Source organism: Lactuca serriola, chromosome 1 (assembly GCF_051521515.1).
Source record: "Lactuca serriola cultivar US96UC23 chromosome 1, Lser_US96UC23_V15, whole genome shotgun sequence".
Lineage (NCBI taxonomy): Eukaryota > Viridiplantae > Streptophyta > Magnoliopsida > Asterales > Asteraceae > Lactuca > Lactuca serriola.
In genome coordinates, this window is record NC_136408.1 from 27435086 (window position 1) to 27507174 (window position 72089).

General features: G+C 40.3%; 4 protein-coding genes across 5 annotated transcripts; 2 read left to right on the forward strand and 2 right to left on the reverse strand.

The window, feature by feature from the left end:
* Positions 1-4819: 4819 nt before the first annotated feature.
* LOC145079024 (putative E3 ubiquitin-protein ligase RHG1A) lies at positions 4820-8522 on the forward strand. 2 transcript variants are annotated; one of them, XM_079023087.1, is made up of 6 exons: positions 4820-5187; positions 5792-7242; positions 7342-7392; positions 7487-7585; positions 7670-7807; positions 8169-8522. In XM_079023087.1, the coding sequence occupies exons 2-6, from the start codon at positions 5845-5847 to the stop codon at positions 8301-8303; spliced, it is 1821 nt and encodes a 606-aa protein (XP_078879213.1). In that variant the 5' UTR covers positions 4820-5187; positions 5792-5844; the 3' UTR covers positions 8304-8522. The 2 variants fall into 2 exon arrangements, with proteins under 2 accessions (XP_078879213.1, XP_078879214.1); XM_079023088.1 differs by having other exon boundaries at positions 5798-7242.
* Positions 8523-13984: 5462 nt separating this feature from the next.
* On the forward strand, positions 13985-14446 carry LOC145052770 (uncharacterized). The gene has a single exon (XM_079000656.1). It carries the CDS (start codon positions 13985-13987, stop codon positions 14444-14446), a length of 462 nt encoding a protein of 153 aa, XP_078856782.1.
* Positions 14447-33077: 18631 nt separating this feature from the next.
* On the reverse strand, positions 33078-33791 carry LOC145052793 (uncharacterized). Its single transcript, XM_079000680.1, has one exon. It carries the CDS (start codon positions 33789-33791, stop codon positions 33078-33080), a length of 714 nt encoding a protein of 237 aa, XP_078856806.1.
* A 2179-nt stretch (positions 33792-35970) lies between these two features.
* LOC145079050 (putative acetyltransferase At3g50280) lies at positions 35971-37530 on the reverse strand. Its single transcript, XM_079023089.1, has one exon. It carries the CDS (start codon positions 37454-37456, stop codon positions 36092-36094), a length of 1365 nt encoding a protein of 454 aa, XP_078879215.1. The 5' UTR covers positions 37457-37530; the 3' UTR covers positions 35971-36091.
* Positions 37531-72089: the final 34559 nt, after the last annotated feature.

The following is a 72089-nucleotide window of genomic DNA, read 5'->3' on the forward strand; positions in this document are numbered from 1 at the left end:
TGGATTGCGGTCAAGAATATCCTTAAGTACCTTCGGAGGACCAAGGAATGTTTTTAGTCCTCGGAGGGAGTGATGACTTAAAGGTGCGAGGGTATAGTGACGCCAGCTTCTAGACAGAAAGGAACAATTACCGTTCGCAGTTGGGCTGGGTCTTTACCCTTGATGGAGGAGCAGTAACTTGGAAAAGTTCCAAGCAGGAAACCGTAGCTGATTCAACGTGCGAATCAGAGTACATTGCAGCGAGCGAAACGTCGAAGGAGACAGTATGGTTGAAGAACTTCATTGGTGACCTTGGAGTTGTACCTGCCATAAAGGAGCCTATGGAAATTTTCTGTGATAATGAAGGGGCGGTTGCCTTGACCAAGGAACCGAGAGATCATGGTAGATCTCGTCATATCGACAGAAAATATCACTTTATTAGACATCGAGTAGAAGAAGGACAACTCGTGGTTAAATGGATATCATCAGAAGATAACCCAGCAGATCCGCTTACGAAGGGATTGAGTAGGGTTAAGCATTTGCAGCATGCTAGGAGTATTGGGCTTAAGGATGATATTAGTTTAGATTATATAGTTTTAGAAACTTGTAATAGATAAATGTGATTGGCATTTGATGATTAAATAAAGGAGTGTTATTTATGAGTAAAGTTACTGTCATATGTTAATTGTTTAACTATTGTTTCACTTTGCATGTTTTGACTTCCTAAATAATTGAGTTATTAAGAATAATCGAATTATTCAAATGGTCCACAATCGTTCATATGTTGGAAGTAGATATGAAAGAAGATTGTCATGAATTGGTGTGTAGATTGTCTAAATGGTATTAGACATAACAAAGGTTTGCTACAACGTTCATGAGTGCTTACGAACTAGTTTTGAGCATTGGAACAAACCCGCACTTGCTGGAATCACTTTAAGGTGTGTGTGTGTGTATATATATATATATATATTGTAAGTGATCGCAAGATGATAATATCATATGGTCTTAAAACCTAGATATATGGTTTGTTATTTGTTAATTGGTTGTATATTGATGATGCGAAACCGCATCAGTAAATTGATGTTATAAAACGCATTGTTGTGTATAATTGGTTTTTGAATAAGTAAATGCATATAAGTCGAAGTTTATCTGTTACTTTTATCCTAAGAGGGTAAAAGCGATATCTCGGCCACTCGATGATTTGATTTGACTTATGTGCCGGGCCTGGTCAGAACTAAATTGATGTGTTCGATTAAGTTCTATGTCGAATAAATCTGAAATCGAGAAACTAAACGCTGGACAATGATTATGTTTGCGTGATGTCTGAACAGAGGACTATACGATCCCTTATCTAAAGGACATGACTGATAGGATCAGAGTTTGACAGCGTCTTTGAGAGCTACGATTGCGAACCGGACTGTGCTTGTATATATAGTTACTAGACTTATCCAAGTGGGAGACTGTTGGAATAGTGTCTAAGGCTGTAACTATATTTGGCAAGTATTTGACCCGGTTGTGCATGGTCCTTTTGGGTTGCCTTCACCATAGCAACTTGACAGGATGATTTATAATGAGAAAAGAAATATTATTAATATATTATGAGAATAATATAAGGAATAATAATATTGTTATTTGATTAATATAAGTCATAAATTAATTAGGAATTAATTTGGTGACTTATAGAGATTAATTAAATAAAGGGGCATAAACTGTCAATTGTATGATAGTTGTATTTTGGGCTGTGATTCCTTATGAATAAGAGGGTGGACGATTTTAGGGTTTGGAAGAGCCTAGAAATCGTCCAAGGCTTATCAATAAGGATATTGGATTGCTTAGAGCCTAAGTTATCCAATTAGGGTTTTAAGGGTGAAACCCTAGGAAGCTCACTAGTATAAATAGACCCATAGGGTTGAGGAAATCGGCACCCTTGGTATTGGAGTAACCCTGGCCGATTTCTCACCTTCCTCTCTCTCTCTCTATATATTATCATCCTCTTGCTAGTTGGTGTTTGTAAGCCATTAAAGGAGTGACAATTGTGACTCTAAGCTCCAAGGACAAGAAGATTCAAACAAGCAAGTCAAGGTAATCCATCAGATCTGATTTCATGTGTTATAATTTGAATGTTTTTCATTAGATCTATCAATCAAAGTCTTGGATACATTGCATGTTCAATTAGAGAAACCTAGATCCAAGCATTAGGGTTTGTATGTGCACATAGGAATGTTCTTATGGCTCAAACCCATCGGAAGATAGATTTGTTGATTGTTCATGGCGATTGGAATTGACTAATGATGGATAAAACATAAAAATAAGCAATCAAAAGATCAATAATACTGTTGCTCTATAATGATGTTTACTATCATCAACAACTGAAGACTACCCCATGCTTGCAGCGTAATTAGTGAAGAAGAACCCAAACATTTTTTTTAATTTTCCCGAAATTTCTTTTCCTTTCGGCCGCTCCCTTTTTCTTGCGTGCAACCAACTGATAGAATGTAGAGAATACCATTTTTTTAATTACTATTTTGGGCCATTAAATGAGTATATACCCCTAAAAATGCTATAAAAAAGTAGGTCCTATAATTTTTTGGGTCCTGTTCATGGGCACTTGGCGCACAATCATGGGTCGGCCCTGTTTAAAGCATTATCCATAAAACAATGACTACAAATATTTAAAAGTTTTTCGTTCATTACTCTACACTAGCTTCTTCTTATTATCTCATCTAAAATAATATCTTTGCTTTAAACCTTTAAATAAAAAGGAAATGTGAATATATCCTACAAGATATATATAAGCTTAGATACCCAAACCCACCATACTACGTCGTTTTTTTTTTTATCATATATGCATTACAATGTTTTTAAATTTCAATCCCTAACTTGATTTATTTCCAAAATTTTGACATCACTATTATCTTTCTTTTAAACCACACCCTTCTAAGGAGCACCTACTAATCTCTCTCTCTCTCTCTCTCTCTCTCTCTATATATATATATATATATATATATATATATATATATATATATATGTATATATGATCCCAAAAGAAACGACTTAGGCCCTGTTTGATACTTGTCTGATCGAGTTGGGTCAGACCTTTTTGGCTGACTCGGTCAGCTAAATTTGTTTGATAAACATTTTTTGTGCATATGACTCAGAAAGAAAAAGCTGATTGGGAAAGACGTTGAAAATCAGCTGACTGAGAAAAAAGAGAGGTTTCCACCGGTACCCTTGCCTAACGTATCTTCCAGCGACTCCCTTTTTTCTCCTATTTCAGGGACTCCTTTCTTCTCTAGCAACCACCAAGCAAAGTCGACCCCATTCTTTCTCTTCCACCCACCGATCGAAGCTCCTTCCCCATCTCATCAGGTATGTTTCTGTTTTCATGTTCCGATTTTATCTATGAAAGTTCCGATTTTTGCCATCTTGGACCCACTCTTTCTCTACAAGTTTTAATTTTTGCTGTTGAGAGAGATACAAATTTCGATTTTTGTTGTTGTTATGTTCCTTTGTTGATTTTGCTGTTGAAAGTTCCGATTTTTCAAGTGATTTATTGTTTTGCTATTTAATGTTCCTTTGTTGATTTTGTTGTTGAATTTATTCATACATGAACATATAGATACATATCTGATCACACATACCTAAACACATGAATTTATTCATGCTTGATTTTGCTGATAAGTTCATATTTTTGCTGATAAAAGGTAGGAGTAGTATTGTTGAGGTGATTGTTTGAGAGAGTTTGAGGTTTAACGTGGAGAAGAATTGAGATAAAACTGGGATTCCAATGGCATCAAATAGGGATTGAAGGCAGAAATGGATTGTCTGTTGGAGGGAAATGAAATCAGGTGAAAGATATGATAAGAGGGGGATTGATAGTGAGAAAGGAAGAGTTAAAAAAGGATGTAATTTTGAAGTGATTGTAGTTTTGAAGGAATGTGTGGATTGATTTTTTGATGATCTTGATCGAGGTTTTCTCCCCATTGAAATTGAAGACTTCTTCGGAATTGGTGATTCCAGAGTATATTGAGGTGGGAGTTTGTATTTGAAGTGTGAATTAATGGTATAAAATGTCGCTGAAAAGTGTTCTAGCTACGATTACTTGTTTTTGCATTCATTATATTCAAGAAGTTGTTTTTTTGTATAGGTTTGCTAGTGTTTGGTGTAATTGAGGATTTAGATTTTTAAAGGATTTGTGTGTAATTTACATTTTGTAAGAAAATTTATATGTTTTTATAATTATTTAGCAACTTCATCAAACACTGTACAAATAAATAGGATGAAATGATTATTTTTCATCAGTCAACATATTCAATCAGATATACAATCAAACAATATGGTTGCTTATCCAGTCGAGATTTATTACCAAGACAAACATTTCCCAATCGATACTTTGTCAGTCAACAACTATCAAACGAAACCTTATAATATGAATACCTACCTATATTTATCTAGATCGTAATATATATTCACTTTTTCTTTATACACAAATTAGATAACAAACAAAATAAAATAATATCGCGTGGGATTTGAAATTTAAAAATGGGTTGCAGAGTCGCAGAGATCTTTTTACCCGAAAAAGCATACATGGAAAAGACGTTAAATAGTAAGATGAGTGAGTAGTGAGTCGTAGGGGCTTAACGTGAAAGCGAATGCAAAGGCTTTTGAGTCTGACTGAAGAGTAAAGAGTGAAGAGGAGGTGCTTGGCGTGAAGAAGAAAACAAGAAACACAGCTTCACAGTTGATCGGCTCGGCGTGCATTGGGACAGGAGGAGAGACAAACACCATTTGGTAACCACACCCACACACATTACCTTACCCCTCTTTTTCTTTTCTTTTTTCTTTGGGAAACTAGCGACTTTTCACTCTCTCTCTCTGGGTCAGATTGTAATTTAAAGATTACCCTCTCCTCTTTAATCCAACCATCTCTCTCTCTCTCATGACATTTTACACCCACAAAACACAATTTCATCTTTGATTCTCTCCCCCATGTCTCTCTAAACCCCCTCTTCCTCTTTGAAAAGGGGTATCTGCTTCAAGAATCAGAAACCTGATTGATTGATTGATTGATTGTTTGGAGAGAGGGGGTGCGGTAAAGACGAAGTCGTTTCGATCACCATCTTCGCCTTCTTGGACAACCGTTTCGAACTCTTCTTATACCCGTTCATCCTAGATCCATCGCCTACAATCTCTTCGCTTTTTCGTTTGGTATGTTCTTCGACACACCTTTCATCCATCATTCTCGATGATGCCCGCTTTCTGCTTTCTGTATTTTGTAATTTCTCATCTGGGGTTTACTTATCTTCAAGAAAATTTTCTTCATTTCTGTTGTATTTTAATCGAGACGCTACGTTTCCCCCAAAACTTCTTTGTTTTTTGTGCATTTTTTCGTGTGTTGGTAGATTCACACCCTTTTTGTCTATATACCATTTGATACTTCTTTTGACTGTTTCAATAGTTTGCTATTTATCTTATTCATGAACAAATTCCTCCAATTTCATCGAGTTTATGATTATGTTCTTGAAATAATGCTTTATGTTTCTATGTGTTGGGTGTATGCATATATTTATCTATATGCATTGATTGTAGATTTGGGTAAATCCATTGCTTGTAAATGGCTGGCTCGATTTCTGCAAATTAAGTGAATTTGACTCTAGGTTTAGTGGGTGGGTGGTGTTTGGTTGCAAAAGTTTTCTTCTTGTTCACTTTGTTCTTGTTTTCATTTTTCCGATTCAATTTTAATACTTGTTGGGTTCAAAATTGGGGAAACTTCTTTTTTATGCATAACAATAACATTAATATCTCTGAAAAGTTTCAGGCTTTCAACGAAGTTGCGATCATCTTGGTAGATTGTTGGTTGGTCTAATGCAAGGACAGAGGGGTGCTATCGGTTCTTTTCCTGCAACATTAGGGTTCGAACATGGTTCGTCATCAAGTGATGCAAACGTAATCGATCAGCAAATCTGCTTTGAAAACAATATGCAAAACTCTCCATCAAATGATCTGTTTCTGAACTCAACAAATCAAGAAGGACAGAATTTAAGTATGTGGAATGTTGGTGAACCCAGTTCAAGTTCTTCTTTAATGAAATCTTGCCCTGAATCACCATCAAGTTTGCTTTCATTATGTGATCATAACAATGTCACCATGAATCTATCAAATTCTTTATCAATGGCTACTAGTAGTAGTAGTAGTTCCCCTCTTTGTGACCCTTTTGGATCATCTTCTGATCATATTGAATTGGATGAACGGAGATTGTCTCGGAAAAGAAAAGCAGTGGAATTAGGACAGTCCTCTTCCGGAAATGGAATTGGAAGCTCGGACATGTTTCAAAGGGCGGAAAGTGGTTCGATCACATGGCATGGAAGCGAAGCTACTCCAACTTCGGAATCAATTATTCCGAGACTTGGATTGAGTGTTGGTGGAGGAAACGAGAATTCCCGTGTTGAAAACACTCGTAGAAATGTTTTGAGGATTACTTCTTCTCGTCAACAAGATTTATTACCGAGTAATAGTGATAATCGGGAACCCGATGTTTCGGGTTTATATCCTTCTCTGAGACTTAACCCTGTAGATTTTTTAACACCACCTGTAGCAGTGACATCAGATGATTTATCGAGTCAGAGTGGTCAACCGGCTTTGAGGATTCCGGCGTTGAGAAGGAACATTCAATCGACATCGAGGTGGAGTAGGAATCCAAGCTCGAGATCCAACCGATCATCATCGAATCTTGTCATTTCCGGCGATAGGAATGAACCTGATTCCATTTCCGACCATCCTCTGTTTGCCCAGCCGAGTGATGCGAGAACCGCTGTCCAAACCGAACTCAACTGGAGTGCAAACGGTGGTGGTGGGGCCGTAAACAACGTCGGAATTGGTGTTTCTGATTCTTCTCGAGCCTCACCGAATTCAGGGCCGATTCCGACATCTGCAGCACCTAATTCCGTTCCACCTCGTGGCTCCCCGCATTATCATCCTCGAAGGCTATCGGCATTTCTTCGTAGATCTTTATTGTCGGCTTCTGATTCCGAGGCTGGTGGTGGACCGAACAGTAATCTTTTCCCTCGACTGCCACCAGCTATTACTACTTCGGAATTAGGGATTCCAATTCCGCCTGTAGTTAGCGGCCCAGGACAACATCATCAACCTCACTCTAGATCCTCGGTATTGCTCAGTAGGCAGCTCGATGGTGCTTTTGGGATTCCGTATCTTTCTCGAACCATGACAGGTGGAAGTGAAGGAAGAGGCAGACTCGTGTCTGAGGTTTGTTCTTTTATAATCATTCCACAAATGTTTAGGGACCAAAAGTGTCAAACTTAGAAGTCGAGGGACTAAATCTTAACCATGTCTTTGTTAATGCAGATTCGCAATGTGTTGGATCTGATGCGCAGGGGTGAACCCTTGCGATTTGAGGTTAGCTTTTGTCTCTTTTAAAAGAGTTTTACTTTTTAATTTTGATTTTTTTAAAAAAGGTTTTAATTTTGTGGTGTTTTGTGTGTTGTTGTAGGATCTTATGATCTTAGATCAATCGGTTTTCTATGGGATTGCGGATATTCACGATCGACATAGAGATATGAGGCTTGATATTGATAATATGTCCTACGAGGTAGTATATTATGATTTATTTTTCTCAAATTATGTTTTAAGAAATTGGTAAATTTTGATGATAACATCTATTATTGTTTTTCAGGAGCTACTGGCTTTAGAAGAGAGGATTGGAAACGTGAACACGGGATTGAGTGAAGAGACGATTTCAAAGCATCTGAAGACGAAACAGTATGTGGCTGAAATCGGTCAGCCTGATGCAGAACCTTGCTGCGTATGTCAGGTATATTAATCTTTTTTCTGACTTTTATTTGTTATGTCGTTTTTATACATTTATTATAATCTTCAATTACTACTTTTTGAAAAACATTCGAAACTTAAATTAAATTAAATTTTGTTATTTCAAATATTTTATCAATTCATGATATTTTATTTTTTTAAACATTAGTTTTAAATGATAAATAAACTTTTCTTCTCTATTTGAAAATACATATAGTTTATATTTTAAATGACATGAAATATGTTGATATGTAATTTACCTAGGGTTGTATTTATTTTATTGAACTTTATTTCTATAAAATAGTTAATTTTTTTTTTCAGTTATTCATCATCAATTTAATTCCATTACTTTGTTGTGTCATCAGGAGGAATATCATAATGGAGACGATCTTGGAACATTGGATTGTGGGCATGACTTCCATCACGGTTGCATCAAACAATGGCTGCAACATAAGAACTCGTGCCCGATTTGCAAGTCAACAGGATTTGCGAAACTTTGAGAGCCAAAAAGGGTCATTCATTAATGAAAATTTCATTATTTCTTGGATCGAAAGTAAAGGTGTATTTGGGGAGAATTGTTGGCAAATAATATTCTTTGCCTGGTATCGATTAAAGTTATATTTACCTTGTTACTTTTTGTATTTTTTTTTAAATCTTCTTGTGGCACTGCAACTTAATGTCAATTTTCCATTTATTTATGCTCATCAACAAGTTCCAAATTTTGTAGCTTGCTTAATGATTTTCTATGATAAGACACTTGTTTATGCAACAAGGTTGTTTTATCAATTTATACAAGGATCTATTAATTTGTGCGGCTGTTTTTTGTTAGTTACCAATGTGTTGTTTCATCATACAAGATAAATTGCAGTTTGATTGCATAAATATGGATTAGTACAGAGATGGTCCTTGTTGTTTGCTTAATCTTGCAATTTCAGTCCATCTTTTAAATAGTGGATGGGTTGTATAATGTGGTTTTCAGATTTTGCTCCGATGATCACTTCTGAATGACTAATCAAACGTATCTTTTTGTAGTGTTACACATTGTTCTCGAGTTTTTTAAAGAAGGGAAGGAAAGGAGAAAATTTGTGCTTCTAATTTTTTTAGGAGGTGAATATAATAAAAGACAATGAATAATGTTAAGGGCAAAAATTTATTCTATTTAATCAATAATGACATAATATAAATAACATTTATTCCACGTAAAACATGATCGTTTTAAAATTTTCAAACATGCATAATATCGAATAAATAACATTATAAATATTTTGTGGTGTATTTTTCTAGTCATGTAATATGCCAAAGTAATGTAAACAATACCAAACTTAAGCATGAATAATTGTCATAAAAATTGTAATTTAACAGGTACCAAGTTTTATAGAATATTTCAAGAACTCACATGAAAATAAGTGTATGTTTCAATTTTTACGTCCTGGATTATTTCTAAGGCTAACCAAATTTAAAATAAATTTAGAAAACTTAAAATACAGAAAAATATCGACTAACATGACGTCCAACATGTATATAAAAATGCTTTATCGCTTCGTATACTTGGCAAATGAGGCGTCCTATTCGGTTTTGGAGACATCCAATGATGACTGACTTCTTTACCTATTCGGTTCGGTGGTTTGAGTTTATGCTTGGCAAACAAGGTGTACTATGCATTTGTAGTCTCGAGAGCCCAATCTTTGACATTACAAGACCACATTTTACGTGACAACGACATTTGTGGTATTGATTCTGATTATCTTTGTGCTTTGGTTCGTCTACGTGATACGATTTTGGAATTCGCTTGTAGCAGTTTTACTAATAAGGACACTGTTCTCTAAATTCCAAAAAACATTGGTGTGTGCCCTTTTTAGCAAAACTGTCAAGGATATTGAAATCGACTTGGACATGTCTGTTAGTTAGAAAGAAGTTTTTGAGTGTCTTTGAGCACCTCATACTCAAGATTTTCTACTAATTATCCATATTGATGGTATCGGTCATCATGTCTCCTATGGAATACAATACTATCCATCGATACCGCCTCATAATCCCTCTATTCCCGATCGATGAGATATGTCCAGTTTGCCACAGTACATGTTTGGACACCTTTGGGGAACATGACAGTTCATTGTACAGAGCTCCCACACTTCAAATATGATCATGATGTGGTCAAAGATGTTTTCTTTGACGTTTGTAGGCGTGCCAATATTTCCGTTAAGAAAGAAGTGGTTGTAAACTTTTTGACTGACCCGCTGGATGGAAGATCCATACTCTGACATTTTGTTCTACGGATGGGTAAGAAGGAAACATGATTGTGTGGATGTTACTGAGGTCTCCCCTCTCGTGGGTTTTAGAAGTGAGTGTTTCACAACGGGACATGCTGCTTTGAAAACTGCCGAATGCAAAATGATAAAACACGAAAATATATGCATTGAAAATCAACATGTGTTTATACCTTTCGTATATGATACCTTTGGTTTTCTCGCATCTGAGGCAATCGAACTTTTCAACAAAGTCCAACAAGTCATGCATAGTAATGTTATGTCCCTTAAATGTACGGTTGTTGTTTTCAAAAGAATTAGTTTTGACGCAACTTTTGGTTTGTTTGCGTTCCGAAGCTATGTATTGATTCTTATGTTACAATGGGAATAATATTATCTATCCCAAAGCATGAAGTGTATTCTGCTTGTAAAAAAAATAGAAGTCATTCGTCGAGAATTTAACGGACGATGTGAATATTGACATTCGAAGAGGCAATGGACTAGACACAAACACTGTTAGGTGTATTTTATGCACCTTTTTGCACAACTTTTAGTCCCTTTTTATGCATGTATTTAGCTTAGTTATATTTCATTATTCTTGCATTATTATCATATTCATGTTAGTATTTGGAACAACCTTATTTGCACACTTTCATGTCTCTTTCAGGTAAACCGGAGGTTGGAGCGCGCTTTTGGAGGTGCCGGAGGGCATTGGTGAAGATTGCGGGATGATCGGGCGCAAAACGAAAGAATTGAGAAAATCAAGTTTGGGTTCCGAGTCAGAGGGCTACACGGGGCGTGTTGAGTTTGGCCTAGAAATCGAACATGGGGCGTGTTTGACCATTGCATGCATTTTGACTTCACTGAACACGACCCGTGTTCATTTAGCCTATTTGGACACGGGGCGTGTTGGTCAAAATGAGCACTTTTGAGCATCGTACTTTGGGGCTGGAATCGAGGATTGATGCTATGTTTTCAGTCAACACGACCCGTGTTGTTTTACTCTATATTCACACGGTCAGTGTCCGACTTAAAAACTGCCTTTTGGCAGTTTTTTCCATCTTTCATATGTCGGGAATGGGTTCGTTTTAGGGGGTATCAGAACATATCAGAGCACCATTGGAGAGGAAATTCGAAGGTTTTTGCAAGGATTGTTCGTTAATCATTTGGAAACATTAATTCTTGTTTTTGTAAGTTGTAATTACACTTAATTCCATCTTTTAGACTTGTGATCTTGTTCTAGCCATGTGTGGCTAGAACCCTAGTTTCTCCAATTTCATGTTTTGACTTTTTGGTTGTGAATCAAATCATATGACCTGATGTTTGTGTTTAATTTCTATCTACTGAAACTGTTTTACTTCAATCGAATGTTTGATTCTAATAATGATTCTTATTAGCCATTTGAATTAGGGTTAGGTCATTCAAGTTATTCATTTTTCAAAATCCATAATTGTTTTGTGAATTGAACTAAGTAACAAGCATTAAATTAATTTCTTATGAATGAATTTAATGTAAATCTTTTCACACATTCTTACGCTCCCGAGCTTGTGAAGAGTATTGGGTGTTGTTGAGAACATTCACAATAAGCTTAATGCAATCTTTTAATCTACTTCTAAGAGCTTGTTTGGATTAGGTTAGTAAGGTTAGGATTAATCAAAGAGCTTGTTTTGATTGGTTAATGTGGTGAATGGAAAGTGTTAGAACTTGTTAGCACTTTTAAGTACCAACTTACATAGAATGAAGCAAACGTCTTGTCATCTTTGATTCACATTGCTAGATTGTCATACATGGAGTTGGAGTCCTTACAAAAATCTGAACTTAATTCATTAGTTTAGTTGTTTACTCGTGTTTTAAAATTGGTTTGCTACATCATTATACTCAAAACCCCCTTATTTAATCTTTTGTGACAAATACCTTATGTAGAAAGGTATATACTAATTATCCTGTGTCTCTGTGGATCGACCCTACTTGAATTGTACTATCTTTTAGTGCAATATAGTGGGATTCTTTTGGAGTATATCGTACCCCTATCATTTGTTGGGTTTGACACGCCTAACAAATTGGCGTCGTTGTCGGGGACACGGTGTTACTAATTGTTTATGCCTAGATCTTTTCGTATAGGTACACCATTGCCAATTGACTCGGAGATAGAAAGGACTGCAAAGAAGTTAAGGAAGCAAGCCAAGCTTCGTAAGAGGCAACCGGTTTCCGGTACTTCTTCATCATCTACTCCCCCGGTCATTAACATTTGGGAGGACATACCCCTCTCAAGTGTATCAGCCTCAGAAACAGAAAGCCCATCACTCTCACCACAACTAGCCTTACCCATAAATACCACTCCACCCTCTTCACCTGTTCATAACAGCCTAAACACTTCACCTACAAAAACATCACCCACTTCTCAAGCCATGGCAGACAACCCTGGAGGAAATCAAGGTCCTCCAAACCCACCACCCGAACAAACTCTCCGTCAATGGTCAAGACAAAAGGTTACTCAACAACCCCTTTGCATCACCTACCCAGCCGCCACTAACTTGGAACTAAAATCCGGGCTCATTCACTTACTCCCAACATTTAGGGGCCTGGAACATGAAGATCCTCACAAGTTTCTCATAGAGTTCGATGTAGTATGTGTGGGTATGAAACCACACAATGTCACAGAGGATCAGATCAAGCTTAGGGCATTCCCCTTCGTAGTGCAAGACGCAGCCAAAGACTGGCTTTATGACCTCCCACCGGGGATGGTGACTACTTGGGTAGACCTTGCAAGGTTGTTCTTGGATAAGTACTTTCCCGAAATGAAAGCTTCAGCCCTACGGAGGGAAATTTTCGGAATCAAGCAACACAAAAGAGAAGCTTTCCACACATATTGGGAAAGATTTAAGAAACTTTGTGCCCGTTGTCCAAAGGACGGCATTACCGAGTATCCGCTCCTACAATACTTCAATTGAAGGCATGAACCCAATGGAAAGAAGACTTCTCAATGCTTATAGTGTCGGATCTTTACCCGATAAGACTCCAACCAAAATCCGCAATCTAATCAAGAACATGGCTGAAGATTCCAAACATTCAAGCCATGATGAAGAATGGTACACGTATGCACCCCAAGGCGTAAAGGAAGTTCAAACTCCTCAGATTGAAGCTTAATTGTCCGAGCTTACGAAAGTGGTTATGATGCTAGCCAAAGATAAAGGTGTTCAGCCCACACCCCGCCCATGCGGTATTTGCACTCAAGTGGGGCATCCAACCGATATGTGCCCACAACTTCAAGAGGAAGATTATGAAGACGCAAAAGTCATGGGAGGCTATTCCGGGTCAAATCAGAGAGGTTATGAGCAACCACGAGGTGATCAGAGATGGAACAATAACCAGGGTTGGGGAGGAAATCAACAAGGAAATTATCAGTCAAACCAATCACATCAATACCAACAAAGACCACCATTTCCTCAAAATCAAAAAAGACCACCCTTCCAACCTCAAAATTACCAGCCAGGGCATCAACAACAATCACCTCCACCAGCAGGTTCTTCAAGCATGTCACTAGAAGATATTGTCAAAAGCCTTGCCACAAGCACTCAAAGCTTCCAACAAGAAACCAAGGCAAGCATAAAAAGCTTGGAGCAACAAGTGTCACAAATTGCTCAATCCATGATTAAGATGGAATCACAAGGCAAGCAACCATCTCAAACGGAGAAGAACCCGAAACACAATGCTTGTGCCATTACTCTAGAGGTGGGAAATGCTATGAAGGTCCAAGGATGCCGGATGAAGAAGAGAAAGAGAAGGAGATAGAGGTGGAAGCAGCTATAAAATAAGAGGAAAGGAAAAATACTTCCAAGTCAAATAAGATCATAGAGACAGAGGTAAAAGTCACACCAGCTCCATTTCCTTCAAGGTTAGCAAGCACCAAAAGAGAACGGGAAGACGATGAAATCATGTCCATGTTTCGAAAGGTTGAAATCAATATCCCTCTTTTAGATGCTCTTACACAGATTCCTAGATATGCTAAGTTCCTCAAGGAACTTTGCACATCTAAGAAAAATCTTAAAGGAAATCAAACTGTGAAAGTTGGTGAAAATGTCTCAGCCGTGTTACAAAAGCGGCTACCAAAAAAATGCAAGGACCCGGGTGTTTTCACGGTTCCTTGTAAAATGGGTAACCTTTTTGTACCACGTGTCATGCTTGATCTTGGAGCATCAATTAATGTTTTACCCTATTCAAGTTATAAGACAATGAGAATTGGACCTTTATCAAAAACCGGAGTTATCATTCCACTTGCCGACCGGTCTTTGGTACACCCGAAAGGTGTATTGGAGGACGTGTTAGTACAAGTTAATGAACTTGTATTTCCCGCTGACTTTTATGTTTTGGATATGGATGATGAAAATACCCCATAATCGAACTCCATCCTTTTGGGGAGACCTTTTATGAGTACCGCAAAAACAAAAATAGATGTAGCCAATGGTACTTTGTCAATGGAGTTCGATGGTGAGGTGTTTAACTTTAATATCTTTGAAGCCGTGTGATATCCTAGTGATATTCATTCTTTAAACTTAATAGATGTTATTGATACATGTACTAATGATTGCTTTGAGATGTCAAGCCAAGAGGTGCTAACCACCATCTTGAGCAAACACTTTGAGGAGACAAGGATTAAGAATTTGGCTGACAAGTACATATTGGAGGATGAATTGATTGAAGTAATCAATTCCTTGGAAAAAGCACAACCCATGAGAGTTGAGCCACCCCGCATGAAGCTAAAAAGTTCCAATCCGAAACTTTTCCCTTCCATAGTACAACCACCGATTCTTGAGTTGAAGGCTCTTCCCGACCATCTCAAGTACGCCTATCTTGGAGAGGAAAAGACATTACCGGTGATAATTTCCAACAAGTTGTCTATTGCGGAAGAAGATGAGTTGGTGACCCTGTTGAAGAAGTTTAAGAAAACTATTGGGTGGACAATTGCTGATATAAAAGGGTTGAGCCCTTCTTTATGTATGCATAAGATTCTCATGGAGGAAGATTTCAAACCAACTCGAGAGGCGCAGAGGAGATTGAATCCACCCATGATGGAGGTGGTAAAGAAAGAAATCATGAAGCTTTTGGATGCAGGTATGATCTACCCTATCTCAGACAGTAAATGGGTGAGCCCCGTTCAGGTAGTCCCGAAAAAAGCCAGTGTCACAGTGGTTAATAATTCATAGGAGATTTGGTGCCCACCCGTGTGCAAAATGGGTGGAGGGTTTGTATTGACTATAGAAAGTTGAATGCCTCAATGAGAAAAGACCATTTTCCCTTGCCATTTATTGACCAAATGTTAGAGAGATTGGCGGGTAAATCTCACTACTATTTTTTGGATGGTTTCTCGGGTTTTCATCAAATTCCAGTAGCCCCGGAAGACCAAGAGAAAACCACCTTTACTTGTCCCTTTGGCACATTTGCTTATAGGCGTATGCCTTTTTGTCTATGCAATGCACCCGTGACATTTCAGAGATGCATGATGAGCATTTTCTTTGAATATGTTGAAAACATCATTGAAGTTTTCATGGATGATTTCACAGTCTATGGAAACTCCTTTGATGAATGTTTGAGTAATCTAGCAAAATTTTTGCAAAGATGCATTGACACAGACCTTGTGCTTAACTATGAAAAATGCCATTTCATGGTGGACAAAGGATTGATTTTAGGTCCCAAAAAGGCTTGGAAGTTGACAAATCCAAGATAGATGTTATCAAGAGTCTTCCTTACCCGAAGAATGTTCGGGAAGTTCATTCGTTTCTTGGTCATGCAGGTTTCTATCGGCGGTTCATCAAAGATTTTTCAAAGATTACAATGCCGATGTGTCAACTACTCCAAAAAGATGTTGAATTCGCATTTACTCAGCCATACAAGGATGCCTTTGATCGTTTGAAGGATTTACTCACCTCCGCGCCAATCATCCAACCACCTAATTGGGAGCTTCCATTTGAGATTATGTGTGATGCTAGCAACACGACTGTTGGGGCGGTATTGGGTCAAAAGGTGGATCGAGGACATCATGTCATCTACTATGCATCAAAGACCCTTGATAGTGCACAAGGCAACTATAACACAACGGAGAAAGAGTTGCTTGCTATTGTCTTTGCTCTAGAGAAGTTCCGACAGCACCTCCTTGGAACTAAAGTGATCATATATTCAGACCATGCAGCCATAAAGCACTTACTTACAAAGAAAGATTCGAAGCCGAGGTTAATATGGTGGATGCTGCTTTTGCAAGAGTTTGATATTGAGATCAGAGACAAGACTGGAAAGGAGAATTTAGTTGCGGATCATCTACGCCGCATTGTATCTACCGAAGATGGTATACCAATTTGTGACACATTTCCAGAGGAGCATCTATTTGTATCCAAAGAAGCACCATGGTATGCAGATATCATCAATTTTTTGGTCACAAGTCAATTTCCCCCGGATTCATCCCGTTGGCAAAAAGATAAAATCAAGAAGGAGGCCAAGCGATACATATGGGACGAGCCATACCTTTGGAAGTACTGTGCAAACCAAGTGATCCGAAGGTGTGTTGAGCAGAAAGAGCTACAGTCCATCCTTAATTTTTTCCATTCTTATGCTTGTGGTGGTCACTTTGGACCCCAAAGGACAGCTAGGAAAGTTTTAGATAGCGGACTTTTTTGGCCTTCTATATTTCATGATTCTTATGTGTTTTGTGCACATTGCGAAAAATGCCAAAAATCCGGATCTTTAAGCTCTAGGAATCAAATGCCCCTTACTCCCATTTTAGTGTGTGAGATATTTGATATATGGGGTATTGACTTTATGGGACCATTTCCGCCCTCTTTTGGTTGTTCATACATTTTATTGGCGGTGGACTATGTGTCCAAATGGGTGGAGGCTAAGGCCACCCGTACTAATGATTCCAAAGTTGTGGTAGATTTTCTTAAGGTACAGATTTTCTCACTGTTTGGCACACCAAAGGCGCTCACAAGTGACCGCGGGACCCATTTCTGCAATCGGATGCTCGAAGCTGTTTTGAAGAAGTATGGGGTGACACAAAAAGTCTCAACAACTTATCATCCCCAAACAAATGGACAAGCTGAGATCTCAAATAGGCAACTCAAAAGCATCTTGGAGAAAACGATCAACCCAAACCGCAAAGATTGGAGCATAAGGCTAGATGATGTTTATGGGCATACCGTACTGCCTTTAAAACCCCCATTGGATGTCCCCATATAAGCTAGTGTTTGGAAAAGCGTGCCATCTGCCGGTTGAGCTTGAATATAAAGCTTTTTGGGCTGTAAAGAAATTCAACATGAATGAAGATGAGGTGGGAAACAAAAGGAAGCTAGACATTCAAGAGTTAGAGGAGATTCGGAATGATGCGTACGAAAGCAACATGATTTATAAAGAAAAGACAAAAGCGTACCATGACAAAATGATCTCTCGGAAGACTTTTGTGCAAGGAAAACAGGTGCTTCTTTACCACTCAAGGATCAAGTTAATTTCAGGGAAATTACGATCAAGATGGGTTGGTCCTTTTGTGGTCACAAGGGTATTTGACCATGGTACAGTGGAAATCACGAGCAAACAAACCGGTAAAACATTCAAAGATAATGGTCATAGATTGAAGCCATTTTATGAAGGATTCGAGGTGAAGAATGAGGAGGTTGATGTGTTGGAGAACCCCACGTACTAAGACTGAAGCATACTCGGGGGCAAAGTCGAGCCAACGACTTAAAACAAGGGCAGCTAACCGGGAGGCAACCCGGGGGTATTTTCGTCATTTTTCGTTAAAACATTTCATTCTTTGCATTTTTTTTTATGGTTTCTAATATTCAAAATGTGCTTTGTCATTGTTTTCAAACCAAAAAACAGACCTTGGGATGCAAAAGCATTTCATTTCAAAGAGAGGGAATTTTTAAGTTCAAAAAGTGGGGATTAGCATACAGAGAGCAACACGGGTCGTGCCCCACTTGGCCTGAATTGAACACGGGTCGTGTTCATGAAAAAAGCATCATTTTTCATCCAGAGAGAAACACGGGTCGTGTTGGATTTTGGCCCATATTGAACATGGGCTGTGTTCATAAAAAGTCGACTTTGATCCATATAGAGAGCAACACGGGTCGTGTTGAGTTTTGCCTTATACTCAACACGGGCCGTGTTCGAGCTTCAGTTAACATAAAAACCCCCAACACGGGGCGTGTCAATTTAGCCTGTGGGAACACGGGCCGTGTTCGCACATCAGACCTGGTGGTTTTTAATGAGAAAAATCGGGACTTTGCCTCATTTATCCCCACAGTCACTATATAATAGCCTCTCTCTCCCAACAAAAACCCTAGGTCCGATTTTCATCAAAACCTTTCAATTTCTACAAGATTTTGGCTTACATCTCCAAAAAGGACAAGCTTGGGGAGATTGAAGAAGGTCTTTCACATCAAGAACAACACAATCCCACGCATGATTCGGTAAATTCCTTCCAATTCTTCACTTGTGAGATTTATGTTCTTGCGTCAAATTGCTTGAAATTGTGGTCATATTGGACTTGACTCTCAAATAAAAAATCATTCAAAACCAAATTTCCTGAGAAATTTTGGTGGTTGAATTCGTGTTAACTGGACCCGTCAACAGTTGACCTTTTGACTTATTGACTGGTTGACTTTTAGTTTGTCCCAATTTGACTATGGAAGGTGAACCTTCTAAACGGATCAGACGCACCAAATCATCCGCCCGCCGTACTAGGCATATGTCCCCATCACCTCCACCTAGGTCCCCATCACCACCATCTAGGTCCCCATCACCACCACCCAACCCGGCTCATGGTGGTGTCGTGTGTCTTGGCCTAATTCAAGAAGGCAAATTTGAGTCATTCCTCCAGCGGGGTCATGCCATCCAAAAGTTTGCGCATGTGCCATCTCTTAAAGAATTGCACATTTATAAACAAGTCCAAACCCTATTTCGCAACATAGGATGGCACGGGTTATTGAGGGTCCGCGAACTGAGTTACAAAGTCCCAACAGCTGAGTTTCTATCCTCAGTCTATTTGGACCATGGGATCCTCTACTTCCGTCTCATGAATCAAGACTATGAGATTTCCTTGGATTAAATTAACGCCATTGTTGGGGCCCCAATTGAAAACACATTTGGCCCCACTGACCCAATTCAAGGATACTTTGACTTGACATGGTGGACCCAACTCACCCAATTACACCCATATGTCTCTAGCGCTGCTAAAGCCTCATCACTTATCCATCCCGTGATGAAGGTGGCCCATAGAATCATTGCTTCGCTCGTTGCCCCTAGAGAGGAGCGAAGTACCATCAGCGCACTAGAACTCAAAATCCTCTATGCAATGGCTCATCCCGAGGACAACCTCGTTCCTCATTATGGTCGATTTTTGTGCCACAAAATCCTCCGCCTGAGTACATCCCGATCGGGAAAGATTTATTGCGGGGGTATTTTCAGCATGCTCGCAAAGAGCGCCCAGGTCCGAGCCCCATACCTCGGTCCTCACCAGCCACTGCTGGGTGAGCCTTATCTCACCACTGTTGTCCTTGAGTCCATGCGACTATTCCATTCGGCAGCAGATGGCACACACCACTGGACAGTGGGTCAAAATCATGATCCTAAGCTCCTCATCACACCAGACAATAAAGGCATTCTTGATTTCCGAAACCCCATTCACATGAACGATTGGCAAATCATTCCATACATCTTCCCCCACTCATACTCCACTGAGGTAGATAAGCAAAGTGAAGAAAGCGAGGAAGGCGGTGCTGGCGATGATGAAGAGGAGGAGCCCCACCGTGCTCCTCCCACCAGTGGTGCCAGCTCATCCCATTATGTTGCAACCCCTTCTTATCACCAGCAGTATATGGATGAATTCCAGTTAATCCATACCCGCCTCGACACCTACCAACAAGATATTGCAAGCCTCACTCAGAGTTTCTCTTCCTTCACTACCCAGTACGCTAGGGATCAAGAGCGCCAGTGTAAGTATGAGGAGGACTTTTGGGCTTGGACCCGAAACTCCAATTATTATCCTTATCCTCCTCCTCCTCCTCCACAATAGGTTATTCCGCCCTCTTCAAGCATTGGGGACGATGCTTATCTTTAAGCTTGGGGAGGGGTAGAGTCACATTAGGTTCATGCATCCATGCATCATTATTTATATATAAAAAAATATTATTTCTCCTTTCTTTCATTCTGCATTTATAAAAACCAAAAACAATTTTTATTTTTATTTTTATTTTAAGTTTTTGCATTTCATCAATTGCATGCATTCCCAAAAAAAAATGTACGAGATGATGACACTCTTTACATACAAGTGCTCCATGAAGTGGGAAAACGAAAAATCAAAATGAAAAAAAAAAAATACTGAAGCAACAAGATTGTTACCGGAAGTGTAGAATCAGTTGTCATAGCTAGGGGACCCAAACACCGTAATTCGAGACCCTATCCTTAGATAATAAAAAAAATTTATATTGAAACGTGTTTGGGCGGTAATAACAGCTTTAGGATGATTTGCTTCTAAATGTACAAAAAGAATCTTTATCGACAACTCTGGACCCACAAAACGCGGACCTATTTGTTGACACACGTTACCTCCTTGGTAACAGAGAGCTTACGTATCAGATCCACACAGTCATGAAAGAAGGAAGGGTACAACTATCATATCTTGTACCCAAATTAGAAGTTCAAGTGCCAAAACGAAGAAATCTCAAGATATTCCAAAAATGAAGATTGAAGAATCCAAGTTCAAAACGAAGTACAAATCAAAGTTCAATCAAATCAAAAGCTAATTCAAAGTCAAACCTAGCGAATGAAGAACTGTGTGATATGATACTTGTGGCTCTCGAAAAAGTGAAAGCATAGGAGCTGGGCCCCTTCGGGTGGGCTCACTGTTTCAGCGAAAGCTGATTCGTCGTGACGGGTTCTATCTAGTGAAACTGATTTTACTTCAATCGAATGGTTGATTCTAATAGTGATTCTTATTGGCCATTTGAATTAGGGTTAGGTCATTCAAGTTATTATTTTTTCAAAATCCGTAATTGTTTTGTGAATTGCACTAAGTAACAAGCATTAAATTAATTTCTTATGAATGAATTTAATGTAAATCTTTTCACACATTCTTATGCTCCTGAGCTTGTGAGGAGTATTGGGTGTTGTTGGGAACATTCACAATAAGCTTAATGCAATCTTTTAATCTACTTCTAAGAGCTTGTTTGGATTAGGTTAGTAAGGTTAGGATTAATCAAAGAGCTTGTTTTGATTGATTAATGTGGTGAATGGAAAGTGTTAGAGCTTGTTAGCACTTTTAAGTACCAACTTAGATAGAATGAAACAAATGTCTTGTCATCTTTGATTCACATTGCTAGATTGTCATACATGGAGTTGGTGTCCTTACAAAAATCTGAACTTAATTCATTAGTTTAGTTGTTTACTCATATTTTAAAATTGGTTTGGTACATCATTATACTCAAAACCCCACTTTATTTAATCTTTTGTGACAAATACCTTACGCAAAGAGGTATATACTAATTATCCCGTGTCTCTGTGGATCGACCCTACTTGCCTTGTACTATCTTTTAGTGCAATATAGTGGGATTCTTTTGGAGTATATCGTACCCCTATCATTTGTTGGGTTTGACACGCATAACAAACACACATGTGTGTGTGCAAGACAAACTGATTTTCAGAAAGAAAAATCGAGTTTTAAATTGATTTTCAGAAACAAGTTCTTGAATCTTGAACACATTCCTGCAAAAACCGAGAACTATCTGATTCTCATAAACAAAATCGAAAGGGTTTTTGGAACACATGTCTACAAAATCGAGCTCGAAATTGATTTTCAGAAACAAAAGGTATGTATATGATAAGTGTGTTTGTGTGTTTTTAAAATATGTTTTACCTTTAATATGCGGTTATAAGGCTGCTGGGAGTAGACTGCGGTTTGGAACCGCATTGATGCCATCTGGACCGCAAACACCGCCCCTAGGTGAGGTTTTGGCCGTTGTGTGGCTAGAAAAGACCGCATGCTGTGATTGGTTGCTCCATCTTTTGACCGTTGAACAGTCATTGCGTCCGAAATTATTTATTTATTTATTTATTTTTATCTATTATTATTATTATTATTATTTTTTACTTTACTCTATATATATATATATATATATATATATATATATATTTACCATTTTTTACTCCACATTAAACCAAAATCCTTACACTTTTACTCTCTTTTCCTCTAATTTTTTTGAAAATGTTTTCATCCAAAAGGCCCAGCAAAGAAAAAACACCTGTCAGAAACACCTCAAATAATGGCAAAGTAGAAAAACATCAGACGAGCATATCGACAGTGGTTCAAAACACAGCAGGACATCTGAGTTCGACCACACCACATCAGATGTTCGTGTTCAATTTGATCTGAATGAAGATGAACTTGTTCCAGTTTCACCATCTATTTGTAACAACCCAATTTTCACGTCCAAAAATTTCATTTTTAAATCAATACTTTGGAAACATTTGTAAATAAAACATTGTCTGATCAAACCATTCCACAATCATAAATCGTGTTTGAAAACCAAAATACGAAATCAACTAAATATCAGAGTACAAATCCCAAAACAATCTCGTAAGGCGGAAAACCGTGTATGTGTATGATGTATCGCTATCGCGCCAGCTCCTTCCCCTTCGATGAAGAGGTACCTGAAACCAAAACTGAAAACTGTAAGCACGAAGCTTAGTGAGTTCCCCCAACGTACCACATACCATACAATCATACAACATACAGTACAATCATATAACATTTCATACTTGTCAGGCATTTCTGGGGTGCCGACCTACCCGTGCTGCCATTCTGGGGTGCCGACCACCCTTCGGTTCTAACAACCGAACCTCAGGGACTGTTTCACCCCTACCACTACTACTATCACATATCATAACATAACATACTATCAGACATATATGGGGTGTCTGACTACCCTTCGGTCCTAACAACCGAACTCGGGGACTGTTCCCCTCCTACTACCCTAACACATATCTCAGATCATGCTAGCATATAATCATGACATCACATACTGTCAGACGTATCTGGGGTGTCTAACTACCCTTCAGTCCTAACAACCGAACTCTACTACTATAACACATCAAGCTAGCATATAACATATCAGGTAGTAGCAAAACTAGATGATATCACAAATATAATCATTTAACACACAACTCCTACTGGTAACTCACCTCGAAGTAGCTGCTGATCTGCACGGGAACTGTCTGTCTGCTGTTGCTGCTCCGGAAATCCTCCGACTGCAATTCCCATGAAACACTCAATCAAACACTGCTAACTGTCCTTAGGGTAAAATGACCATTTTACCCCTAACCAAGTCAAAAGTAAAAGTCAAAGTCAACTTCCAGTTGACTTGACTCGCCGAGTTGGATCGCTAACTCGTCGAGTCCCTATCCATTCGATTGTCCTCACTCCCGTCCTTACTCGCCGAGTTAGGCATTGACTCGATGAGTTCTCCTTCCATACAGATATCCAATAGTCCTTCATTCGACTCACCGAGTTGTATGAACAACTCGTCGAGTTCATCTTCATCCGATGAACACTCTGGTCTGTGACTCGCCGAGTTGTATGAACAACTCGTCGAGTCTGTTCTTGAGGCAAGAAGATTGCCTTGGACTCGCCGAGTCAGGGCATTGGCTCGCCGAGTCCCTCCATTACTGAGTCTGGCTTCCGACTCACTGAGTACACTTATAGCTCACTGATCCCACTTGATATAACTCAAAAGGGGAAAATCGGGGACTCGTGACTCGACTCGCCGAGCCCGAAGAACGAATCGCCGAGTCGCATGCATGCAATCACTATATACTCGATTTTGCTTGAATCCAGTGCATTCCATCCTTAGATATGGGTTCTTAGGGCTCGATTAACAAGTAAAGTTTCCAACTTTGAAACTTTACGTGTAGATAAACACCAATGACGGTTTTGAGGCTCAAAACACACTAAAAGAGTAGATCTAGGGCTTTCATGCAATATTGCTCCATAAAGGTAGTAGATCTGGGCTCTTGAAGCTCAAACCTAGCTAGATTCAAAGGCCATTCCACTCAATATGATCTCTATATTACAATCAAGCTAGGAAACAGATAAAGATGGCTAAATGGGGTTTCTAAAAGAAAATCATCATGGCAACAGAAAAGATCCGAAATATACCTCAATGGACTCTGAATTGAGTTCTAGGTCCTTGATCTTCTCCTTCTCCTTGGTCCTTCCTTCTCTTCTTCAAACTTCAAGGAAAAGCACACAAATACTCAAATCACAAAGGGGGAGGGTTAGGGTTTGTTAAAGGATGCTCTGAGGGTGAAGGGGGCGAGCTTGGGGTGCATAAGGGGGTTTAAATAGGGTGCAAACCCTTGAAGTTAAGGTTTCTTCCAGACCGGTGGACTCGCCGAGTCCAGGATATGGACTCGTCGAGTCGCTAACTTAAACGTGCTCGATATCTCGTCCCTACTCGGCGAGTCGGGCCTACAACTCGCCGAGTTCCAGCTAAAAATGCAAAAATACTTAGATTAAAATACATCCCAGGAACCAGGTGCTACAAATTTCCCCCGCTTATTTTAGACTTCGTCCTCGAAGTCTGCCACTCGCTCCTGGAAAAGCTCGGGATAGTGTTCCCTAATCTCTTCCACCAGTTCCCAAGTCCACTCCGAACCCTTCTGGTGCTGCCATTGCACCTTCACTAGCTCCACCCTCTTGTTCCTCAGATCCTTCGACTTCCGGTCGAGGATTGCTACTGGCCACTCAAAGTAATTCAGGCTGTCATCAACCTGAATATCTTCTAAAGGCACCACCGCTGAATCGTCCACTAGGCATTTCCGCAGCTGCGAGACATGGAAGGTGCTGTGGATCTGACTGAGTTCGGTTGGCAGATCCAGCCGGTATGCCACCTTGCCCACCCGGGCTAGAACCCTGAAGGGTCCAATGTACCTAGGGCCCAACTTGCCATGCTTCTTGAATCGGATGACGCCCTTCCATGGCGACACCTTCAGGAGAACTATATCTCCGACCTGGAACTCCAGGTCTGATCGGCATTTGTCGGCATAGCTTTTCTGCCGACTCTGAGCAGTCTGAAGCCTACTCTGCACCTGTTGAATCCTCTCGGTCGTCATGAGGACCACCTCGGTGCTCCCCATAACCCTCTGGCCAACTTCTCCCCAACATATCGGGGTCGTGCACCTTCTCCCGTACAGCATCTCGAAAGGAGGACGGTCAATACTCGCGTGGTAGCTATTGTTGTATGAGAACTCGGCCAAAGGAAGATAAGTATCCCAGCTACCACCGAAGTCTAACACACATGACCGCAACATATCTTCCAGAGTCTGGATGGTCCGCTCACTCTAACCATCTGTCTGCGGGTGAAAAGCGGTGCTAAAATGCAGACGAGTACCCAACTCGTCATGGAACTTCTTCCAAAACCTGGAAGTAATCCATATGTCTCTATCTGAAATAATGGAGACTGGCACTCCGTGCCGCGCCACCACCTCTCGGATGTAGATATCGGCCAACTTCTCTGCCGAGATACTCTCCTAGATCAGTATGAAATGGGCGCTCTTGGTCAATCGATCCACGATGACCCATATAGAATCCACTCCCCGTGTGGTCCTGGGAAGTTTGGTGATAAAATCCATCATGATATCTTCCAATTTCCATAGCGGGATATCCAACGCCTGCATCTTGTCGTGTGGTCTTTGATGCTCGGCCTTGACCTTCCTGCAGGTCAAGCATCGCTCTATGTACCATGCCACATCCCGTTTCATGCAAGGCCACCAATAATCCAGACGAAGATCCCTATACATCTTCGTCGCCCCGGGATGAATGGCGAATCAGGATTTGTGCGCCTCCTCTAGCAGAACCTGGCGCACACCCCCGTGATACGGTACCCACACCCTACGGTGTAGTGTCAATAATCCTCGACTATCATAATCAAATGAGGAAACCTGGCCCACTATACGCTCGCTCTTCTGATGTTCCTCCTTCATAGCCTCCTGCTGAGCCTCCCGTATCTGTTCTAACATTGGGGTCACCACTGTCATCCTCATACACATATCTATGGTCGGCGCTGACTTGTAGCTAAGCGCATCGACCACCACATTGGCCTTCATTGGGTGATAAAGGATCTCGCAGTCATAATCCTTTACCACATCCAACCACCATCGCTGCCTCATGTTCAGATTCGGCTGGTCCATGAGGTATCTCAAACTCTTATGGTCCGTGTAAATGGTACACCGGATTCCATAGAGGTAATGCTGCCAAATCTTGAGGGCGAAGACAACAACCCCCAACTCTAAATCATGCGTCGGGTAGTTCACCTCGTGAGGCTTTAGCTGCCTCGAAGCGTAGGCAATGACATGCCCTCTCTGCATCAGCACCGCGCCCAACCCTGAAATGGACGTGTTACAGTATACAACAAGATCCTCTACGCCCTCTGGCAGGGCTAAGATTGGTGCTTCGCACAATCTCTGTCTCAAAGTCTCGAACGCTGCCTGCTGCTCAGGCCCCCATCAAAAAACCACGACTTTCTTTGTCAGCTGTGTCAGGGGTACGGTTATCTTGGAGAAATCCTGAATGAATCTCTGATAGTAGCCCGCTAATCCCAGGAAACTTCGAATCTCAGATGGAGACTTCAGAACTTCCCATCTCATCACGGCCTCTACCTTGGCCGGGTCCACTGAGATCCCGTTATGGTTGACGAGATGTCCGAGGAACTGCACCTCGTGCAACCACAACTCACACTTGGAGAATTTAGCATACAAGTTCTCCCTCCTCAAAATCTCCAGAACTTCTCGCAGATGCTCCTCGTGCTCCTCCCGCGTCTTGGAGTAAACCAAGATGTCATCAATAAACACTATCACAGACCGGTCTAACATCGGTCTACACACGCGGTTCATGAGGTCCATGAACACGGCAGGAGCATTGGTGAACCCGAAGGGCATCACCACAAACTCGTAATGGCCATAACGCGTCTGAAACGCGGTCTTCTGCACATCCTCCTCCTTGAACCTCATCTGATGATATCCTGAACGCAGATTGATCTAGGAGAACCAAGATGCTCCATGAAGCTAGTCAAAGAGGTCATTAATCCTCGGAAGTGGGTAACAGTTCTTCACCGTTACCTTGTTCAGCTCCCGATAATCTATACACATTTGATGCGACCCGTCCTTCTTCTTCACAAACAGAATCGCGGCTCCCCAGGGTGAACTGCTCAGTCTAATGAATCCTTTGTCTAATAGCTCTTGCAGTTGTGTAGAAAACTCCTGCATCTCAGGTGGAGCCAACCGATACGGTGCCTTGGCTATCGGAGCCGCGCCAGGGACTAGGTCGATCTTGAACTTTACATGTCGCTCCGAAGGTATCCTAGGAAGCTCCTCTGGGAACACATATGCGTAATCTCGCACCACCAGAACCTCGCTCACCGTCGCCTTACCCGCCTCACGGGTGTCCATAACATACGCCACATATCATGCGCAACCCTGCTGAAGGTAGCGCCTAGCTCTCGCTGCCGGACATACCGCTGGCCCTCGTTGTGGCCTCTTGCCCTGAACTACCAACTCTCCCCCACTTGGGGTCCCGATCCGCACCAGCTGTTGGGCGTAATCTATCACCTCCCCATTGGGGCTGAGCCAATCCATGCCTATAATCACCTTGTTCCCACGCAACGGAATGGGAACCAAGTCTACCAAGTAGCACTCCTCAAATGGCCTCAGAACGCAATCTCTGAACACTGCTGATGCTCGCACCGATCGATCATCGACAATCTCTACCTCTAAAGGGCAATCCAACATGCCCTAAGACTCAGTGAACTTCTTGCTAAGCACAAGAGAAACAAATGATCGGGTGGCACCCGAGTCAAACAACACCTGCACTAGGATACCGTTCACATGGAACGATCCTAAATGCATATATACTGAGCACATATCAACATCATAACATCAAATAAATAAATCAGAGGGAAAGAATCATACCCGTCACCACATCGGGTGCGGCGCATACCTCCTCGGTAGTCAGCTGAAAAGCCTGGCTCCTCACCGCTGGAGCCTCTGCCTTGCCCGGCCGGCCATCGGTAATCTGAAGGGTCACTGGAGCTGGCGCCTTCACTGGCGCTGCTGCTGTCAACTAGGGGCAATTGGCCTTCTTGTGGCCCCTCTGGTTGCAGTGGAAACACAACAACTCTGACGTCTGTCAAACAGGTGCAGGGGCGGTACAATCCCTGCTGAAGTGCCCCATCTTGCCGCACTTATAGCAGCCTGTCGATCCCACTCTTCATGCTCCCTCATGCGGCCTGCCGCATTTCCTACAGTGGCCCGGTCATTTCTGGCCTTTCGTCCTACCATATGATCCCTTGGGCTTCTTCCCCGAAACCCCTCCTATCTTTCCCTCCTCTGACTTCCTCTTCCGAATGTGCTCCAGATCTCTCTCCCTCTCCCTCGCCCTGGCAATCATAGTGTCCAGGGTAGGGCAAGCTAAAAAACTGACATGCTCCCGAATGTCGGCTCGCAGCATGTCGTGGTAGCGGGTCCTCTTCATATCCTCATCTCCCTCATACTAGGGCACCAACAACGCCCTCTCTCGGAACTTGGCGGTGATCTCCGCCACAGTCTTCATCGTCTGTCTCATGTCCAAAAACTCTCTAGCTAACTACTAGAGTTCCACCACAGGTGCGAACTCTGCTTTGAACCGGGTCACAAAGTCCGGCCATGACATAGCCTCAACAACCGAGGCTCCCAATGAGTCACCAACAAACTACCACTAGTCTCTAGCTCTGTCTCTCAAACATCCTGCTACGAACCTCACCTTTGACCCCTCGGGGCAGAAGCTAGTCAACTGTGCAAACTCAATGTCCGCGATCCATCGTCTGGCAGCAATGGGGTCCTTCGCCCCATGGAAATCTGGCGCACCACTGCCCCTGAAGTCCTTAAAGGACAGTGTGCGAGATCCTGACTGGCCAGATGCCAGGTCACTCCTGAACGCCCTGAGGCGGTCCTCTGTCAGCTCAACTATCGCTTCCTTGATCGACCCGAAGATGATGGGGGTCAACTCGCGTAGCCCCTCATCTACTGGCTCGGAACCTGATCCCGAGCCCGATCCCTCTCCTGAGCTGCCAACTGCTGGCCTCGAACATAGTACCACCATTCTACAATACATAATAACAACCGTTAGTGATACTGATACCTCTTGAGGGATCACATCTACTACAAGTTCCCTGGTCTTATCTCGGCGTTGCTCAGTTCGGGTACGGATCCTATGCTTTCAGTAGTATGGGTCCATACTACCTTCCACATCTATCCGTACCTTCTTCAAGGACTGCCTTGACTCCACCAGATCCCTTTTACTACTGTTGATCACTGCTATCCTCATCCTAGGCTTACCCTAGGGGAAAACCTCTGACTCCACCCTATTTGGTCCTCAGCTGCTGAAGGCCTCCTTGCAATGCCAATTAGCCATTACCTGACTACCATCACATGGGGTGAGGCTCAGATAATCCTTTGAGTAAAAGACTCGTCCCCACAACGGTTAGACTCAAACGAGAGCTACGCAATAGGGCCAATTCCAGCACTCTGAGATTATTCAACCCTGATCACATGTGATGTGACGTATTCACCTAATGGCTAACTCTCATTGTTCAGAGTCCCACCAAGCACAAAGCAAGCAACATTCGAACAAAAGGGAACAACTCTCTAGCAACTATATTCTCATAACAGGAACTGCACTAGCACACAATGCTAAGCGCATACTATCAGGCATAACCTAAATAGGCTATCCTACTATTGTCTACTCAATTCTAGCATGCAATCCTCATAAGCTGAAGCACATAAAGCAGACACATAAGGCATCACTCCTAGATCCTTAGTCCTATACTAGCATGTTGTTCTACTGAAACCGTTAAACGTAACATAAACTTGTATGGGTACTTTGGGGAATACTTACTTGAGCTCGGCCGGTTGCTCACATCACACACTTATTCTTTCTCAAAACTCTTTTATCTTATCTTGTAGAAAGTCATTTTCTTTGTAAAAATCTTTTAATCCCTGGGTTTGAGTCCAAACACCCCCGAAGGTGTGTTCGAATCCCTCAACCAGGGCTCTGATACCAACTTGTAACAACCTAATTTTCACGTTCAAAAATTTCATTTTTAAATCAATACTTTGGAAAGCATTTGTAAATAAAACATTGTCTGATCAAACCATTCCACAATCATAAATCGTGTTTGAAAACCAAAATACAAAATCAACTAAATATCAGAATACAAATCCTAGAACAATCTCGTAAGGCGGAAAACCATGTATGTGTATGATGTATCGCTACTGCGCCAGCTCCTTCCCCTTCGATGAAGAGGTACCTGAAACCAAAACTGAAAACTGTAAGCACGAAGCTTAGTGAGTTCCCCCAACGTACCACATACCATACAGTCATACAACATACAGTACAATCATATAACATTTCATACTTGTCAGGCATTTCTGGGGTGCCCGACCTACCCGTGCGGCCATTCTGGGGTGCTGACCACCCTTCGGTTCTAACAACCGAACCTTGGGGACTGTTTCACCCCTACCACTACTACTATCACATATCATAGCATAACATGCTATTAGACATATCTGGGGTGTCTGACTACCCTTCGGTCCTAACAACCGAACTCGGGGACTGTTCCCCTCCTACTACCCAAACATATATCTCAGATCATGCTAGCATATAATCATGACATCACATACTGTCAGACGTATCTGGGGTGTCTGACTACCCTTCGGTCCTAACAACCGAACTCTACTACTATAACACATCAAGCTAGCATATAATATATTAGGTAGTAGCAAAACTAGATGATATCACAAAGACAATCATCTAACACACAACTCCTACTGGTGGGCCGACATTGTGGTCGTAGACCCACCGCTACTGGAAGGTAACTCACCTCGAAGTAGCTGTTGATCTGCGCGGGAACTGTCTGTCTGCTGATGTTGCTACGGAAATCCTCCGGCTGCAATTCCCACGAAACACTCAATCAAACACTGCTAATTGTCCTTAGGGTAAAATGACCATTTTACCCCTAACCAAGTCAAAAGTCAAAGTCAAAGTCAACTTCCAGTTGACCCGACTCGTCGAGTTGGCTCGCTAACTCGTCGAGTCCCTATCCATTCGATTGTCCTCACTCCTGTCCCTACTCGTCGAGTTAGGCATTGACTCGAAAAGTTCTCCTTCCATACATATATCCAATAGTCCTTCATTCGACTCGCCGAGTTGTATGAACAACTCATCGAGTTCATCTTCATCCGATGAACACTCTGGTCTGTGACTCGCCAAGTTGTATGAACAACTCGTCAAGTCTGTTATTGAGGCAAGAAGATTGCCTTGGACTCGACGAGTCCCTCCATTACTGAGTCTGGCTTCCGACTCACTGAATCCACTTATAGCTCACTGATCCCATTCGACATAACTCAAAAGGGGAAAATCGGGGACTCGCGACTCGACTCGCCAAGCCCGAAGGACGACTCGCTGAGTCGCATGCATGCAATCAGTATATACTTGATTTGGCTTGAATCCAGTGCATTCCATCCATAGATCTGGGTTCTTAGGGCTCGATAAACACGTAAAGTTTCCAACTTTACGTGTAGATAAACACCAATGACAGTTTTGAGGCTCAAAACACACTAAAAGAGTAGATCTAGGGCTTTCATGCAATATGGCTCCATAAAGGCAGTAGATCTGGGCTCTTGAAGCTCAAACCTAGCTAGATTCAAAGGCCATTCCACTCAATATGATCTCTATATTACAATCAAGCTAGGAAATGGATAAAGATGGCTTAAATGGGGTTTCTAAAAGAAAATCATCATGGCAACAGAAAATATCTGAAATATACCTCAATGGACTCTGGATTGAGTTCTAGGTCCTTGCTCTTCTCCTTCTCCTTGGTCCTTCCTTCCTTCTCTTCTTCAAACTTCAAGGAAAAGCACACAAACACTCAAATCACAAAGGGGGAGGGTTAGGTTTTGTTAAAGGATGCTTTGAGGGTGAAGGGGGCGAGCTTGGGGCGCATAAGGGGGTTTAAATCGAGTGCAAACCCTTGAAGTTAAAGTTTCTTCCAGACTGGCGGACTCGCCGAGTCCAGGATATGGACTCGTCTAGTCACCAACTTAAACGTGCTCGATATCTTGTCCCTACTCGGCGAGTTGGGCCTACAACTCGCCGAGTTCCAGCTAAAAATGCAAAAATACTTAGATTAAAATAATACCAGGAACCAGGTGCTACATTCCCGACCAATGGGAATACAAAGAAAAAAGCAAAGGCAAAGGCAAAACATCGGATTCAGATGAGTTAAAAGAAATGGGGACCGACATGAATAAAATGGACAAGATTTTGCAAATTGCTTCTTAAAGAGAGCTTCAGAAACAAAGGGACAGTGACCTGCGAATACTTTCGTTGGACACGTCAAATATGACCATGGACGAGCTTCAAGTTATTTTGGCGATGAAGGAGGAAGTGAAAAAACGTTACACAAATCGTGGCTAATTTCTAGTTTTTTTTTAAGTTTTGGTGTTTTATTTTTAATAAGTTGTAGGTTTTATTTTTCTAATCTGCTTTTCTAAATTTTTAGGTTTTTTTAAGTTAAGTAATGTAATGTATTTGTATTTTTAATTAATGAAATATTATCTTTTTAAAATTATGTTTTTTTATTAAAAAAAGTTTTATTAAATTAAAATAGTTAAAGAAAACAAAAATAAAAGAAACTAAAAATGTGGCATCACTCCTTTGATGTGACAAGAAACCACTCCCTCTAGCTTGTGTATGATTGAATTTTTCTTTTTTAGTTAACGCACGTCGTCGTCGATAATCGGCTAACCAATACCTCGTGTTGCAGTAAGGAGTCATAAATCCACGAGTGTTGGTGTATGCAGCATCACAAATGTAATATTTATCTATACACATGAGTGAAGGAAGTATTATATATAGAAATTTAAAATCGTATTTTAGAATAAATTTAAAAAGAATTAAAAACCTGGAGGAGGGAACGGATAGCCTGAAGTCGGATTACATGCAACTTCTTTCAAAACTCGCGAATCATGTGTTATACCCTCCCAACCGGCCCATACGAATGTGAATATCATATCAAAATCACAAATTCCTAAAGCATTTTGAAAGCATTCACCTTTTCCTCTTCCCCTATAACGAGTTTGTTGATCAGCAGACACGACTGCATGTACAAGAGTTCCATCTAACACACCTATTGCTCCAGGAAAGATTTCTTTTAGCTTACGATGCCTCTCTGAGGAATTCACGGTTGCATTAGAATTCGTCGGCACTATAACTTCTTTTGCAAAAATCATCATTGCATTTAGCACCTTATGAAAGCATCTATGAACTGTTTCTATGGAGTGTTGAAACCTTCGTTTGATAATCCTGAACCGTTTATTATGTGCTATAATTGTCAAGAACATAGCCATCTTTTCTTCAGCGTTTATATGCCTACTACTTTGCAACCAATTGTTTCGTCTAAAATGATTGCATAAAAGGACATATGCCTCACGTGAAAGTCGCATCAGCTCATGACATTGTGTAGAAGTTCCATGTAACAATTCTTGTGTATCTTGATGACCTCTTATTTCCGAATCATTATCAATTGCCCTTCCAATTCTGTTGGATACTAGATTCAACCAATAGCAACATAGTAACATGAAAAATGCAATTTCTTCATCCGAATCCATAAGCAATATGTTATTTTGAAAATACATAACAATTATATTGACAACATATAACATAAATATTCATCCAAAACATCAAGTCATTCATATCATATAATAATCTAGTAATCCAAAACATCAAGTCATTCATGTCAAGTAATCCAAAAAAAACCATCTAGTTCAAACCAAACATCAAGTAATCCAAAAAAACCATCTAGTTCAAACCAAACATCAAGTAATCCAAAAAAAAACCATCTAGTTCAAATCAAACATCTAGTTATCCAAAAAAAAAAACATCAAAACATTCAAAAAATCTACTTAGCGAAACATTCCATAATGTGCTCCAACAATCTTAACTCAATTCTCACAAATAGCTGGATTAATGGTTAACCACATGTGCCTCTTATCCGCACCTTCACCAAAAAGAGCAACAACAGTAGTGTATCTTGGATCAAATATTCCCCATCCTAACTTCTCCAATTTTTCCATACACGCATCCAAATTTGAAGAAGAATGCTTTTCCACAAATATTTTAGCAACTTTGGCAATATCTTCCCCAATTTCAAGCAATCTTGAATTGGATGCATCTTTACCCTTATCTTTACTTTTATTTTGACTCTTTGTCGTATCTGTAGTCTTTTGTTTTTTTGATTGAGCGGATGACTCGTCATTGAGACCTACAATTTCTTGTTGAGTGCAATCAATGTCATCAAAGTCATGCAAACTATATTGGCTTGACTCTTGAGTAGGACGAGGAAGGGTAGAAGTTGGCCCCCAACTATGAATGCTTGTCGCAGTCGTGCCTTCAAACAACTGTGTGCAAAGGTCGGGGTAAGGTAGTTGCGTGCGTCTCAAAGAATCCACACGTTTGTTTGACTGTTTGGAACAAATATTTTATTATTTAAAAATGATAATATATTTTTTATAACCAAACAAAATACCTTCGATTCTAGTTCCCATTCTTCTTTGGAAAGATTGAAGGTGTTGGTTGTTGAATTGTACACATTGCCAGTTTTTTTTAACTTCAAAAAAGCACCAAACTTTGACTTTTAGGTAGTCATAGCGGTTCTTCATTTGTTTTTGGTCGGCAATAAAGTTATGCTCAATTTTTAATGTTTCAGCAACATTCTTCGAAGATAGTGCTTTCAAACTACTCCCTTCCCGTCCATTAACCATAACTTCACGTAAACAAGCTTCTAGAAACGTTTTCTGTACACCTTCAACCTTCCAACTAATCATATCATTCTTTTCTCCCATTTCTTTGATCAATTCAACAAAAAAAATATATGTTTTAGCAACAAGTTAAGCATTGCAAATACACATTTTCAATAACAATTTAAGCAATATAAAGACACATTATCAACAACTACTTCAACAAAACAAATGCACAATAGCAAAAGTAATGGATATTTCATGAACATCAAAGAGAAGTAAGAATTCAGCAACAAAATTTCAGCATAATACTCATGAAAACATTAGACATAACATCAAAATAACACCAAAATTCAGCATATAACATCAAAATTCAGCATATAACATCAAATTTCAGCATCAACATTGAATCAAACATAACATCAAAATTCAGCATCAATATTTGATCATATCCATTGAACACATTCAGATTGGAACATATAATATCACTATCGAGCATATAACATCATAATGGAGCATATAACATCAAAATCTAGCAAAACATCAACTATTAATTTTGATTTAACAAATCAGAAAATTATAGCATAATAAATTCGAGTTTTGATTTTCAATTTTGAAGGGAAAGAAGGAACAAACAAGACCAATGAATTCGAGGGTAAAAAAGGAAGAAACCGAACCTGCTGCAGTCGGCGGAAGAAAGATTGGAGCTCGAAGACCTTGCGGCGGCGGAGGCTGGCGGCATTGGTGGGCTGGGAGCGGACACTGTGGGAAGGAAAGAAAAGAAGGCGGTCGATTTAGGGCAAATAGAACGAACGCATGTTTCTTTTATTTTTCAAGCTTGGCTTAACATCTTAAAAAATAAAAGGTATTTTTAAGTTTAAGAGGTAAAATATAATACGCAACCAAAAGCTCTAAATTTGAAATTTTAAGATATTGCCTCTTAATTTTGCAATTAAGAGGTAAACAAACGACCCCTATATTTTGAATATGTTTAATGATAAGATGCATACAAAAAAATCTTAAAGGACCAAAATATATGGAACAAAGTTCATTTTCTTTAAAAGTCGTTATCACTTTTTTATTAATATCCATGAAATATAAAGAAAACAGAAACAGCCGCTACAGATCACATAAATATCAAACGAAAAAGACAGCACCAAGGACCAAAAGTTTTATAAAAGGCCATTAACAACATTCATGAATTCTTCATCACATTCAAAAGCAGCCATGTTTTCCGGCAACAAGCAGACTTCTAGATCCATGCTTCCTCCGCCCTCCCGTCCTTCATACAACGTCACTTTCCCGTCGAATTTATTAGCATACCCGCTCAGAACCGCCACTCCTTTCCCTAACCCGAATTCATTTCCGTACATATCAAATCTCGGCGAGCTCCCCATCTGTACGCTGTTGGCATCAAAAAGCTGACTCATTTTAAGCACAAACGGATTCTTTATCCACGAACTCACAAATTCCCTGATCGCTTTATCGTCATGATTAACCACCGCTTCGTGCAACCGCCATGCCGCCCACCCGGCACCGTGATCGTGCAACTCCCCCGCCGTCGCTACTCCTCTAACTACATAAATCGAGTTACCAAAGTAAGTTTCAGGTAAAGGCGGAGATAGCCTGTGTCTGTTGTTAAAGGCCAAACTGCAACCGGTTTTCTGGTCTGCCTGTAACCGCCGTGCACGCGTCACGCACCTCCAGACAACGGCTGAGAGGGCCTGTAACGATGAAATCTTGGTTGTATTGCACTCTGAGTTAGCTTTCGCTTTTAGCTTAGAGAGAGAAGCCGAAGAAACATGGAAGATTCTCTCTCTTAACAATGGACGATTGGGACTGTCGATGAATTCATCTTCATGGGTAAATGGGAGGGTGATGATCGGGTCGGATCCTTCCGGGATCCATCTTTGCATAACAGGAGGACGTGAGATGATGGGAATCAAATCACCATTTTTATATGCTTTAGATCTGAAAACTTCTGACCAGGAGTTGAAGAAAAGCCAGTAGGAGGTTCCGTCAACAACCATGTGATTCATCGAGCAGCCGATGAATATTCCGTCGGTGAGTTCCGTCACCTGAATCGACAGCAACGACATTTCATGTCCGTCGTGATCGATAGCTTTGTGGTGATCGAAAAACGATTGAACAATCACCGGGACATCGACCGGCGTAAGTATATCCGCCACCGTTAAATTAACAGACGAATGTATAAATCTGACTCCAGGGCTATTCTTAGGGTTCAAGAACACAATAAGGGAAGGTGGGTTTTCTTGTTTTACGGTGGCTAAACGGGCGGCGAGTGGGTGGAAATGAGTAAGCGTGGCGGAGAGAGAGTCTTTAAGCTCCTCCAAGAATGTGGTTATGGAGAAATCTTGATTTTCCGGCCGGGGGAAAAGCAGACCCTTTTGGATGTAATTTGCATTAATCATCGGTAGATCCCATGGTGACAAGTAAATGGGTTTCTTAGCCTCTTCTGATACAAATTTTGGTTTGACGAAGCAATCTGAGACGATCTTTACAGTTGGGGGTTCCATTGAAGAAGAAGAAGGATTTACTTTTTTTTTTTTTTTTTTTGAACGGCAAAAGAAGAAGAGGATTTACTTACTGGATCGACGATTATTCTGGTTTTTATAGTCCTGCGTCAACGGTCAAGGGGTGTAGAAATAAGACACCGATAATGCTATAAAATAAAATATAATAAAAATGTCAGAATTTGAGATATCACGAATCAAACTAATTTTTTTAATATTTTTTATAAGAGAAAATTGTAAATCCTGCGTGGGATGATTTTTTTCGAGGTTGGTGGTTTCGTCGGGTTTTTTTTTTTTTTTTTTTTTTTTTCGGATTTGGTCTTTTTGAAAAATTTCAAATACTAAAATATCTTTTGATGTATTTTTTATATTTTTTTCTATTTAATTTAAAATTTTATTAATAAAAATTATGGCTCTCTCTCTCTCTCTCTCTCTCTCTCTCTCTCTCTCTCTCTCTCTCTCTCTCTCTCTCTCTCTCTCTCTCTCTCTCTCTCTCTCTCTCTCTCTCTCTCTCTCTCTCTCTCTCTCCAAAAAATACAACCGTATGAAATCACTCTTAACCATGAAGATAGAAAACAATCAAGATCCATCTTTACCAACACCACTTAGAGGTTAATTCTCAATTTGTTCTGATTCTCATTAACCTCAGCTTTCAAACAAGACCAAGTTGTATCTCTTTCACCACCTACTACCCCCACAATTATTTCTCTATTCTTATTACCATTGTTGTCAAAATCGCGATCCTGATCGTAGGATCGTACGATCCTACGATCCTAGGTATGAAAAACGATCCGGATCGTAAAAGGATCGTATTTGGGGTAGGATCGCAGGTAGGATCGTAAGATCGTAGGTAGGATCATAGGATCGAGATCCGATCCGATCCTACCTTCCTTTATTTTTTATTTTTTATTTTTTGCAAATGAAATTTTTTTACCACTTTATGTCTTTTACCCTTTATCAATTTATCATTTATCATTTGTATTCTGACTTATGACTAATATTTTAAAGTTTTTATAACTTTTGAACAAAAAATTGATTGTTTGAAATATTTTTTATGATTAAAAATTATAAATTAAAATTCTATTTTATTTTGTGGGATCTTAGGATCTCGATCCCGATCTTGCAAACCCAAAAACGATCCTATGTAGGATCCCGATCTTGACAACCTTGCTTATTACTGTGTTTTTTGTTTTAGCTAAAAATAAACCAAAATCGAGTTCATACATAAATGCAAGGAGAAAACCTCAAATTAGTGGTGGTGGGTTTTTAATAAGTAGGGTAGATTGCTTATCACTTTTTGACTTATTAGAGATTACCAACAGCTATAAGTTGTTTTTTATCCAAACATTTTTTTGACTTATACCAGTTTGATACCGGTAATAAGTCAAAAAGCTCATTTTTTAAGCTTTGCCAAACACCTCCTAGACTAGGAAACAATTGATTTATGTTTGGAAACGGTCTGGAATATCTCGACAATTCCAATGAAGTAAACAAAAAATCTACATACAAAGAAAACAATGTTGTGGATCGAACATGTGTTTCTATAACAAGCGGGCTCAGATCAAAACTCAAAAAACTGATGAACGATTTCCCAAATTGGAGAGACAGGATTGTTTCAGATCATAAAGAGTATCTTAAGAAACGATATTACAATGATATTGTGTTCTTTCCGAGAGATGAACCGATGAACGATTTCCAAGGCGAAGGGTGTTCTTGAGAGAGAGAGAGAGAGAGAGAGAGATGCCCCCCTCTTTTTTAGGGATGTCAACGGGGGCAAACGATGCGGGGATTGCATCCCCCGCCTCCACCTCGAAATTTCCCAGTTCCCTCGCCCTGCCCCAGCCCCCAAAATCTCTAGCCTCCCCACACACGCTCCTGCCCCCGAATGCCTAGATTACTCCCACCCCCGTTTGGGTTGATTTTTTGGAGTAACGAAACTGTTCTTTGGGCTAAAAGAAGCTATTTTTTTGGGTAAAATAGTTGTTTATTGCATAATTTTGCATGTTTAAAATAAAAATATTATAACATCTCAAAAATGTTATACCAACAACTTAAAAACATGGTATTTTATTAAATGTTGGAAGTTCAAAATCATTACTATTATTTATTATATTTTTATAATTAATATATATTAATATAAATAAGACATTAATGGGGCCCCTATTTGGGGTTCGGGACGGGACTATCCACCATCATCCCGCCCCCAAAATTAAAATGGGGGATAGTCTTGCCCCTGTCCCCAAATTTTTAATCAAATATCCTCCATACGGGATCGGGGTCCCACCAAACATTTTGACATCCCTATTCTTTTTTTAATTGTGAAAATAAATAAATAACTATTAGATATTAAAAAATGAAAGAAAAATGAAAAATAAATACCCCAAGAGTATTACAGTCATTTCAGTTTACCGATAGACCAAATCCGCAACAAAACTACCTTAAAAGGATGAAGAAGCCAAAAATGCCGAGGCTTAGAGTAAACTTAGAAAAAATGCATACCATAGGGACCATTTTTGCAGTTTTGTCATTTTATAAAGATTACGGGTGTGTTTGATAGGAGAAAGAAAAATGGAAATTTAAAAAACGTGGTTACTTCAACTTTTCAAAGTTTTCTAAGAAAATAAAAATTTTCATTTTTCCAAATTGTATTTTAAATTTTAAGATGGAAAATGAAATTCTACCGGTTCCAACCAAACACATTTTTTAAAATTTTCTTTGAAAACTGAAAATGAAAACTCAACTCTATTTTCTAAAAACATTTTCTTGGAAAATAAAAATAGTTTTCCACAACCAAATGCACCCTATGTGTTTATTCGATGCTTATTTTGAGAAGGAGTTGAGAAGTAAGGGAGGGGGGCTGTAACATCCTGATGATGAGGTATTATTAATTTTAACCCTATGTATGAAGGAATATTGCATTTTGACCCTTGGGCTTGAGAAAGATTTCAAGAATGGCCCATAGTGGCATTTTGGTCATTTTGTCCAAGGAGTTAGTACGTTGGGCGTACGTTGTGTATGCTAGGCGTGTTGGGGCGGACCCTAGTATGTTGGGCGTACACCATGTACGCAGGGTGTATGTGGTAAATCCTCAAACCTTTATTTTTAGGGTTTGGTCCATATATAAGCATCGTTATCACCTCATTTCTCATAACCTAAACAGCCTCCACCTGAGAAAACTTCCTTCTAGAAAACCCTAAGTGAGAAGAGTGCATTTTGAGCTCATTTGTGTGTTTTTGGTGGTGTTCTTGAAGAAGAAGAAGTTGGTAGAAGCACTTCGGAGCTTGGGAGAAGCTTGGATCTGGGATTCTCCACTTGCTAGCAACCTCCCGGAGGTAAAAAGCTCCTTGCTTGATCATCTTATCTTGTAGATCTAGCCATTTCTTCATTTAGGGTATTTTTGGTCCCAAAAACAGTGATTCTTGAGCATGGCATGCTCTTAATCGAATAAGTCGTCCTTTCAGACCTAATGAGGGGTCTTGAATCATAAAAATGTGGTCTTGATTCTTAGTTTTTTCCTGCTGCATGCTCTAGAAGGACTTTAGTTGTTAAAAAGTTGGCATTTTTTGTATTAAGCACTTAATGGGCATGCAAAGTCACAAAGTTGGAAACTTTATGACTCTTAGTGGTATTTTGGCATTGGATCTGAAATTTAGACATGAGAGCTTAATGCATTAATCTCTTATTGAGGAAAGGAGATTCTAGGCATATGTCGTGCGTACCCAAGCGTACGTCGCATGTACGTGGTCAACCTCCTGACTCCGGTCAATGCCTGAGTACGCCCACATACTCAGCTGAGTGGACCAAGTTGATTGTTGACTTTGACTTTATGTAACACCCGGTTCCTGACATGTATTTTAAATCAATTTATTCATTTTTGTAAAGGGAATTGACGAGTTGGAGGCCCCAAACTTGTCAAGTAGGAATGGAATTTGGACGCGGGATTTGAACCCTACTCGACGAGTTGAGAGCCTCAACCCGACGAGTAGGACTGATAGAGTGAAACCCTAATTTTTAGGGTTTTGCACCCTATTTAAGCATCTTAACCTCCTAAAGTTGGCCTCATTTGCAGCCTCCATCACCCCAAACCCTAGCCACCAAACCCTAATCCACTTTTGAGTGTTTGAGCTACAAATCCAACTCATTTGAGGTATAAAATTGATACCTTGGCTTTCTATTACTTAGATCTTCATTTAGGGTAGTATGATGTCACTTTGGGGCCATATTGAAGTCATTTTTGGGATTTGAGTGTATCATGAAGTTGTAACTTCAGATCCAGGCACTCATGAGCTTATGAGGCTTAAAGTTGTCAGCGTTATCAAGCCTTGGCCCTTCCCCATGCCCTAGATCTCTTATGTAGGTTAGTTTTGGTGTTTCTAGCTTCATAATACCATGCATGTACGTAAAGTTAGCAACTTTACGTGGTAACTTAGTCCTAGGGGACCAGATCTATGGTTTGGAAGCGTTGAACTCGATTGGAAGTAACTGAATGGATTTAGAGTAAGGGGACTCGATGAGTTGTTCATCCAACTCGACGAGTTGGGTTGTGGTCCCCAGACCTTTTCCTGTTACTGAGAAAACTCGCCGAGTCTAGGAGATGACTCAACGAGTTGACCATGGTTTATGGGTTTTGAAGATTGAAGAACTCGACAAGTTCAAGGAGGAACTCGACGAGTTGTGAGTGAAAAGTCCTGACTCTGTTATAAGGAGGAACTCGACAAGTTCATGAAAGAACTCGACAAGTTGGATCACGATTTCTAGGTTTTTATGGACCATGGAACTCGACGAGTTAATGGACCAACTCGACGAGTTGACTCAACCAGGATGTTGACATTGATTTTTACCTTGACCAAATTTGACCCTTAAAGGGGTTATGAGTATAAAAAGGGTAATTAAAGGAAATGCTTATGTGTAGGAATCTGAGAGAGATTGATTTCAGAGCAGGATCCTTTGCAGCTATTTCCCAGTTATCGAGGTGAGTTACCTTCCAATAGGAGTGGGTCGAAGGCACCAATGTCGGCCCAATAATATTGATTATAGTTGAGATGAATGTCTTTGTGATAATTGTCTAGTATTCCACTATCTGTTATGCTTTATGTGCTAGTATGTTATGTTATTATATAGTAGTGGTAGGGGTGTAATAGTCCCCAGTTACCAGTTGAAAGAGACCGAAGGGGAGGCCAACACCCAGATATGCTAGGAAATATGTGATTTCTATGTATATGCTAGGGTATTATGTGGTAGGGGGTGAAATAGTCCCCAGTTACCGGTTGAAAGAGACCGAAGGGGTAGGCCAACACCCAAATATGCTAGGCAGTTACCGGTTGAAAGAGACTGAATGGGTAGGCCATCACCCAGATATGATGGTGGAACTGACTAAGCTTTGTGCTTACGGTTTACAATTTTGGTTTCAGGTACTTCCTCTTCGAAGGGAAAGGAGCCGGAATGACTGCAGCGCATCACACCACGATTTTTTGCACTACGATGTTCTTAGGATTTGTACTCTCACATTATTATGACTTGCTTTGAGACATGTGACTTATGGGTTTTTGTGATATGAGATAACTTAACGATGTTTTCAATAATCTATTTTATGACTTATTAAATTAAAAAGAAATTTTTGGTCTTGGATTTTGGGATGTTACACTTTGACCAGGGTTGACCAAGTTTGATTTAACGGGTATTTGGGGTATTTTGAGATATAGTTAAGCCTTGGTCTCTACCTGTTGAATAGGTGACCTGTAGATCCGGTATTCAAAGCAGTATATTGTTCAATTATTCATCAGACTGAGAGGTGAGTTTCCTCACTGTTCTTGTGGGTTGAAGGCACCAATGTCGGCCCCTTTAGTTATGTATCCTAGTATATCGGATGTTTCTATACGCTAGTGATTTGTAGATCAGTCTACTAGTCTGTTAACTGGTTATATAATTATTTGTTGTTAGATATGTGTTAATTCCTATGTATATGTCGACATGATATGGTGGGTTGAGGCTGTACTACTTTGTGTTGTAAGTCAACAGAACGAGCATTCCAACTGGAAGGTTGTAGGTCGGGGCATTCCAACCGAAGGGTCGTGGGCCGGGGTAATCCAACTAGCAGGTTGTGGACCCGTTATGTATTGGGCAAGCCAACCAAAACGTTGTGGGCCAGGGTTAATCCAACAAGGAGGTTGTGGACCCGTTATCTGTTTGATTATATGTATGTGTGGTGACACTTTGGGGGAACTCACTAAGCTTTGGTTTACAATTTTAGTTTATGGTTTCAGGTACTTCCGAGGATTGTGGGAAGGCGAAGGTGTGATTGTACACAACTTTCTATTTTATGTATCTGGGTCTTGGGGAAAACTCTGATTTGAAATAATGCTTTTGAAACAATGACTATTTTTGTAAACAATGTTGACGAATGGTTGATTTTGAAAATTTTAAATTTATTGTGATTTTTGAGTGTTACAGAGGCGGAAGGAGGTAACATGTGTAGTTGATTTTCTTATTATTCTATAATTAACATAATAGAAGGTTGTAACCAATTTGTACACTCCCCTCTACTCATATTTGAGCAAAAATTGGATCGTAAATCGAACACCACAAAAAAATCAGAAAAACTGATACCAATTAAACGTAACCGAACACAAAACCGATGATTTTCTTTCTACTTTTTCAAAAACCAAAATATTCAGTTCGGTTTTAGTTTTAGAATTTAGAAAACCACAAAAAACGAATTGCACCGATTTATCTAAATTTCATATAAATATATTTAATTTACATATATTATATACAAATGTGAATAAGTCTGAATCAATTAACAGTGTGAAGAATTAAGGTCATGAATATTTGAATTTGAAATCTGGAGCTTGAATCTCTTTATCTATTTTACTTAAATTTTAATTGCATAGGTTTCCTCATACCATATCACCTGGGGTAGTAAATATCATCATTTTTCTCTGGTTATAACTGTATTAATCTATTTGCAAACTTTAACATCATATTTACTAACAAAATATAAAAATATTTGATTTCTTTATCTATAAAATAACAATAATGACCTACAAACCTTAACATATGGAGTTGGATTCCATATTAATTTGGGAGGTCAAAACTTCTTCTTTTAGTATAAAATTTTATAGTTACATCTTGGGTTTAAAGACAGAACCATATTTGTTAAAACCGAAAACCTAAAAACCACAACCAATCGTTTTGGTGCGGTTTTGGTTTTGAAATCAAATAATTAATATTTATGGTTTTTAGTTCGGTTTTAGTTAGAGACTACAACAAACCGCACCATGCTTACCTCTAATTTTGGATTAGCGGAAACATCAACCAATATGGAACTTTGTTTATGGAAGCAAATTGAAACAACAAGAAATTGTAATGGAATGAATTTTTTCTTTTAGAATGAGAGAGGAATAGAATGAGTTTAAATTCAAGAGAGTTTTTTTTGTCCTACAAAAATTTGGTAAGTCGCATACGCTGGGCATACGGAGAGTATGCTAGGCGGATCGCGGGGGATCAACCTGGTACGTTGGGCGTATGCGATCAGACCCCAAACCTTAGTTTGAGGGCGTATGCGATCAGACCCTAGTTTGAGCCTTGTGAGCATAAAGAAAGTGTTTTAAGTGCTTTGAAGTGTTCTTGGTTCATCCTGGAGAAGAAGTAGCTCGTTGGAGAAGTGTTGGTTGCATGGGGGCTTATAGATCTATACCTTGTTCACCTTGATCTTTCTTTTAGAGGTATAAAGTTTGAATCTTGATGAGGCATTTGTTAGATTTAGCTGTTTTGGGTGTTATGAGCTTTTGGTCACTTTAAGTGCATAAAGTTTAGATCTTGAAAGTTTATGACCTTTTCATGGATAAAGTTGGAAACTTTATCCATCTAAACATCATATTGATTCAGATCTGAAGGTTGGGGACTTGGACTTAATGGATTAAGTTGAAAAAGATGCACTTTTTGTCCCTTATAGACATAAAGACTAGATCTTGGTTATTTGGACCATTCTAATGGATAAAGTTGGAAAATGTATTAATTGTGGAGTTATTAGGAACCATAAAAATGTGATCTTGGACCTCCTATCCCTTCCATGCAAGAGTTAAGATGTCTTAATGGATAAATAAGATAGGGTTGTAGCTTTTGGACATTTTCTAACCATAGAAAGTTATAAAGCTGAAAACTTTATGACTTAAGTCGATGTTTTGAGATTAGATCTGAGTTTGGATGTTTTGGTCTTAAGCATTAAGTCCTAAAATGAGGAATCATCACCAAGAGGGTATGTCGGGCGTAAATATGCATACACTCAGAGTAATGCATAACTTCCCGATTTCATGTTGTGGCGAGTTGTACCTTAAGTATCAACGAATAGTACGTGGGGCGTATGAGTCTGGTACACGGGGCGTACTCACAAGGTTCTCTTTTAGGGTGTTTTTCCCTAGGATCTTTTGGGAGTTGGGCCATGAGTAGTTGGGTCAGATATAGGAAGGGTTAAATGGTCTTTTGCCCATTATAATGATAGAAATGAATTGGACCTTGGATTATGGGGAATTATCTTAATTATTAACTAGGGATAATTTGGTTTTCTTCATTGTGAGGAACCTGGTAGCAGCAGTGCATGTGCTTTGGTTATCTCAGATTGAGGTGAGTCTCCTCACTGTTTTTGGCGGGTCGAAGGCACCAATGTCGGCTTATGGGTTATTGTCACTAGAATGCTAGTTGTATGTGTGACTCTTGCATGTATTGTATGTGTTCGTATGTATTTCGAGCATGGCCTGATGTCAGGCGGGGTCTGATGAGTGTGTTGCGCAGGGCCCATTGCATGTTACTGACAAATCTATACTGGGTGGGGCCCAATGAATATTGTGCAAGGCCCGATGTTGGGCCAGGCCCGGTGTATGTGTGTGTATGTATGTATGTATGTATGTATGTATGTATGTATGGTATGTGGTATTTTAGGGAACTCACTAAGCTTTGTGCTTACAGTTTTATGATTGTGGTTTCATGTACTTCCGGTTCGAAAGGGAAGGGTCCGGCTTGATCGCAACTCATCCACCCATATTTTTGCACTTTATGATTTTGGGATTGTACTCTGATAACTATTTTTACTTTGATATGCTTTTGAATGATTGAAAAGGATAAATGGTATTTGTGGTTGAATTAAAAATGAAAATTTTACCTTATAATTTTTGGGATGTTAGAGAGACAGGTAGAATTCAGGATCGACTTATTGCCAGGTCGACGCCAATTGTGAAAGCACTGTATCGCTTAGCACCTACAGAGATGAAGGAGTTAATGACACAACTCCAGGAGTTATTAGACAAAGGTTTTATAAGACCTAGTTCATCACCCTGGGGAGCTCCAATATTGTTTGTAAAGAAGAAGGACGATACTTTGAGAATGCGTATTGACTATCGGGAGCTAAACAAGACTAAGATCATAAACAAGTATCCTTTACCTAGGATAAACGACTTGTTCGATCAATTGTAGAGACCAAACATTTTCTCCAAAATTGATCTCTGGTCAGGCAATAACCAATTGAAGACTAGAGAGCAAGATATTGAGAAGACAACCTTTAGAACAAGGTTTGGGCACAATGAATTCCTTATTATGTCCTTTGGACTAACAAATTCTCTAGCAGCATTCATGGATCTGCTTTATTGATTTTGTAAACCTTTTCTCTATAAATCAATAATAGTGTTCGTTGATGATATCTTGATTTACTCCAAGAACAATCAAGATCATGGTAAGCATCTCCGAGAAGTACTGGAAGTCCTTATGAGGGAAAAGCTTTATGCAAAGTTTTCCAAGTGTGATTATTGGATATAGTGGATTCAATTCTTGGGTCATATAGTTAACCAGGAAGGCATTATGGTTCATCCAACGAAGATAAAAGCTGCGATGAAATGGGAGACGCTAAAGAGTCCACTAAAATTCGTAGTTTTTTGGGATTGGTGAGTTACTATCGAAGATTCATCCAGAAAAATTCAATTATCATGGCTCCATTGACAACCCTGACCAAAAAGGGAGTTGCCTATACTTGGAGCGAGAAGCGAGAAAAAGCTTTTGGTGAATTGAAGAAGAGGTTGTGTGAAGCACCAATCCTTGTCCTACCAAAAGGAACTGATGACTTTGTAGTTTCAATGACGCTTCTAAGATTAGATTGGGATGTGTCCTTGTCACACCCCAAAACCATGAATGACGGAAACATTCTGGGGCGGAGGACGTCATGTACAGTATCATAAACAATGAATAATAGTAAACAGGCAAAAACATCATCCATTGCATTAATAGTATAATTTCATACATGTGTGTTCTGTCAAGGATATAGACACCAAAAATATACATAACAAAAATAACAGATGAGTCTTGAACGAACTCCATCTTCTCAAAAGCCTGACACCTGTACCTGTCTAGTGGTGACCTGAGAATAGAAGTTATTTTGAAAGCGAGTATCAGCTTAAAGCTGGTGAGATCATAAGTATATTAATGTCTGACTTTGTATGAAAACGTTTGTAAAATGTTTATGTAAAATGTTTTGTACAATGTTTTGTATAATGTTTGAACTCTCCTAGAAAACCCTATGTTTCATACTAACTTTAGCCTTCTACCAAGGCATCTAGTGTCTGTGTGTATGTCTTTTGTTAGAGTGTGTGTTTTCCCAATTCGGACTATCATTAACAAAAATATAGTTTCTACATTACCGTGCTTCGTGTGAATATTCACGAAGTGAATGTAAAGGGGGAAATATTCTCGTACTGTAGTATTTGTAATAAGTGACTACCGTGGTACTAACTACCTTAAAACAAAAGGTGTTCCAAGTAACATGTGATCGACCTGTATCCTGCTACCGACTCTAGTAAAACGACGATGTAAGACGCCGTAAGAAATGACATTTGGCACCCGTAGACTTGCAAGTCCCACTGTAGCGAGCAGCAAGATGTAGGATAGTCAATCCAGTATAGATCTATATGCAAACTCATACGCTCCCCGATTAAGGAGATTCGGGATACAAGAGCGGTCGTGGCAGGAAGTGCCATGACCCGCTCAATGGTTCACATAACTGCATGAATGTATATGTAATGAATGTGCTAACTGAAAGTGTAATCTTTCTCTGTCTAGCATGTGTGTACTGAAATGTTCTGCGTGTGCTAGCTGTAATGTATGTTCTCTCTATCTAGCATGTATGGTAATGTATTGTATGTATTACTCGTACTGACTCATGAATGAAATGAATCATTATATGTTTCATTGTTCTAGTAATAGTAATAGTAATAGTATCCTCCTGTGCTACCCCTATGGTAACTTACTAGTGATGTAACTAATACGTATGAACATGGAAGTATACCCTTGCTACCCAAGGGTACCGAATGAACTGGAAGGACCTTTATGACTATATATGTACACATGATATATAACTAATATTTAAACGGCCTTCAGACGAGTACCCGATATCCCACCGGACCACATCTCAAGCGCGAAAAGGAAATAGGGCGGACAGGCCTTCCTAAGGTTTTTAAACATTGCTTATATAACTACACATACCTAGACATTCAATTGATAATAAGTAAAACAGAGCTTAAGTAAATGTATTTGATAAGTATAAGAACTTGTAAAATAGTTTGAAGCAAAACAGTTTGATCAACAATTTGAACAATAAGGAAAATCACTGGTTTTGTAGTTATTAATCACATGTGATTGATGTAATAACTATAAGTATTTGACTTGTATTCCCCCCATAAAAGCATTTAAAAACATTTAAACCATTGATTAAGGGGTATGAACTCACCTGTAGTGAGTGGTAGGGATGTACTGAAGATGTAGGATTGCTAGGTGTCAAGTGAAGTCTTGAACACACGCTATGATCCTAGTTAACATATAATCACACATATGTGTACCCAATTAGATTTAAACTACTAATTGAAATTGTTTTGACCTCCTAGAACATGCTAAACACTTTACATAAGTGTTATTAGCCTTAAGGACTTCATCTAAATTGTTGTAGAACCCAGCTAGTGAGTTTAGGGTTCCTAAGGACTCCATATATGAGTTTACTCTCCAATAAACTTCACACAAGGGGTTTACAGTCGTAAACCCTTGAGTTTACGGCCGTGAGCTCCTAGGCTTAATGTCCTTTGGTGTTCTGAAGTTCTAAATGATTTCTAGAAGCATTCCTACTTGGTGGATTAATTCTTGGAAGGGTTTAGGGCACTAATACACTCCTTTGAGGATTTTACGGCCCCAAGGCCATTTCCTTTTGAGTTTACTGCCATAAACTCATATGGAAAGGGGTGTTTTTGTGTTTTCAAGCCCCATACTCATCTAGGATATGTTTTAGACAATTATCTAAGGCTAATGAAGGCCTTAGGCACACTTTGGTACCCCCTTTTGATGTTCACGGTCCAAAGACCATTTTCTTAAGAGATTATGGCTGTAATCTCTCTTTGGGATGGGTCTTTGATGTTTTAAAGTCCTTAAATTAGCTAGTAGCAAATCAAGGTAATTGCCCTAGGCTTTAGGAGTGATTAAAGCACTCATTGGCCCTTGATTTTGGAGTTCACGGTCCAAGAACTTCTTGGGCCGTGAACACCTAAATCTTAGTGTTCATGGATGGTTTCTAGTCTTATAAACACTAGCATACAAGCCTAAGGTGGTTACATATCACGGGGGAAGGACTAGGCATCATTTTAGGAGTTTACTCCCCAAGGTGTTCTTGGGCGGTAAACTCTCGAATCTAGTTGTTTTGTTATGAAATCGATGTTATTAAGCATATTACTACCTATATAATACAACTAGAGAGAGGTACTCACGATTTGGGATGAAAACCCGAAGATCCGTGAGAGAGAAAATGACTTTTCTCTAGTTGGAAATGTAACTAATGAAATAATTTGGTTAAGAATCATATATATAGTCCTGGGATTTTTGGCAGAAAATATTTTTATTCAAGAAATGAACTCTAATATCATAGAGTCCTGAAATAAAAGAGTTACACAAAACCCTAGTGCATCCTCTCTCCTGATATCTCTTTAAGTGTAAATCCTGAATTACTCAAACTTATACTAAAAAGTTTGAAAACTTACTGCAACTGTTCTGACTTCTATTGAAGTGATATTTTTTGTACATAATAGAATTTCGGGTTGTCACAGTCCTTACCCAAAGGGACAAAGTAGTAGCTTACGCCTCGAGACGGTTAAAGCCCCATGAGTAGAATTATCCGACTCATGATCTAGAGCTTGCAACAGTGGTTTTTGCCCTAAATATTTGGAGACACTATCTTTATGGAACCAAATGCAAACTATATACGGATCATAAAAGCCTTTAATATCTCTTTGCTCAGAAAGAATTGAACATGAGACAAAGGCGATGGATGGAGCTACTCAAGGACTATGATTATGAGATACGTTTACCACCCAGGTAAAGTAAATATCGTAGTCGACGCCTTAAGTATGAAGGTGGTTACAGAAGGGAAAAGACCTAGATTGTTGAAGATTGATGTGATCTCAAAAATTGTGGAAATGATCAAGGAAACTCAAGCAAGGGCTCTGGCAAAAGGTGATATGAAGGAAGAACGTCTAGGCAAGACGTTTGTGTTTGAAAAAGATAAGCAAAGGTTGAAGACGTTTAAGAATCGCATTTGGGTGGTATACGAGAACTTATTATGGAATAATCTCATAAAAAATGTATTCTATGCACCCATGTAGCACCAAAATGTACTTGGACTTAAAACCCTATTACTGGTGGTTGACAATGAAGGTCGATGTGGCAATTTACATAGAAGAGTGCATAACATGTGCAATAGTAGAGGCACAACATCAGAAGCGATACGGGGATGTGGAACCCTTACCGGCAACATAGGGAAGTGGGATGATGTTACCATGGATTTAATAATGAAGATTCCAAAGACAAAGAGAGCACGACATGATTTGGGTAGTAGTAGACCGACTTACGAAGAGTGCGCATTTCATAGCCGCACGAGAGAATCGGTATATTGTAACGCCCCGATTATTTAAATAAAATAACAAACGAAAGTCTCGGACTAAATTGTGAAGAATTCTAGAAGTTGGGGGTATTTGTAAGATTAATGCTTTGTGTTCATAATTAATGAAGTAAATAAGTGAGATTTACTAATATCAATAAATGGTTTGAATATATTTTAAGTCCAGGGTCCACATAGTAATTATGGGAAACTTCTTTTAAGGAGGGAATCAAGCTTTGGGGAAAACTTATAATAGCACCAAAACCTTGAGGGCTACTTCTGACAATTTTCGGAAATTGGGTTCCATGTTCCCCCTGATAGCCGACAAGCGTGAATCGGAGTTTTGCTGAAGGCTTATTGTCGCGACCTGCACCAGAATTTGCTACCCTTCGATTGTGCACCATCCACCTTAAATAGAGCCCCAATTACGATTGTGTGTGGGTGTCGTTTATATGTGTGTAGTAAGAGAGAGAGAGAGAGAGAGAGAGAGAGAGAGAGAGAGAGAAATTAGAATGGAGCCTTCTGGTAATTTTTCCGATGATTAGCTGGAAGCTGTGAAAAAAAAGAAGAAGAAACGATATGGAGAGGGAAAGGAGTTGTGATCTATCAATGAGAAGGGACCGATTGAAAGTAGTAGTTATTCTATTCATTCCAAATCGAGGGATTAGAGTTGTTATAGCAATGTGCAGGAGGATTTTGAGTTCCGGTGAGGTTCTAAATCGAGCCTGGTTCCGGCGTGTTATATCTCCGACGGTGGTGCTTAAAGCCATAAATGGCAATGACGACTACCATGGTGTTTGACCTTCGTTTTGCCCTTGAGGAAATCACTGTTGGCGCCTTCGAAGAATCAAGAGATAGGATAAGGATTAGATAGACCTGTTCCTCTCCAAAGACGACAAGGGAGGCTGTTGAGTGCTTCTGACAAACGTTTATTGTGTGCCGGAGATGGGAGCTGCGCCGGAGGTGAGGCTATCGTTGGAGTGGTAATGCAAAATCATTCAAGGAGGAAGGCGCAGCTTGGCGTCGAAATTGGAAGCAAAGAAGGTACTGAATCCTTTAAACTCTCCTGTTTGGATACTTAGGTTTGGTCACTATTGGGCTAATAAATTGTGTTGGGCCGATAAACCAATTGGACCAAAAGATGAGACTATCTAGTGTTGGACTCAAAATTCGAATGCACTAGCAAAACTTGATTTGGGCCGATTATATATCATTTATCAAATGATTAATTACTATGACAATTAGATGGACCATATTTAATTAAATAAGGTTAGTCGTAATTAATTATACGAACATGGTTATTTGATGTAGACCGGGTAATATTAGGTCATGAAGTTAAACATGAATATTGATGCGGAAATGGTGAATTATAAGTAGGTGGGTTTATCTAAGAACACGTATACGGACTAGAGTATTGGAATGGGCTTTAGGATAAGGCCCGTTGGGCAGGCTTGGGTCCAGTTGGAAAAATTGGGCCATAGAGGGGCCATATTTGGGCCTTGAAGATTATAAGGTATTGGACTATTAGATTTCCAAGGGTTTGGATCAAAATAAATGGTTGGGTCATGGGCTTGAATCAAGCTAAGTTAGGGGTAATGTAGTCTTTTACCCAAGCAAAGACTTATGGATGTGTATTTGTGATCCAATTATTAATTGGGTTTAATTTGATGTTGACAGCTTGATGATCTGTCAGCCAGCAGCCCGAGATATATTCACGGGACTTTAGCAGTGCGAGGTGAGTTTCCTTCCAGTAGGGACGGGTCTACGGCCACAATGCCGACCCGTTTAGTTAGTAGTAGTTCCGGACTTCGGTCCGAAGCAGTAGTTCAGTATGCTTGATGTCTATGTGATTCAAGCATGTTTGTGTGTTATATGTTCCGGACTTCGGTCCGATGCAGTATGCAGTATATGTGTTTATATTAGTTGATATGTGTTATGCTATGCTATGATCAGCCAGTCCCTGACTTCGGTCCGATACAGTCAGTCCCGGACTTCGGTCCGATGCAGTTAGTTCTGGACTTCGGTTCGATACAGTCAGTCCCGGACTTCGGTCCGATGCAGTCAGTTCCGGACTTCGGTCCGATGCAGTCAGTTCCAGACTTCGGTCCGATGCAGTCAGTCCCGGACTTCGGTCCGATGCAGTCAGTTCCGGACTTCGGTTTGATGCAGTCAGTTCCAAACTTCGGTCCGATGCAGCTAGTTCCGGACTTCGGTCCGATGCAGTGGGCAAGGCCCAGTATGTGCTTTATATGTATTGTATGGTATGTGGTAGTTTGGGGGAGCTCACTAAGCTTCGTGCTTACGGTTTTCATTTTTGGTTTCAGGTACTCAGTTTTCAAAAGAGGAGCTCGGAGAGGTTGCAGTGCACACACCATTTGTTCAGCCTGGGATGTTTATACTCAGATATATTTGACAGTTGTTATGATATTTTGAGATATATTGTTTATGATTCTTATACGACGTCGATGAATATGGTTTTATTACTGATTTAAAACGAAATTTTCAGACTATATTTTTGGGATGTTACATATATGGAGAAGTTGGCTAAGACCTATGTAGAGGAAATCATCCAGATACATGGAGTGTGATATGTGTATTTTTATATATATTTTTATACATTATATCTTAATATTTTGGCCTTTATTATTCTCTTTTAGAACTAAAAAGTATTCATAATGCTTTGAATTATGTTTTGCAGCTATTCGTTGACGATAAAGCACAAAAGAAAAGATTGAAGCGAAAATCAGGCTTAGAGGCTAAAAGAAAGGAAAAATGTTGGAGAGCCGTTTACGCCCCGCGTAAGTTGCATGTACGCCAAGCGTAATGGCTAAATTAGAGTTACGCCCAGCGTAATATATGATTACGCCCTGCGTAATGGCTGGCATCAGATAACTCCAATCGCGTAATAATCTTCACTACGCCCAGCGTACGTAAGTCGGTTACAAGGGTTATAAAAGTCGATTATCAGCTAATCAGAAGGGGGGATTCGACTTCCAACCTAATTTAGTCGATATTAAACTTTTGTTAAGCCGTTTTGAGGGTCTAGAAGGCGGCCGGAAAGCCGTTAAGCTAACGGGAGCGGATATCAGAAGGATTGGAGAGCGGATACATGTTGGTAATCATATGGGTTGTTAACGTGACCATGTTTAGCATTCCATTGTGATACTATTCTATATTTAGTTTCTGATTTAGGTGTAAAAATCTTTTACCTTGCGTTTATGATTGAATGAAACTTTGATTATTAGACTAATTGCTATATTGAATTGTTTGTTTATGTTTAATTTATCTTGCCAAGCTTGTTAAAAGATCCTTACGTGTTAATGATAATTATTTGCTGTTAACTATTAAGTAAATTGAGTTGTATGAACATCTGCTTGATTGCTTGTCGCTTATGATTTTGATGACCATCGAGATTATAAGTCTAGGAATAACGAATGTGAAACTAGGATTAACTTGGGAATAAGTAAGTTAATGTGTGAGCCTTGTCTGATGACCATCAACAATAGGTAAATTGAACGACCAATTTGATTAACTATATTTACAAGTCTTGCTTGATACGAGCTGAACACTAGGAAGCATGTTAGTTTAATCAACTGATCACTGTTTGAATTGACTTGTTTGCTAAAGGATTAGTTATAGTGAACGCGAATCTAATCATTTTAGGAATTGGTGAACATGAATAAATAAATTTGTGTATGCAATTGTCTATGTTTTTAAAGTGTATTTATCAAAACCAAAGTACCTGAAGAGATGTGCTTTCCTGTTAGTTTATCGAAAGTTGTTAATTAATTGTTTATTTGAGATTTATCAAACTATTTCAATATTCTTTTCATGTGACCTGTAACCTATAATCAAATATTTTAAATTAATTCACCACCGTTCCCTGTGATCGACACCCGACTTACCTAAGCTATATTGTAATCTGACTAGGTACACTGCCTATAAGTGCATAGTTAGTCTAAGTTTGTTAGGTTATAAATATTTAAATTAGTGGGTACTTTTGTGCACATCAAGTTTTTGCCCTTTATCTATTGTGTCAGATAGTGACAGTCAATTCACTTCCAGATTCTGGAAGATTTTCCAGAAAGCTATGTGCACGAAGTTGTGCCTAAGTACTACTTATAATCGACAAATGGACGGACAGAGTGAGAGAACTATCCAAACTTTGGAAGATTTGTTACAAACATGTGTCTTAGAATCTCCTGGTAGCTGTGATGACCATCTATTACTGGCCGAATTTTCCTACAATATTAGTTATCATTCAAGCATTAAGATGCCTCCTTAGGAATCACTATACGGAAGGAAGTGTCGTACACTATCATGTTGGTTAGAAGCGGGAAAGAAACACTTTACGGGTCATGAGTTGGTACACTAGACCAACTAGAAGCTAAGAGTCATCTGAGAAAGGATGGTAGTTGCTCAAAATCGTCAGAAAAGCTATGCAGATAAGAAGTGATGACCAATAACATTTGATATGGGTGATCAAGTGTTACTTAAAGTCTCGCTATGGAAGGGACTTATTAGATTCGGAAAGCGTGGGAAGTTGAGTCCTTGTTTTATAGGATCATTCAAAGTACTTCAAAGGATTGGGAATCAAGCTTACAAGCTTGAATTGCCTGACGAACTGCAAGGTATCCATAATACCTTTCACGTTTGTTATTTGAAAAAGTACTCAGGAGAAGAAGTTGATATGCTCCCACTTTTAGAGTTAAGGATCGATGAAGATAGAAGGTTGGTTGAAGAGCTTGAAGAAATCGTTGACCGTAAGATGAAGAAACTATGACACAAGATGATGGACTTGGTGCTAGTGCGATGGAAACACACGACATGGTCGAACCTCACCTAGGAAACAAAAAGAGAAATGAAGAGTTGCTATCCTCATATGTTTGTTGTTGCATGATTCCGGGGACGAAATCATCCTAAGGGGGAGATAATTGTAACGCTCGCGTTTACTGCTAGATTAATTCATAGTCTCTAATCACTTTGGTCAACCATTGTAATCTTTATATGAATGAATAAGAAATGATTATTCACATATTTATGTGCATATGTGTTCTATAGGATATTAGGTGTATTTAATAATAAAATAAATAAGATTAAAATACGTGTTGAAGATAAAAGATTACTTAGGACAAATAATCTTAACCTAGTTGTACTATACGTTATAAGGATTCCATAAATATAAGGAGCATTCAAATCCTACTTCATACGAAGAAGTTATGCTTCTTCGAAGTTTCGCGATTTAACCGGTACGACTCAACATCTCGTAAAAAGTAGATTTTTGATAAATTACTTTTTAGCCTTAGTGATCTAAATGAGAGCTGAAATAGTCATTAAACCGAGAGCGTGCATATAGAGAACGTCCAAATCTGACTTCGCAAGAGGAAGTTATGATTTTTCTAGGATTTGGCATAACAGCATTCTGTCCCAAAATCGAATTTTAGATCGGTCGACTTTTAGCCAAAATAATCTAAACGAGCATTGAAAATCTCGTTGTTAGAAGTCCAACAATAAAAAGTTTGTCGAAAATGGATGTCGAATGAGAGGTTGGCGTTTTTTTATACGGGCTTTAACAATCGAAGCCTGTGTGAAAAATATAAAGTCAAAATTAGCTAACAAAGTCTAAACGAAAGTTGTAGATCTCGTCGAGAGCTTTTCGGGGATATAAAGAACCTCAAAAATGGAGTTCACATGAAGAAAATGCACAATTTTGAAAATATGAAATTCGGCACGCGTATGCACAATGCACAATTCAGTCGATTTTGCTCTGAAATTTTCGATACTTAGCCCATTTTTCCTTCATTCTAGCCTACAAAAAAGCCCATAAGTACTCATATGAGTAGTAGCCTTCAAGTAGGAGATCCGAAGTCAATATTTTGCTTGAGTAGATCATGATTCTCATCTATTGTACTTTGGAAGTGAGCTACACTTACTCTACCTTTGTGTAATCTATAATTATAGTTATGAGTCGTTACTAGGAACTTGTAAGTATGATTTATCAATAATTCCAAGTTGTTATACTTCTGATCTATTTATGGGAATAATGCCTAGGTTGGATTTGGTGAGGTGTTTAAAGTGGGATTTCCAAACAGTATGCTCTATATACCAAACGAACCATACCTCCAATATGATCCTACATGGTTATTCTTTATTTAGATCTTGAAGTGGACTTTGGGATTATTAAGGAATCTAGACCTATAGGATAATAGACTAATTCTTAACATTATGTACATCTAGGTCTTTTGGAAAAGGTGTGAGGCGAAGCTCAGTTCGATTCACCAATCACCAGACACTTTTGTCAGGTAAGTGCGTAGTTACTATCAAAATCATAATCTAAAATAAAAGTATTATTTATATGAGACATTAAATGCATGCATGTATTATTTGTGCTATATGCTATTTTTATAATAAGGATAATACTATTGAATTTGAAACCGTATTAAAAATCGATTTGCCTTTAGTTATATGTCTTGCCTTAGGTTAAGAATAAGACTTAGTTGAAATTAAGTTACATATCAATTAGGTCTCATGACTGGGGTAGGGTGTGTGAGATCAGAGCGGAGTGTTTCTCCTCTTTTTTGGATGACTAGAAATGGTAGGTCCAGATCAGACAACTGTCAAATATGTTTGGGTCATCGACCAGAGTAGATGACAACACTTGACTATTCTAGGCAGACTAGTGAATTGCGTTGCTAGCATGGACTTATAACCCATGGACGTAGATAAAATGGGATACCATATTTATCGAATCTCTGAACATTAGTTGTCGTATATGACTTACACTGGCCAAGGATACCCCTACATGTGTAGTCAAACAATTGCTCAAACGATTCATCAAGTTGGGTGATTCCTCCCGATAATCGTTGCTTTAGGATATATGAGGATCGGTTGGGTTAGTTGGTTGGTCTTAGGTCAAATTTTCTATAAATTATTTGATAACGTTGTTCATAGGAATCATATTAATTGTTATCATTAAACTATTATGGTTTTGAAAACCCTACGAATCTCACCAGGTTTTTCCAAACCCGACTAGACCTGGCAATGGAGCGGGTTTGGAGCGAATCAGCCTTGATCCAAACCCTTTTAACAAATTTCAAAATCTGATACAAACCCGCTCTATAACCCGCAGTGTAACAGCCGGATTTCCAGGTATCTTTATTGTTTTGATTTTTTTGGTGTTTCGAGAGGGGACTCGGCGAGTTGGAGCTCAGACTCGCCGAGTAGGGTCGCGATTCTGGACGCAGGATTCGTCTGGACTCGGCGAGTCCAGGATATGGACTCGGCGAGTCCGCGCTATTTAATGAAACCCTAATTTCTCGGGTTTGGGACCTATTTAAAGGGCCTTATGGCCGTCATTTGTACCCAACAGTCCATAGAGAGAAACCCTAGAGTGCTTTAGCGATTTGAGAGAGAAAGGAAGCATTTCTTGACCTTTGTGTGTTGTTTAGCAAAGAAGAGGGAGGTTCTAGCCAAGAGGAGGCAAAGGAGGTTGCTATTCTGTGGATTTGAAGCTTAGATCTTCGGTCTAAAGGTATGATTTCGGCTCATCTTCTGTTTTGTGAAGTATGTTGGGTTTTAGGGTTTCTTGTGACCTTTTTGGGTTGATTGGATGGCCAAATAGTCCCTTGCTAGTGATGGGGCTTTGGATCTGGATCCATGGAGGTCCAGCGAGCCTCATTCATCAAGCTTTATGAAGAGCAATGGAGGTTATGACCTTGAGTAGTGATATTTGTTGATAATCCTTCATATATGGTCATATAGAGGTTGTATGTGCACCAAGTCTGGGGCTTTACGTGGTGAATCAGTCTAGGAAGGCCAGATCTATGAATTGTTGGAACAGATCTGACCTTAGAAGCGATTTTGAGTGATTGCATGGCATGGACTCGCCGAGTCCGATGAGCAGACTCGGCGAGTAGCTTGAAGATTGCCTTGGACCGGCCAGTGAGTGGTCCAGTCGAGTCATGGGTTGACTCAGTGAGTCAGGGCGAGTTAGAGAGGGTTGACAGGTGGACTGAGTCGAGCTGGGACTCGCCGAGTTGTTCTTGAGACTCGACGAGTTGAGTCGGGGTGGCCCCGCGATTCTCCCAGGTGGAACTCGTCGAGTCAGGGGAAGTACTCGACGTGTAAGAAGGGAATCCTAGAAGAGTTGGTGAAAACGTCTAGACTCGCCGAGTTGCCCTTGTGCACTCGCCGAGTCCGGTCAAAGTTGACCGTTGACCGTTGACCGTTGACTAGAGTTGACCTGTGTTTGACTTCTTAGGGATAGTCAAGCTTAGAAGATAAAAGTGTTAATAAGAGATGTATGATGTTATAGGGAGATTGTAGCTCGGAGGATCGAGCACGAGTGATTCCGGGATTTGATAGCTATCGATATTCGCGAGGTGAGTCTTTTCACTATACTGTACCCGGAAGGGTTTGATTGTGTGACCGGAAGGTCGGATATGATATGAGACATATGTGCTAAATGTGATATGTAATTGTTATATGTGCTATGTATGATATGCTTAATGTGGGCCGGAAGGCATTATGCTATGGGCCGGAAGGCGATTATATTATGGGCCGGAAGGCGTTGAAATGTGGACCGAAGGTTTGGCTGGGTAGGACCGGAAGGTTTACCCAGCAGGGACGGAAGTCCCCTGAGACACATGGACCGGAAGGTCAGGGCCTGGAAAGGCGTATGTGCGTAAGTTGTATTTTGGGGAACTCACTAAGCAATTATGCTTACAGTTGTTGCGTATGTGTTTCAGGTACTAGCGAGGACTGTGGGAAGGCGCCAGCGTGATCTGTACACACTGATAGATGATTTATGATCTTGGGATTCATATGATTTGTATTATGATATGACACGTGGAATGTTTATGCCTTGTTTTGGATAAAAACACTTTATTTTGAAATGAAAAATTTGTTTAAAAATTTCCGTTGTTACAAATTGGTATCAAAGCCTTGGTTTGAGGGATTCGGGTGCACCTTCGGGCGTAATTGAACTCAAACCGAGGATTTGAGGAAAACTTTTAAAAATAAAGGCATAAAATTTTATAAATGATTTTGTGGTAAACAAGAATGAAGCAGTGTGTACGATCAAGCCAGCGCCCGAATGGTAAAGATCCCCAAAATACCTTACAATGTTATGTTAAGAGATATGATATGATATGAATTGTTGTGCATGCTAGAAGACTAGGTATTCATGATAGGACTAGAGTGGCCTGATTTGTGATGCCTTAGTCTAGGGAAGTCTGTTGTTATGAGATGCTTGATAGCGAGCAGGTAGTTAGTGCATAACAAGAGTAGAGTACTCACGATCCGGGGTTTGGGGAGGAAGACTTGGGATGAATGCTGATGCGGTGTGGTCGGTAGTATTGGGCCCGTACTACCGAAGACATCGGGTCAGTGGGCAACCCAAGTGAGAATCCCTAGATATCGGAGACTGAGTAGGGTTGCGTTATCGAGTACGATTATACTCGATAGAGTCTCTGATAGTTTTATGTTGTATTTTAGAGACATCATGGTTGGACTGCGCCACAGACCGAGTACGAGCAGTGTGGGTGACGAGGAGATTCGTCAGATGATTCATGAGGAGGTGGCTGCGGCGATCCGGGCCGAGATTCCGAAGATGTTTGGGTCTATTAAGACCACTTTGATGGAGACTTTTGATGAGCGGTACGCCGCATTGACTGAGGCTGCAGCTACCGCAGTTGTGGCCGCTGCCAGGCCACAGGGAGGTGACTCGTTGCTGTTTCGGGAGTTCAGCAACACGAAGCCACCTGAGGTTGACGGGACGCAGGATCCGATCGCTGCGATGAGATGGATCGCTGATATCGAGGGGTGCTTCTATACTTGTTCATGTCCGGAGCATCTGAGGGTACGGTTCGCCTTGAACCAGCTCCGTTTGGGAGCGAAGGATTGGTGGAAGTTCGTGACGGCGAACTTCACTTTGGCAGAGATTTTAGCTGTGACGTGGGAGAGGTTTACCTCGATGTTCAGAGACGAGTACGTTCCCCCGGTGGAAAGGGAACGGTTGGTTCAGGAGTTCTTGACCCTCAAGCAGGGTACTGATTCGGTTACGGTGATCACGCGAAAGTTTCATGAGAGGGCGATGTTCAGCCCCGAGCAGGTGTCCACAGAGCAGGCTCGGATGAGCCGATATTTGGGTGTGTTGAGGATGGATATCCGGGAGTTCGTGCCGAACTCCACATATCATACCTTTGTTGAGCTTCAGGCGAATGCCAGGAAGCGTGAGATCGAGTTGGAGACCCAGGCCAAGGAGGAGGCCGAGTCTCAACGGGTGGATCGGCGGCCGGCTCAGTCTCAGCCGGCAGCCAAGCGGACTAAGTCCGCCGATTCGAGGACGGGAGGTCCGAAGGGCCGCACTTGCGGAAAGTGCGGCAAGGGTCACGAGGGGACATGTCGATCTGGTGCTTGCGGAAAGTGTGGCAAGGAGGGTCACATCGCTAGGGATTGCCCCAAGGGATTTATGGTTTGCTTTCATTGCAACCAGACCGGCCATCGTAAGGCCGAGTGCCCTCGGCTTCATCAGGGATCTGCACCTGCTACCAGGGCTACTGAGACTCGACCAGTGAAGGTCGAGGCCCCGAGGGCTCGTGGGAGAGCCTTTCAGCTGACTGCGGAGGAGGTCCGCGCTGCGCCCGATGTTGTGGCAGGTATGCTTATTTCATGTATTTATTTTTGATGTTGAGATGTTATGCTTATGTTACGATATGCGTAGGTACTTTCCTTGTGAACTTTGTACCTGCTTTAGTGTTATTTGACTCGGGTGCGAGTCGGTCTTTTGTATCTTTGGCCTTTAGTCAGCAGATCAGTGTTAGTCATGAGCCGTTGAGTCGGCCTCTGAGAGTTTCTATAGCTGACGAGAGAGTGATTTTTGCCACGGAGGTTCTCCGGGGATGTGTGTTAGAGATTTTCGGGGTTGATTTTCCGATTGATCTGATTCCTATTGCGATGGGTGATGTCTGTGTCATTGTGCGCATGGACTGGTTGAGTCGATTCGGCGCAGTCATCGACTGTGAGCATCAGCTGGTGACTATACGAGACCCTAGTGGGGGAGTTCTTTCGGTGTACGGCGAGGGTACACGTTCGGGATCAACTTTTTGTTCGGCCGCTAGGGCGAGACAGTGCCTGCAGCAGGGCTGTAAGGGTTTTGTGGCGTATGTGATGGATACACGGGTGGCTTCCAATAGACCGAGTTCAGTTGAGGAGGTTCCGATGGTGCGTGAGTTTCCAGATGTTTTTCCCGAAGAGCTGTCGGGTGTACCTCCTGTGAGGCAAGTGGAGTTTGGTATTGATTTGGTTCCGGGAGCCGCACCTATCGCTAAGGTGCCTTATCGTCTTGCACCTCCAGAGATGCAAGAGTTATCCTCGCAGCTTCAGGAGTTGCTGGGGAAGGGATTCATTCAGCCGAGCAGCTCGCCGTGGGGAGCACCTATTCTGTTCGTCAAGAAGAAGGATGGTTCACACCGGATGTGCATTGATTACCGGGAGTTGAACAAGCTGACGGTCAAGAACCGTTACCCGTTACCGAGGATCGACGATTTATTCGATCAGTTGCAGGGAGCATCTTGGTTTTCCAAGATCGATTTGAGGTCGGGATATCATCAGGTGGGAGTGCGGGATGAGGACATCCAGAAGACAGCGTTCAGGACGCGATATGGGCATTATGAGTTTATGGTGATGCCTTTTGGGCTCACCAATGCCCCAGCTGTGTTCATGGACCTCATGAACAGGGTATGCAGGCCGATGTTGGATCGGTCGGTGATTGTATTTATCGATGATATTTTGGTGTATTCGAGATCTAGAGAGCAGCATGAGGAGCATTTGAGGGAGGTCCTTGGGGTTTTGAGATCGGAGAAGCTTTATGCAAAGTTCTCCAAGTGTGATTTCTGGTTGCAGGAGGTCCAGTTCCTAGGACATCTCGTTAACCGGGAAGGGATTCTGGTCGATCCGGCCAAGGTTGAGGTGGTGATGAGTTGGGAGGTGCCGAAGTCAGCATCTGAGATCAGGAGTTTCCTTGGGTTGGCAGGGTATTATCGGAGATTTATCAAGGATTTCTCCAAGATCGTAGTACCGCTCACCAGATTGACCCGGAAGGGTGTCGCATTCTCATGGGGTCCCGAGCAGCAGATCTCCTTTGAGACACTTCGCCAAAGGTTGTGCGAAGCCCCGGTATTAGCCCTCCCGGAAGGGATGGAGGATTTTGTGGTATATTGTGATGCATCGATTTTGGGGCTGGGTGCGGTGTTGATGCAGAGGGGTCATGTGATAGCATATGCATCGAGGCAGCTGAAGCCTCATGAGACGAGATATCCCACGCATGATCTAGAGTTGGGGGGAGTAGTGTTCGCTCTCAAGATTTGGCGTCACTACTTGTATGGGGTTCGATGTACGATATACACGGACCATAAGAGTTTGAAGTACTTGATGGATCAGCCCAACCTAAACATGCGTCAGAGGAGGTGGTTGGATGTGGTCAAGGATTATGATTGTGAGATCCTGTACCACCCAGGCAAGGCTAATGTGGTAGCCGATGCGTTGAGCCGCAGGGCGGAGAGCACTCCACTGCGAGATGTATGTTTGAGATTGACCGTGATAGCTCCGGTATTGGATGCCATTCGTGGGGCACAGGCCGAGGCTGTGCGACCGGAGATGCAGAAGAGGGAACGGGTCGTTGGTTTGGTTTCAGAGTTCGTTACGGATGGTCGAGGGCTTATGACTTTTCAGGGTCGAATTTGGGTACCGTTTGTGGGCGGTACGCGTACTACTTTGATGGAGGAGGCTCATCGGTCGAAATTTTCGATCCATCCGGGGGCCACGAAGATGTATTTGGATTTGAGGAGAGAGTATTGGTGGCCCTATATGAAGAGGGACGTAGCCTGGTTTGTTGAGAGGTGTTTGACCTGCCGCAGGGTTAAGGCCGAGCACCAGAGACCGCATGGCAAGTTGCAGCCAATGGAGGTTCCCGAATGGAAGTGGGAATAGATCACTATGGATTTCATCACCAAATTGCCAAGGACTGCCAGAGGAGTTGATGCAATTTGGGTGATTGTGGACAGGTTGACGAAGAGCGCTCACTTCCTTGCCGTCAGTGAGAGTTCTTCAGCGGAGAAGTTGGCGGAGATATATGTGAGGGAAGTGGTATCTCGGCATGGGGTGCCGATCTCGATTGTTTCGGACCGTGATGTGCGTTTCACTTCCAGATTCTGGAAGAATTTCATGAGGAGTTGGGTACTAGATTGCATTTTAGTACCGCATATCATCCCCAGACAGACGGCCAGAGCGAGCGGACGATTCAGACGCTTGAGGACATGCTTCGAGCATGTGTGTTAGATTCCGGGGGTAGCTGGGATGCGTATTTACCCTTGGCAGAGTTTTCCTACAACAACAGCCATCATTCAAGCATTGGTATGCCACCCTTTGAGCTGTTGTATGGTAGGAGGTGTCGGACCCCCATTTGTTGGGGAGAGGTTGGGCAGAGAGTGATGGGCAGTACAGAGATCGTGCTTCAGACGACAGAGCAGATTCAGCAGATCAGACAGAGGTTATTGACCGTCCAGAGCCGACAGAAGAGTTATGCAGGCAGACGCCGGTCCGAGCTTGAGTTTCAGGTCGGCGACTTTGTTCTCCTGAAGGTCTCTCCTTGGAAAGGAGTGATTCGATTCATGAAGAGGGGCAAGTTGGGACCCCGGTATATTGGGCCATTTCGTGTGATTGCAAGGGTAGGCCGGGTAGCCTATCGTTTGGAGTTGCCAGCAGAGTTGGGGCAGATCCACGACACTTTTCATGTGTCGCAATTGAGGAAGTGTATAGTCGATGAGTCGGCAGTGGTTCCATTAGAGGATATTCAGGTGGATGCGAGCCTGAATTATGCCGAGAGGCCAGTGGCCATCAGGGATCGGAAGATCAAGGTTCTGAGGAACAAGGAGGTACCTCTGGTGTTGGTTCAGTGGCAACACCGGAAGGGATCGGAGATGACCTGGGAGCCGGAGCGCGAGATGCGGGAGCAGCATCCAGAGCTATTTTCAGAGCGAGACTTCAAGGGCGAAGTCTAGTTCTAGTGGGGGAGAATTGTAACAGCCGGATTTCCAGGTATCTTTATTGTTTTGATTTTTTTGGTGTTTCGAGAGGGGACTCGGCGAGTTGGAGCTCAGACTCGCCAAGTAGGGTCGCGATTCTGGACGCAGGATTCGTCTGGACTCGGCGAGTCCAGGATATGGACTCGGCGATTCCGTGCTGTTTAATGAAACCCTAATTTCTCGGGTTTAGGACCTATTTAAAGGGCCTTATGGCCGTCATTTGTACCCAACAGTCCATAGAGAGAAACCCTAGAGTGCTTTAGCGATTTGAGAGAGAAAGGAAGCATTTCTTGACCTTTGTGTGTTGTTTAGCAAAGAAGAGGGAGGTTCTAGCCAAGAGGAGGCAAAAGAGGTTGCTATTCTGTGGATTTGAAGCTTAGATCTTCGATCTAAAGGTATGATTTCGGCTCATCTTCTGTTTTGTGAAGTATGTTGGGTTTTAGGGTTTCTTGTGACCTCTTTGGGTTGATTGGATGGCCAAATAGTCCCTTGCTAGTGATGGGGCTTTGGATCTGGATCCATGGAGGTCCAGAGAGCCTCATTCATCAAGCTTTATGAAGAGCAATGGAGGTTATGACCTTGAGTAGTGATATTTGTTGATAATCCTTCATATATGGTCATATAGAGGTTGTATGTGCACCAAGTCTGGGGCTTTACGTGGTGAATCAGTCTAGGAAGGCCAGATCTATGAATTGTTGGAACAGATCTGACCTTAGAAGCGATTTTGAGTGATTGCATGGCATGGACTCGCCGAGTCCGATGAGCAGACTCGGCGAGTAGCTTGAAGATTGCCTTGGACCGGCCAGTGAGTGGTCCAGTCGAGTCATGGGTTGACTCAGTGAGTCAGGGCGAGTTAGAGAGGGTTGACAGGTGGACTGAGTCGAGCTGGGACTCGCCGAGTTGTTCTTGAGACTCGGCGAGTTAAGTCGGGGTGGCCCCGCGATTCTCCCAGGTGGAAATCGTCGAGCCAGGGGAAGTACTCGACATGTAAGAAGGGAATCCTAGAAGAGTTGGTGAAAACGTCTAGACTCGCCGAGTTGCCCTTGTGCACTCGCCGAGTCCGGTCAAAGTTGACCGTTGACCGTTGACCAGAGTTGACCTGTGTTTGACTTCATAGGGATAGTCAAGCTTAGAAGATAAAAGTGTTAATAAGAGATGTATGATGTTATAGGGAGATTGTAGCTCGGAGGATCGAGAACGAGTGATTCCGGGATTTGATAGCTATCGATATTCGCGAGGTGAGTCTTCTCACTATACTGTACCCGGAAGGGTTTGATTGTGTGACCGGAAGGTCGGATATGATATGAGACATATGTGCTAAATGTGATATGTAATTGTTATATGTGCTATGTATGATATGCTTAATGTGGGCCGGAAGGCGATTATATTATGGGTCGGAAGGCGTTGAAATGTGGACCGAAGGGTTGGCTGGGTAGGACCGGAAGGTTTACCCAGCAGGGACGGAAGTCCCCTGAGACACATGGACCGGAAGGTCAGGGCCTGGAAAGGCGTATGTGCGTAAGTTGTATTTTGGGGAACTCACTAAGCAATTATGCTTACAGTTGTTGCGTATGTGTTTCAGGTACTAGCGAGGACCGTGGGAAGGCGCCGGCGTGATCTGTACACACTGATAGATGATTTATGATCTTGGGATTCATATGATTTGTATTATGATATGACACGTGGAATGTTTATGCCTTGTTTTGGATAAAAACACTTTATTTTGAAATGAAAATTTTGTTTAAAAATTTCCGTTGTTACATGCAGGGTTTTAAATAAGCAGACACATACCCTTATCCACTGAATCAACGAATATCCAAACCCGCCCCGTAACCCAAAGGTTTTTTAAATTATCCAACACATTTTAATTAATTCCTAAAATAAAATTTCTTAAATAAAAATGTATACAATATATTAATACTTAAAATAACATTTTTTAAATAAAAATATTGATTTAGAAAAGGACATTACATACTCGAGGAATTTCAGTCGGAATTAAAAATCACTATTGCAGCAACTTTGAATTGATTTATGACTGTCAGTTTTAGTGATAGCGAATAACAATTGCCAACTTTTTTCATGTTAAACAATGATTTATTGAATTAGAAATGGATATGACGATTTATTGATGAATATAAATTGAATGACATTATGATTCTTGATAGAAGTCTATAAGTTTAGAAACCGACTTATCAATTCCTATGTAAAAACATTTTTTTTCTTTGGCCTTTGCCCTTTGGACTTTTGATGGGAATTAAAATTAAACGTTAAGAAGTATAAAATATAAATGTATAATTTTAAAATATATATGGGGCGGGTTATAAATGGAGCGGATCGGTGATGATCCATACCCGACCCATTTAATAAAAGGGTTAGCGGGTATGGATCGTTAACGGGTAAACGAATCAAAAACTACGCTCCAGACCCATATAATTCTTGCGGGTTTGGATCGGATCAGGGTCAAAACCCGCTCCATTGTTAGGTCTAAACCCGACCCACTCATTTTTTATGCATCACAGGTAGTGGAACCAAGGCTCCACTAGTCTAGTTAGGATGTTGAGTGGAATAAAGAGATGTGCCTAGTAGTTTCAGGACCTTTTAGTATTTACGCTGTAATGTATGTTTGGATATGAACGATGACGTCCTCAAGGTTTTTAATAAAATGAAATAACTTTTGTTATCTCAAAATGTTTTGTTTAATTGGGAATTTCCGCACTTCAATTATATAAAGCGTAAAGAAAAATGTTTTAATTGGTTCTAAAAATGGGGGATGTCACATAAAGCGGCGGAGGAAGACGTCAGTGAGGCGTTGTAGGGAGTTGATGGACATGAAAGATAGGAGGTTAAAGGAGATAGAGGCAGGGAAGTGAACGATATGAGCGTGTTAGTCGAGAAAGGCGAGGGAGGTATGTGTAGAAAGGTAAGATATGAATGTGGTTGAAAGGGAGAGGTTGGCGGAGTAGTTGGTGAGTTGGAGGGAGATGAGGTGACGAAACAGACGTTGGCGGGTTGTGAGACGACGACTGCGACATAGTAGATGAGGAGGATGGGGAGGATTAGGAGGGATCCGGTGATGGAAGGTGTCATAGTTATTATGCATGTGAGAGAGTTTGTTTGGTTGTGTTGGGTAAAGCAGGGTAATGTGTGTTTTGAAGTTTGTACTGAAAATACATGGCAATTCATTTAATCATAGACATAATAAACCTGATGATTAGAAAGGGGTTCACCGGTAACCCTTTCACTTTTCACAAAGGGACGTTTGAAAAACACTAAAAATTTGATTTCGTACCCTTGGATAGCAAAAAAGGACCTTTTAAAACAAAACATGTAATTTGGTTGGGCTAAAATGACAATAACTCTAAATTCATTATTTATAGCGTTATAACATACTCTTTAAGTCATCCGGTATGCCAAAATAATGTCAATTATGGAATTGGTACGGTACCAATTCATTTTTCTCTAAACCGTGTACCGTACCAATTATAATTGGTATAAAAAAACTGGTATCGGTATCGTACCAAGTTTACTTGGTACCAATTTATTTTGCTACTAACAAGTTTGGTTGGTAAAAATTGGTAATAGTAATATATCCAAACTTCTTTTAATTTTCTATTGTAAGATTTAAAAATAAGAAAAGATATCGGTATTTTGATGTGTAGTATATAAATTAGTTACGTAGTTCTTTTAGTTTACAAAAGAATTTTACTGAAGTAATGCTAAAGTAATGTTTTAATATTGTGCTTTAGCATGGTAATAACTATTGACTAATACGACCAAATGACTAATATAATGTTATTAAAACTGTAAACACTAAATACAATTAACAGTTGATATATATATATATATATATATATATATATATATATATATATATATATATATATAATGAATTGGTTGGTACGGTATTACCATGGTATTCCAATTTTTGTATCATTACCGTACCAACATTGATAAATTGGTATGGTACTACCAACTAAACATATTGGCTACCAAATATATTGGTTATCAAGTTTCTTGGTTCGGTTGGTAACATGTTGGTTGATTTTCCATGATACAATTTTGTCAGCCCTAGTTAATTATACCAAACATTGTAAACATAAATAATTGTCTTAAAAATCATAATTTTAAACGTCTTCCAAGTTTTATAGAATACTTCTTGATCTCACATGAAGATAAGTGTATGTTTCATTTCCTGAATAGTCTTCACAGTGTCTCTTTGATCTGAACGATTAGAGCTGGATCTAAGGTTACCTAATGATGTACATAAATTAAAAATACTTTTAAGAAAATTAAAACGAATAAAATAAGCATCGACCAAAATGACATCCAACATACATGTCATTTAATGGATCTGGATATTGACATTGGATTGGAAAAGACATTGGACTGAATTTCATTTTAGACCAACACATGGAATTTGATTCTAAATTTTCATTTATTATACTTGCATCATTTGTTTCATGATATTAATTTGTTTATATTTTATTAGGATGTTATTAAAGTCGTAATGGAATTGATGTGAGAAGCATAACATAGACGATGTGCTTAAAAAAAGAAGCTTCCAGTAGATGTATTAAAAAACTTATTTTTGGACAACCTCCAAATGCACAACAAAAGTTTTAATTCATAAGAATGAAGGAATTTTTTGAAGCTAATGTTGTTAATTAAGAGCTTGATTTGGAATTTGTAGAAGCAGAGGTTGTCAGTCAAGACTTGGATGTTGAAGTTGGTGAATATATGGTTGTCAATCAAGACTGTGAACGTGGATGTGGATGTAGTACATGAAACTCAACCAATACAGTAAATATGAAATAATATTTGAGCAAATTGAGGCAAGGGTGTATCAAGACCCAAAATTAAAATATTTCATGTATATCGAAAAAATAATTATATTTTTTTTAATTTTTTTTTGGATAAATAAATGACGAAAATAATAATTAAAAAAAATTAGATTTTTCCTACTATTTTATAGTTTAGATTTATTTTAATTTTTTATTTTTTGATCTCCAAGGTAAGTAGTTAGGATCGTATCTCCATATCTCACAAAATTAACATGATATTTATGTAATTAATTATATACATGCCATGAAATAAGTGTGTAGTTTGATGTCTAGTTTTTAATGTTTGTATGTATGTTGTCCACTTTTTTAATGTTTGTATGTAGTTTGATGTCTAGTTTTTAATATTTGTATGCATGTTGTCAAGAAATATCAACTTAGTATCCGTATGGCTCTTAAGATATAGCAATGTAGGATCCACATGTCTCTCAAGAAATAGAAACTTAGTATCCATATGGCTCTTAAGATATAGCAATATATGATCCATATGTCTCTCCAATCGAACCTAGTTTTTCGAACAAGCCTCCAACCAAACTCCATAATAAAAACTTTTATTTTCTCACCAAATATTTCCCTTTACCTATAAATCCTGGTTCTTCCTCCTTACAAAAGTTTTCCATTCAAAAACTCATCCATGGTTGCTGATAGTTACTTTGCTTCTAAAATCTATACATGGTTGTCGATTTACGCACCATCCATAATCTCATGCCCATCATCAGAGCAACACATACATTTCGTATTCAAAACGTATACACAAATGTGTGTGTGCAACAACAAGCCATGAACAAACTAGTTTTCAGAAACAAAAACAAAAATGAAAGTGATTTCATAAACTAGTTCTTGAACACGGTTCTATAAAAACCAAGAACAAACAGATTGTCATAAACAAAATCAAAAGGTTTTTTAAACACAGGTGTACAAAAATGAGTTTGAAACTGATGTTCAGAAATAAATTTGAGTTTAAATGTGTGTATGTGTTTATGTGAACAGGTTCGATTCCATACACTATGTGTGTGTATTTCAAGAATCGAGGTGTGTGTACTATAGGTTCGATTTCATATATATCGTGTGCGTTTATGTGTTTTTTTTTTCTAGAACCAATATGTGTGTTCTTGACAAGAATTTTGGAGTATGTGTACTTGGCAAAGTTTCTGGAGTGTGTTCATGTCTGTTCTTGACAAGAACCAAAAAATATCCAAACAATAACCAGATGTTCATGGGTTTTGAATTTGTAGCTCGAATTCATGTTCATCGGTGTCAAATTTTTTCAGACATGAAGGGGAAAGACACCTAGATTCAAAATATATACATGAAGCTTGATTCATGTGTTTGTTGGTTTTAGGCTTAAAAACATAAAATCAGAACACATAGCCAGAGAAAGCGAGAGAGAGAGAGAGAGAGAGAGAGAGAGAGAGAGAGAGAGAGAAAGAAAGAAAGAAAGAAAGAAAGAAAGAAACAAGAGAAGTGAACAAATGTTCCAAGGTCGTCTGAAGGTCATCGAAGGTGAAAAAATATGTTCTGAAGGTCGTCTGACTTGAGCATTTAGAGCACTCGCATGGAGTATTTGAGTTCAATAGAGCACTTGGAACTCAATGGAGCTCTTGAGATTCATGGAGCATGTGACAAATGAATGGATCATCTGAGAAAGGAATGGATCTCCTGACAAAGGAATTAATCTCCTGACAAAGGACATGATAAGCCAAAGTGTCATGAGATGTCACGAAGTGACTTGATATGCCACCAAGTGATAGGATATGTCA

Coding starts and splice junctions, on each gene's coding strand:
- LOC145079024 (XM_079023087.1), top strand. CDS start 5,845: ATGCAAGGACAGAGGGGTGCTATCGGTTCTTTTCCTGCAACATTAGGG. Junction 7,393..7,486: donor GTGAACCCTTGCGATTTGAG/GTTAGCTTTTGT, acceptor GTGTTGTTGTAG/GATCTTATGATCTTAGATCA. Junction 7,808..8,168: donor AACCTTGCTGCGTATGTCAG/GTATATTAATCT, acceptor TTGTGTCATCAG/GAGGAATATCATAATGGAGA.
- LOC145052770 (XM_079000656.1), top strand. CDS start 13,985: ATGTCCATGTTTCGAAAGGTTGAAATCAATATCCCTCTTTTAGATGCT.
- LOC145052793 (XM_079000680.1), bottom strand. CDS start 33,791: ATGGATTCGGATGAAGAAATTGCATTTTTCATGTTACTATGTTGCTAT.
- LOC145079050 (XM_079023089.1), bottom strand. CDS start 37,456: ATGGAACCCCCAACTGTAAAGATCGTCTCAGATTGCTTCGTCAAACCA.